Source organism: Peromyscus maniculatus, chromosome 7, assembly GCF_049852395.1.
Source record: "Peromyscus maniculatus bairdii isolate BWxNUB_F1_BW_parent chromosome 7, HU_Pman_BW_mat_3.1, whole genome shotgun sequence".
NCBI lineage: Eukaryota > Metazoa > Chordata > Mammalia > Rodentia > Cricetidae > Peromyscus > Peromyscus maniculatus.
The window spans coordinates 55,343,210-55,411,835 of record NC_134858.1 but is presented as its reverse complement, the minus strand read 5'-3'; the positions used below and the strand labels follow the sequence as shown (position 1 = coordinate 55,411,835).

The 68,626-nt window shown below is 51.1% G+C and overlaps 3 protein-coding genes and 1 long non-coding RNA gene across 11 annotated transcripts in view; 2 read left to right on the top strand and 2 right to left on the bottom strand.

Moving 5' to 3' along the window:
• The window catches only part of Stoml1 (stomatin like 1), a 9,815-nt gene extending 1,105 nt beyond the window's left edge, over positions 1 to 8,710 (bottom strand). Inside the window, exons 1-6 of one of the 2 annotated variants that reach the window (XM_006971503.4) lie at positions 8,481 to 8,710; positions 7,062 to 7,168; positions 5,064 to 5,213; positions 4,626 to 4,829; positions 829 to 1,024; positions 263 to 484 (exon numbers count right to left, since the gene is read on the bottom strand). In XM_006971503.4, the coding sequence (XP_006971565.1) occupies positions 263 to 484; positions 829 to 1,024; positions 4,626 to 4,829; positions 5,064 to 5,213; positions 7,062 to 7,168; positions 8,481 to 8,613 (1,012 nt within the window). In that variant the 5' untranslated portion in view covers positions 8,614 to 8,710. The remainder of the gene's footprint in view (positions 1 to 262; positions 485 to 828; positions 1,025 to 4,625; positions 4,830 to 5,063; positions 5,214 to 7,061; positions 7,169 to 8,480) is intronic. The other variant, XM_016003923.3, reaches the window with a different exon arrangement.
• Positions 8,711 to 11,770: 3,060 nt separating this feature from the next.
• On the top strand, positions 11,771 to 44,420 carry Pml (PML nuclear body scaffold). 3 transcript variants are annotated; one of them, XM_042281027.2, is made up of 9 exons: positions 11,771 to 11,999; positions 13,769 to 14,226; positions 27,836 to 28,416; positions 29,509 to 29,579; positions 32,327 to 32,467; positions 32,891 to 33,149; positions 33,584 to 33,636; positions 40,578 to 40,728; positions 41,711 to 44,420. In XM_042281027.2, the coding sequence occupies exons 1-9, from the start codon at positions 11,871 to 11,873 to the stop codon at positions 42,490 to 42,492; spliced, it is 2,625 nt and encodes an 874-aa protein (XP_042136961.1). In that variant the 5' UTR covers positions 11,771 to 11,870; the 3' UTR covers positions 42,493 to 44,420. The 3 variants fall into 3 exon arrangements, with proteins under 3 accessions (XP_042136961.1, XP_015859419.1, XP_015859424.1); XM_016003933.3 differs by having other exon boundaries at positions 11,772 to 11,999; positions 41,716 to 44,275; XM_016003938.3 differs by lacking the exons at positions 40,578 to 40,728; positions 41,711 to 44,420 and adding an exon at positions 34,764 to 34,952 and having other exon boundaries at positions 11,772 to 11,999.
• An 8,419-nt stretch (positions 44,421 to 52,839) lies between these two features.
• Positions 52,840 to 56,602, bottom strand: LOC143274263 (uncharacterized). The gene is made up of 2 exons (XR_013052764.1): positions 56,557 to 56,602; positions 52,840 to 53,334 (listed from the first exon to the last, which is right to left on the bottom strand). It is a non-coding gene; the product is annotated as an uncharacterized LOC143274263 (long non-coding RNA).
• A 152-nt stretch (positions 56,603 to 56,754) lies between these two features.
• On the top strand, positions 56,755 to 63,550 carry Islr2 (immunoglobulin superfamily containing leucine rich repeat 2). 5 transcript variants are annotated; one of them, XM_016003961.3, is made up of 3 exons: positions 56,755 to 56,849; positions 59,658 to 59,786; positions 61,066 to 63,550. In XM_016003961.3, the coding sequence occupies exon 3, from the start codon at positions 61,074 to 61,076 to the stop codon at positions 63,309 to 63,311; it is 2,238 nt and encodes a 745-aa protein (XP_015859447.1). In that variant the 5' UTR covers positions 56,755 to 56,849; positions 59,658 to 59,786; positions 61,066 to 61,073; the 3' UTR covers positions 63,312 to 63,550. The 5 variants fall into 5 exon arrangements, with proteins under 5 accessions (XP_015859447.1, XP_015859442.1, XP_015859439.1 ...); XM_016003956.3 differs by lacking the exon at positions 56,755 to 56,849 and adding an exon at positions 58,988 to 59,112; XM_016003953.3 differs by lacking the exon at positions 56,755 to 56,849 and adding an exon at positions 59,003 to 59,153.
• Positions 63,551 to 68,626: the final 5,076 nt, after the last annotated feature.

Below are 68,626 nucleotides of genomic sequence, written 5' to 3'. Positions count from 1 at the left end.
TGTTTGCAAATTTATGAGTGAAGAGAATGGTAATGTTGCTCCCCAGGGTGCAGAGGCCGGCATGCGGTAGGCCTGAGTGTGCCAGGCTCCCAGTTACCCCACTGAGCTGGCCTACTGATCCCAGTGAGACCACAGCCCAGGCTGTCCTCAGGGGTTCATTCCAATCAGGGGGCAGGAGCAAGGGACAGTCTTTAAAGGGGGGGGGGGGGAGAGGAGACACGCAGCCGGAGTGGGAAGGGAAGGACAGAGGGAAGAGCCACACCTGCAGTGAGATCCAGGAAGTAGACACTCTGGGCGCCACCCGGCAAGGTGACGTTGAACTGGTAGCAGGCCCCCACCTGGCTGACCAGCGCTTCGGACAGGAAGGGTTGTAGGGCAGTGAGAAGCCCCTCAGCCACGGGCTGCTGCTTCCGGCTGGGCTCAGCCTCAGCCCCCGCCTGAGAGGCAGGTGGCTCCACCTCACTTATCATTTCCAAGGTGTCTACTGGTGGCCAACAGGGTTGAGGAGGGAGACAGAGAACAGGTCAGTGTACCGCGAAGGTCGGCATGCCTCCATCCTTTTGTGAAGTTTCTTCTTACAGCCCTGCATGTTCTGTGCTCATCTCCTAAGCTGCCTGTAGGTTCCCAGCCAACACCCCCAAACCATGTCTACGCTCCTCTGGCCTGCAGTACAGTCCTCCTTCTGGCAACTTTTGCAGGACTATAGCCTCTTCCCACGGAGGTCCCAGGGCCTCTACAGACTTCTCCATGATCGCACTCTGGTCAGCTCCAGAAACAGAGCAGAATGAACCGGCTAAGCTAAGGGGACGAGAAGTAAAACCTGCTTACCTGGCCCTGGGGACGGAGTACCTCCTACCGCTGAGTTCATGCTTCCCCCCAGCAAGTGGAGGGCCAACTGCTGGAGGGTGCTGTCCAGGGTGGACACGGCTGGGCCGTCCTGGGGAGGCCGCAGCACGGCCTCCACCGCCAGCTCGATACGGTCTACCTCCAGGCCCCAAGCTCTGGTCACATCATTGATCTCCAGCTGAGGGCAGCGAGGGAAGAGACGGGAGTCACTTGATAAGGCTTCCCTGAACAGCTCTGGACAACTCACTCTAGCCACATCTGGACATGGAGGACACAATGGAGAAGCCCCCAGCTGGGAATCCAGCAAGAGCCCAGTCTCTTGGCTAGACAAGTGCTGGGCTGGGGAGGGAGGTGGGAACTCTAAGTAGAAGTAGAGACTTTGTCAGCAAAGCCCAGACAGCAGCAGACTCTAGAAAGTTCCACGTAGATTCTCAAGTATGGGGCACTGGTCAGAACTGGGGGTTCCAGGTAGCCTCTTCCTGCTCAGGTGGATTTATTCTGAGGACAAGGAACCCCAGAGGAGTTTATAGACATGGAGGTGGCCAAGCAAGCAGACTCCCTTTGGAGAACGATCGTCCTGGTGCTGTGCAGACACTGCTGAAGAGGGTCAGGGGTGGGGGATGGTTTCACTGTAGGCAAGAGATGAGGGGGGCTGGGCAGAGGGCAGGGGTGTGGGGAGGGGACCGGGAGGGCTGGGCAGAGGGCAGGGGTGTGGGGAGGCGACCAGGAGGGCTGGGCAGAGGGCAGGGATGTGGGGAGGGGACCAGGAGGGCTGGGCAGAGGGCAGGGGTGTGGGGAGGCGACCAGGAGGGCTGGGCAGAGGTGTGTGGTGAGGGAACTAAGAGGGGTCAGAGGGCAGGGGTGTGGTGAGGAGATCAGGAGGGCTGGGCAGAGGGTAAGGGAAGGGAAGGGGAGGGGAAGGGAGGGGAAGGGGAGGGAGTCAGAAGCAGCAAGGGAGGCCTGCCTTGCAAATGGCCAGGCCACAGCAGGCAGAGGAGAGGGAAAGAGCCTGTACAGTGGACATGGATGTCGCAGAGGTGGGGAAGGCAGGCTCCCGGGGTCATGATGGCATTCTCCTAGAGGACAGGAGGGTGGGAAGGGGGGGGGTAGCAGCTACTGTCATACTGTTAGCTCAAAGTGTCTGCGAATGGATTTGTAAGTTTCCAAAGGATAAAGGGCGCAGGTGCCCCAGCAGAAGACTAGAGGATATTGCTGTGAGCCCTGGACTCTCCCAGGCTACGACAGGAACATGGACACTGTAGGGCAGGAGACAGGCAGGGCTGCGGGCCTCGGGTGGGGCGGGGTGGAAGGACCCAGAGGAGACTGTTGCCACTGGGTGCAACAGGGCTGAGAAACACCTACTGGCCAGACCAGAGGGAGGTCACTGGTGAGAGCCAGAGCTAAGTCTGAACAAAGCTCAGACCAAGGATGGAGGGAGAGGAACAGAACCTTCTTGAAGGAAGGGAAGAGGGGAGGAGAGCTTGAGGGAGGAGGAAAGCGAATCCCTGGGATCCTTGGGAGAGAGGTGGGATCAGGCAGGACCCAGTTCAGGGAGGAGCTTCCAGGAGGGAAGCAGGAAGCAGAGATGCAGAGATGCAGAGAATATAAAAGTTCTGCCTCAAGTCTCCTGACAGTGAAGAGGCAAGATGGAGGGAGCAAAGTGGGGCGGCTGCAGGAGGGCGGTGTGGACGGAGGACAAGGGGCGGGGCTGCAGGAGGGCGGTGTAGACAGAACAAGGGGCGGGGCTGCAGGAGGGCGGTGTGGACGGAGGACAAGGGGCGGGGCTGTAGGAGGGCGGTGTGGACGGAGAACCAGGGGCGGGGCTGCAGGAGGGAGGTGTGGACAGAGTAAGGGGCGGGGCTGCAGGAGGGCGGTGTGGACGGAGAACAAGGGGCGGGGCTGCAGGAGGGCTGTGTGGACGGAGGACAAGGGGCGGGGCTGCAGGAGGGCGGTGTGGACGGAGGACAAGGGGCGGGGCTGCAGGAGGGCGGTGTGGACGGAGGATAAGGGGCGGGGCTGCAGGAGGGAGGTGTGGACAGAGTAAGGGGCGGGGCTGCAGGAGGGCGGTGTGGACGGAGAACAAGGGGCGGGGCTGTAGGAGGGAGGTGTGGACGGAGAACAAGGGGCGGGGCTGCAGGAGGGCGGTGTGGACGGAGCACAGGGGCGGGGCTGTAGGAGGGCGGTGTGGACGGAGAACCAGGGGCGGGGCTGTAGGAGGGCGGTGTGGACGGAGAACCAGGGGCGGGGCTGCAGGAGGGAGGTGTGGCCGGAGGACAAGGGGCGGGGCTGCAGGAGGGCGGTGTGGACGGAGAACCAGGGGCGGGGCTGCAGGAGGGCGGTGTGGACGGAGGACAAGGGGCGGGGCTGCAGGAGGGCGGTGTGGACGGAGGACAAGGGGCGGGGCTGTAGGAGGCAGTGGAGGGGCTAAGAAGCTGTTGGCCTAAAGGCAACTGAGGAAGAGGCGGGAGTGGCAGGCTAGGGAAGAGGTGAGAGAAGAGCCCGCAACCCTTACAGATGGGAAAGGAAATGGCACATGCACACCTCCTTCAACCAGGACTTGAGGGACAGATAATGCAGCTCCCGAGGTTTCCTTTCAGCTCTACTCAACCAGGAGATGCACATGGACCCTGGGCAATGGACCCGAAGTGACTTTCACATTCTAGATGGACTTCTTCCAAACTGCCCCTCTCACATCAAAGCAACACAACTTTAAGATTGAGTTTATCATTCTAAAGATGAATTATAACGGGATGTGCTGGTATGAAGAAAATCTGGTAGCAGCGTATTACCTGAGTTGTATTAGTCTGAACACTGCATTGTGGGTAGGAGCATATGGTCGAGCTCTGACCCAGAACTGCCCTTTACCATGAATGGTTTTCAGAACCAAGTGGAATAGTTTCTGGGCCTTGGTTCCCCTCCTCTATTAAAATGACAAATACCGGCCCTCTCACAGAGAAAATGGGAAGCTGAGATGCTGTTGGGCAGGTACAAGTACTCTGTAAGCCATAAAATGCTGGGCCTGGGGCCGGTGGGCTCGGCAGTAGAATGCTTGTCTAGCATGCCACAGCCCTGAGTTCCATCCCCAACTGGCATTGCCACAAAACAAGACAAAACAGCCACTGTGCCTTGAGAACCACTGTTATGGCTGGAAGGAGTATTTCGGTAGGAATTTCATTCCGTTCCAGTGGGGGTGCTTGGTGAAGCTGGACAAACACTAGGTCCCACAGGAGAGGAAGCACATGTTGGATATGGAGGGACAGCCACCGCGCATGTAACAGACAGGAAAGAGGGTGAATTCCAGGGTACCTAGTTTGTCACACACGTAGGGCAGGGACAGGAAGAAGACTCAGGTGCCCCATGTCTCTGTTCTGTTCTAAACCAGAACCTAAGACCACAGAAACTCATGTGCAGGAGTCCCAAGCACCTGGCTGCACCCAGGGGGCCCTGATCATCTCCTCAGCCACCAGAACAGAAACTGCAGAGGGCCAAGGCCCAGGGCTGTGATCACAGAAGCGGTGAAGGGTAATATCTCAACAGTCAGAGGCAGGTGCCCAACAAATTCCGCTAGAGCACTTCTTTTCAGGATACAGATGAGTGCTCAAGATGAGTGACCCGGGTCACCTCTGCTCCTCACCTTGGGGCCTCACCCATTCTTTCCAGGTGGTAATAATGTTGGGACATACAGTGAGCTAAGACCCAGAGACACTTGGTCCTTGTTCAAAGTGACCTTGCAAGCCCTGCTGCCAGACCCTGGGCCGCACCTTGGAGAAGCCACCTACCAGGAGTTGGTCACCGATCTTGAGCTTCTCCATCTGGATCTCCTGCAGTGGCCTCCTGAGTAGGGCCTTGGTCATGGCGTTGTGGGCTGTCATTCGAGTGGCAGTGTTTAGGTCCTTCACAGCCATCACGGATAGCACTGGGTCCCAGATGCGAAACTGGACATCAGCTCCCACCGATAACACAGCCCCATCCTTAGAGGCCACCTGTTTCAGGACACCACAACAGAGACAACATTAAAAGGGCCAGGCGCTACTGGAAGGTCAAACCCACTGAGACCATCCAGCTTGACCCGCCTGCCTGGCAGCTAGCTCCTCAAAGACAAAATGGTCTCTCCAAGTAGGTGGGGTCAGGTATGGCTCAAAGCCCTGATATACTCATCATTCACCATGCATGGCCCCCCCATTCCTCCTGTGCAGGGCAGCTAAGATGTCCCTCACCTTGCAAGGAGGAACATTGAAGGCTCGGGTCCTCAGGTCCACCCTCTGGAAGGAGTCAATGAAGGGCAGGAGAAGAACCATGCCAGGCCCTTGGGGGGTGCGGATCCGGCCCAGCCGAAACACGATCATCCTCTCATAGGTGGGCACGATCTGTTTATGATGGCGAAAGAAAGGGGTTTGGAAGTGGTTCGCCTAGGCTGGCCGAAGTCATTTGCCAGATCCCTCTCTGCCCTCCTTACCTCACCCTGCCCGTCAAACATCCTTTGGTGTGTGTGATGTGTGTGTGAAGGCCAGAGGCAAACCCGGGCCACTTCCTATTTTCATTTTTCTCTGCCATAAGGTGAAGGACCCCCTGTGGTGTAGTGTGATGCTCTGCTCAAACACACTGGGTCAAGCGACCAGAGGCCAACACTTCTGAAGCCGAGGGCCAAACTAAGCCAGCCCTCTCGATAGTTTCTGAAGGATACTTTGTCACAGTGACAAAATACCAACACACTTATCTGTGCTTAGATGGGAGAACGGGGCTCCGAGACACTGGACCCAGAGACATGCTCAGTGATCACACAGTCCCTCCGGTAAAAGGGCCTTGATCTGAACGCTGTTCTCAGGAACGGGCCATGTTTTAATCACCACAAGTACTTACTTGATCAGAGAAACTTTTCCTCCGTGGCTTGAAGCTAATCATGACTCATTCCAGGAAACTGTTTGCTCCTGGATTAGTTGGGGGAAAGCCCTGGCTGCTCTAACAAATGCCCTGGAGCCCCTCAAGAAGTAGTTAAATCTAAGCTGAGAACTACAGGCAAGAGAGGCCAAGCCACACGTCCATGGTCGTAGGGGCCTGTATTTCAGTGGCACCGTAGAAGTAGGTCCTGGGTTCATCTCAGTGCTCCCTTCTAGACCGCACAAACACAGGGCCTTTCTAGGGACGCCACTGCCCAGGGCCATGCAAAGGGAAAGGCCTGCCAGGGCTTCACCTTCGCTGGAGCTGCCAGGCCTGGTGCTCAATTACAGCTGTGTCTCTCTCTCTTCTTCTCCTATAAGCACCACTGCTTCTGTGAAATGAGGCATGAGTTCTGCTGGGCAAGCTGGGAGCTTTTCTTTCAATTGGACAGGAGCAAGAGGGAGGGCGACCTGGCAAAGGTATGTGTCTAGATTCCACGACTCAGAAAACCTATTTCTACTCCTTCCTGTCTCCCAAGATGCTCTTGGTTAAGTCTCGGCCTCAGTTTATTCATCTGAAGGATGGGGACTGTCCTAGTCTCTCCTGTAGCTGTCATAAACACTGTGATCAAAAGAAACTTGGGGCCGGGTGGCGGTGGCGCATGCCATTAATCCCAGCACTCAGGAGGCAGAGCCATGCAGATCTCTGTGAGTTCAAGGCCAGCCTGGTCTACAGAGTGAGATCCAGGACAGGCACCAAAACTACAAAGAGAAAACTGTCTCGAAAAAAGAAAGAAAGAAAGGAAGGAAGGAAGGAAGGAAGGAAGGAAGGAAGGAAGGAAGGAAGGAAGGAAGAAACTTGGGGAGAAAAGAGTTTACTTGGTGTATAGGCTACAGACCATCACTGAGGGGCGCTAGAGCAGGAAATCAAGCAGGAAACTGGGTGGCGGCAGAACTGAGCAGAGGGAGACCTTGGAGGAATCACAATTACTGGCTTGCCCCACCTCCCACTTGCTTGGCTCGCTCAGACCCAACTGTCTAGGGATGGCACCCCAGGGGGCTGGGCTCTCCTACACCTCTCAGCAATCAAAATGCCCCCAAAGACACGGCCACTGACCATTTGATGGAGGTAATCCCTCAGCTGAGGTGCCCTCTTCACAGGCACATCAAGTTGACCACCAAGATGAGCCACCAAAAACTGAACAACCCTAGGCTTGCCTGTTTCCTAGAGGAGTGATAATATTTAGAGGCAAGGGGCCAAATATGGGGAATCCATTCACCAGTGCCACAGCGTTCACCGTGTCTACCCACTCCCCAATAGCATCCAGCCAGCCTTACCTTCAGAGCAAACCAGCCGGAAACGGGGAAGGTGAGCAGCAGCAGCAAGAACCCCAGGAAACTGATGAGGCCGTGGCAGAGACAGGAGGGCCAGCTCTCAGGTGCATCTGGGGACAAAAGAGCAGAAGCAGCCACAGAATACCAGCTGGGCTTGGCAGGACAACTTCAAGTACAGTGTGCCATGAGTACAGTGGGTCATGTGCACATTTTGCCTGCCTTCTGCCTCAGAGGCTCCCCATAGCTATTTAGGGACCAGGCATCATAACTAACTGGTTTCAAGTGCAACACCCCACACAAAGCTTTTCTCTCCTAGGTAAGAGCCACTGAATCTGAGAACACAACCCATGTGGTGTTCTCTTTGCTGGACAGAGCAGGAATCAACAACTCCTTGTCTAATGTGTATTGCCCACCCAAACCTGGAAGAGAACACTCATGCTGTGGAACTAACTTCTATACTTTCAAGGGGTCCTTACGGAGAAGGGGCCTCGGCTAAAAAGGATAAAACAGTGATTGTTCATCAATAAAAGTCACAGCGAGACTAAAGTGTCCCTTTCTAGTTCAGTCCTCACTCCTGCTTTAATACCCTAAAAAATTTTTAATGTGTTTTTCAATTCAAGCCCTTTGGAGAGAAGAGCTGGGAAGATGAGCCTAAAGACAAAGATTCTAACCCTTGCAGAACCAAAAATCGAGAATGGGTGTTGAGCAGACATCCCTGGAATCTAGGGTGAGATTGTTGTCTGCTCTTCTCCCAGCCCTAGACAGGGAGACCAAAAGAGGCTGTTCTACGCTTCAGGGAGTCCCTGCCTGCAGGGCTTTCTAAGTCCCAGACTCTGATCTTTTCAGGAAAGGAATCTTTGGTCAGAGGCACTCCTAAGAGCAGGGGGCAGAATACAGGAAATCCATTCATCAATGCCAGAGTTCAAGGTACTATCAATACAGAAGTACCACAGAGGGCCCAGAGTCTTCAAGGTCAGGCCAAAGAAGCCACAGAAGGCTCTGGAGCAAGAAAGAGCCAAAGCAAATAAGCTGGCCTGCCTTTTTGTTCTATGTTTATCTCACCAGTACACAGGAGACTCCTGGTCCCTGCGCTGCTACCCTAGGGTGATTCTTTTTCCATTTCTCTGCAGGTGCTTTTAGGTTGCTTGTGGCCGCCTCTGCCTAGGATTCTGTTTTCTTTCTATGCATGATGAGCTATCCTGAAAATAGTAACGTGATGAGCTGAGATTCGGGAAGATGGGGCTACGCTGGTTCCGAAGCTGTAGCTGGTGGTCCTAGCGAAGACAAAGTATTCCAACGCCTTGTTTGGCACCCTCTCCACATCTTATGCCCTTCATGCTCCCTCCTCCTAGAGGCAAGGAGTACAAGTGTGGGGGTACTGGCTAGTCCCTATACGGTCCACCGTGCTGGGCAGCCACTCACCGGCCCCCGGCCCCACGCCGCCCGGCTCTGGGGACAAGCAGCCCTTCTGCGAACCCAGAAAGCCGAAACTCGACTGCTGGAAACGATCGAAATCCCCTAAGGGCAGCGCCCGGTAGCCTGATCTGCCGAACATGACTTCTGGCCCGGGACACGCCCCGCGCCTCCACCGGCCGCCGGCTCTGCCCAGCCCGCTGCAGCTCCTCCCCGCCTCACCCCCGCCGCTTCCGGCTTCACTTGCGCCGCCAAGGGCAGTGGCCGCGCAGGAGCAGGAAGCAGGCCGGAACCGTCCCCGCCGTCCCACAGCGCCCTCTGCGCTGGGAGGACCGAACTGCGGTCGCACAGTTTTGGGGATGTAGCCTTGGTTCTGATGTAGAGCTTCTTGAAAGGTGATGACCACCCCTTTCCTAATCTTTTACCTGGCCTTAAGAAAGGAGGAGAGGAAGTTTGGCTTAAAAAGACATTACAGGAGCTGGGCGGCGGTGATTCACGCCTTTAATTCCAGCACTCAGAACCAGGCGGATCTCGACAGGCACCAAAACTACACAGAGAAAGAAACCCTGTCTCCAAAAACCAAAACCAAAACCAAAACAAACAAACAAACAAACAAACAAGCAAGCAAGCATCACAGGAGCCTTTTCTCCAGAATCAAGGAAATGTCATCTGCCTCAAGTACTTCTCCAAACTCAACACACTGAGGAATGTGCTTTACCCAGATTTAGACTTCCTCCTGGGCATGATTGGCCTTTTTCTGTTTCCCCACAGCCCAGAAAACAGACCTGTCATATAGAGCACTGTAGTTACTTGCTTAATGGTGGCAGACCCAAGTCACTGTGGACAAGGTGAAGTCAGAAGGCCTGAACTTTGGTATAAAGGAGAAATTCTACATTCAGACACCTCAGGAAACATGGCCATGTGGTGGTGGTGGTGGTGGTGGTGGTGGTGGTGGTGGTGGTGGTGGTAGTGGCAGAGTTATCACAGCGCTACATCAGAGCCCTTGATCCAGGTACTTGAGGTAAATTGTCTTTCCATGGCTTTAGAAAACCCAAAGGGAGGGAGCAAATGTACTCCAATAGGATGCTAGGGAGGCTGTCAGGAGGCCATTTTATAAAACCAGAAAAGAATGAAGCTTTCCCAGTCTTGCTTCCCCAGATCCCTACCATAACCCATTTCTAAGTCCCTCTGCCTATGATTGCTGTGCTGGCTAATTTTATGTCACCTTGACACAAGCAAGCTAGAGTCATCAGGGAAGAGGTAACTCCAATTGAGAAAATGTCTCCATAAGATTGGGCTGCAGGCAAGCTGTAGAATATTTTCTTAACGATTGATGTGGGAGGGCCCATCCCATTGTGGGTTTTATAAGAAAGTAGGCTGAGCAATCCATGGGGAGCAAGCCAGTAAGCAGCACCCCTCCATGGTCTCTGTATCAGTCCCTGCCTCCAGGATCCTGCCATGTTTGAAGGAAGCCATCCCTATCCTGGCTTCCTTCACTGATGGACTACAATGTGGCACTGTAAGCAGAATAAACCCTTTCCTCTCCAACTTTCTTTTTGGTTATGGTGTTTTGTCAAAGGTCACAGCAATAAAAACCATAAGACAAGTTGGTACCAGGAGTGGGGTTTAGATGTAGTCAAGTTGACAACCAGGAATAACCATCACAATTCCACTCCTTGTCAACTTGACACACAATCATGTCTCCTTATGTTGTGATTAATTTCCAAGTGAAAACAATAAGCAGGTCATAATAATGCCTAAATATAATATAACTATCCCACAAATAAATTGCAAACACATTATATACTTAACAATGTGTCATAATTACTCCTAACATAACTATCCCTCATACAACTGCAAATACATTATAAATTTAGAATAGGTGACAATGTCCCTTGAGGGGCATTCTTTTAGTATCTAAAACTTAAATATGATAACCATTGATATTCTGTTAATTGATGTTACATCACATGATAATGAAATTGAGGAAAAAAACACAAATATTTGCACAAACACATTCTTAACAAAATATGACAGAAACAACTGCCCACTCCATTTGACTGTTCTTAGTTTGATGGCCTAATTTTAAAGGCCAAGGAATACAGGTCAGCCTGGAGGTATGGGACACTTGCAAGGCCTCTTGTAGTCTCTAGGATGTTGTGTCTCCCTTCAGCATCCCCCTCACCCCAACTCTAAGTTTACAACAGTGGGGACCTGTCACCATCCCTTCTAATCTGTTTCATATAGGAACACGGCGTAGGATGCATGTACACAGGGACCAGAAAAGTGGGTGGGAATAGATTGAAGTGGAAGCCAAAGGCACTGGCCAATGAGACTAACTGCAGGTGTGCCTTTTCCCTCGCCCACTGGATTCGGAATCTCTTCTCACTGGCCAAGAGCTCCCTTTCTATCTCCTTGCTCTCTTCACTGCTTCTGGCCAGTTCTCCCCCCTGCCTCCCTGCTCTCTCCCACCTCACATTTACCAGACCCACGGTCACCCAAGGCATCACCCTGTTCTGTCCTTCACCAATGCCCTCCCACCTGACTCAGGTCCTCCTCAGCATCCCACGGCCCCTTCTCATAAGCCTCCTGTCTCAAGGTCATCAGCCAGACGTAGCTGACATCGTGTACCAAACCCTTCACCGACTCTCAGATCAAATAGAACTGGCCCATCTCCCGCCTTGTGATTAATCTCCTCTTCTCGGGTATCATTTTCATGACCTCCATCTCAAATCTGAAAATGGTCCTGTCTACTTCCCAAACAAGCTCTCCTCTTTCGGACCTCCACTCCTTTCCAGGTGCCTGTCTTTAAAGTGTCCCCACAACCCTGAATCCCTAGTGACTTCCTCCTGCATGCTCCATTCTCAGCGGAGGGATGCCTTTCCAGGCAGACCCATTCCAATACTGGGTCTAAGTCTCCATCTGGGGTGACTTGGGTGTTCTCTCAAAGAGGGGTTTATTTCTTAATAAAGAAAGAGCCTCTCAAAGAGGGGTTCTTAACTAGGGAGGCACGAAGCTGTGAGGTGAGCTGAGTAGCTCACAGACAGAACTGGAGCAGGGAAATGCCTGTCAGCCAGTCAGCTCTGCATCTCTCCTGGTATGCATATTGTGAGCGTGGCAGAGTCATGCCACCACTGTTTGTTTGGTTGGTTAATCTCTCTGGTTCTACCCGAGGGGGCTCCATAGCTCCCCAGTCTTTCTCTTCCAACTCCCGAAGTGTGACTTTAGAACCAGCCTCTCCGCCCCTAGACACGCCCCAGCCCTGTCTCACTTCCTCTCGGGAGGCGGGCCCTCGGCAAGCACCGCCCCGCTGGACAGCTCAGTTTTCTGGCTGCAGTCTGGGATTCATCTCCCGCCCTCACAGACCCAAATCCAGAAATCGAAACTGCACCGGTTCCCATGCAGAAGGCGCCCTCACCCACTGGATCTCCCTGCCTCCAACAGGACCCTGCCCTGACCCCCACGCCCACCATGCCTCCCCCGGAGGACCCCTCCGAAGACCATGAACACAGCCAAAGCCCCGCGGAGGTACTGCTGGGTTAGGAGATGAAGGGCTGATAGGGCTTTATTTGTTTACTTTGGTGGGGGAGTTGAGAATGAAGAAGGCTTTTATAGAGATGGCAGTTTAGTGTCCTAGAGAGACACCCAGGTCCTCATCCTCCTGTCTGGGCAGGGGTAGGACGGATAGCATAGAATAAAAAAGAGGAACCAGAAGGAGTTAGGGGAGCCATGCGTATAGTCGGATTGCAATGAGATGGGCCACTCCTACCCCCTGGAGCCTGGTCTTTTAGCTCCTACCTCAGTTGTAAAAAAACGTCCAGGGAGAAGGCCAGGCCAGGAGTCCCCTTTGCCCTAGCCTGGAGCTAAAGACGTGCCCCAAACACGACAAAACCATTTACACCCCCTCACAGCGGGGGCAGCACATGCCAGGAGCAGCAGTACTCAAGCTGGAGGTGCTGGAGGAGGATTGTAAGTTCCTGGCCAGCCTGGTCTGCACAGAGAGTTCAAGACTGTTGAGGACGGCACAGCAAGACCCTGTTCCAGAACAAACGAAACTCGGCCCCGACCGAAGTGCTGTCTTGGCTGAACCCAAGGCTTCTCTCTCTTTTGATCTTCATAGATTTATTTTTATGTGTATGAGGTTTAGGGATTTTTTTTATTTGTTTTATTTTCCTGAGGCAGGGCCTCACTATATAGTCGTGGCAGAGCTGGAGCTCACTGTGTAAACCAGGCTGGCCTCAAACTCATAGAGACCACCTGTCGTCACCTTCTGAGTGCTGGGATTAAAGGTGTGTGCCACCATGCCCTGCTCATGTGGCTTCTTCTCTTAAGGAAGCCTAGTTCTTGGTCCTCCTGGAAGTTTTACCTCAACCTGCCATACTTATCTCCAGAGAAACTACCTCTATCCCTTTTTTCCTTATTCTTTTCCCCCTTTCCTCTTCACAAAAGCTCAAATAATGCCACATTGCCATAACTTTTTAATTATTAGCATTATATAGCTAAGGATTAACAGGACTAGTTACCATTTATGGATACTTCTCATGCACCAGGCACTGTATTGGAGCACTTTGTACCCTTCAAACAATAGCTATACTTCCTGTTTCTATGAACTTAACTATTCTAATATTTCATATAAGTGGAATTGCATAGTATTTCTCACTTTACGGCAGGCATATTTCACTTACCATAATGTCCTCAAGGTTCATCCATGTTGTTGCATGTAATCAGAATTTCATTCCTCTTAAAGTTTGAATACTATTCCATTATATGTGCAGACACATTTTGTTCATGCATTCACGTGCTAGTCGGTACTTGGGTCGCTGTGACTATTGTGGTTAGTGCTGCTGGGCACATTAGTATATAAATAACTGCTTGGAATGCTTCCCCAGTTCTTCTGGGTATATGTGAAAGGTGGAAGTTCTGATTAGTAGTTCTATGTCTAACTTTTTGGGGACCATAAGCACTGTATATGAGGTTGGTACTTTTGTGTATCGGCTTTCCAAACTTGAGTCCCTTGAAGGTGAAGATGTATCCAATCTTGTATCTCAGGGCCTACCAGTGGGTCTAATGGTAAGTAGACAGGCGCCCGGTAAATTGTTCAGTGAACGCTTCAAGGCCTGAATAACTGGGGTGCTGATGAGCCAGGGCATGATCCAATGACTCCCTGGAATGGAATGCGAGGTCCTACCTATTCCAGCCTCCAGATGAAGGGATGGGTTGGACGGGCGGGGGCGGGGGTGGGGGAAACAGGACTTCTGGGCTTTCTGTAGGCCTTATTTCTTTCTTTGGTTCACCAGCAAGCCATGAAGGAGGAATTCCAGTTTCTGTGCTGCCCGGGCTGCAAGGCCCAAGCCAGGTGCCCCAAGCTGCTGCCTTGCCTGCACACGCTGTGCTCTGGATGCCTGGAGGCGCAGGGCTTGCGGTGCCCCGTCTGCCAGGCGCCGGGGGCTGGCGCGGAGGAGGCCCTGGATAACGTGTTCTTCGAGAGCCTGCAGCGGCGCCTGGCGGTATTCCGGCAGATCGTGGATGCGCAGGCTGCGTGTACCCGCTGCAAAGAGTCGGCTGACTTCTGGTGTTTCGAGTGTGAGCAGCTCATGTGCCACAAATGCTTCGACGCGCACCAGTGGTACCTCAAGCACGAGGCCCGGCCCCTGGCCGAGCTCCGCGACAGCTCAGTTCGCGAATTCCTCGACAGTACGCGCAAGTCCAACATCTTCTGCTCCAATACCAACCATCGCACCCCCGCGCCGACCAAGTGAGTGGAGCATCCTGGAGCCAGCAGGGGTGGGAGCTTCGGGGAGGCTCGTCGCTCAGAATGCGGTCCGCTGGCTTGTAGTCGTTTCTAATGCCCCTCTGAAATATATAGTGCTGCAGAATCATCCTTTCCCCCTTACCTAGTATGTCTTTAGGACAAAATTTTTCAGGGTGCCATTGCAAGTGAGGTGTAAAAACAGTACGTTTTAGTGCATGCCACAGAATTTTAGATGTCTGAAGAGTGGACTCTTCCTCGGGGGCCCCAGGGAGTCTCAGTAAGGCTGGATGTTTAGATAAAGGGCAGGTAACCGCTGTCTGAAAAGTTGAAACTATATCATCGGGGAGTGCTGGCCGAAAATGTCTATATGAAAAGAGCAAAGAAAAAGACAAGAGAAATTCACTTGTAATTATTTTTGTTAAACGGCATATTTTAATTTCATGTTTATATAGGGAATGTATTTATATGGCTCACAAACAAAATTTGTACTATAGTTTTCAACACTTTCCCTCTTCACAGGGCAGCTGCCCTTACTAATTTCGAATGCTTCTTTTAAGTTTCTTTGTGAATATACGTTCAGGTAGAGTAGCTTTATAAGGGTTTGTCTCTTCCTTTTTAGCAAATAAGGTAGTATATGATACATGAACCCTTGACTCCTCACAAGCAGATTGCTTGCATACGGTTCTGCCTAATAGGACTAGTAGTTCTTGGGAAATTAGCCGCAGCAGAAAGCATTTCCTCATGTGGGACACCCCTTAACCTACAGACTCTGTACTCCAGGAGCTTGCTTCCGGCCAGAGTCTCGGAGGAGTCCTGCCCGCCCCTGCTGGCCTCCTCAGCGTTCACTGCTGCTCCATTTGCATTTCATTGGGCACTGTTGAGATCCAAAGGCTTTCCTGTCTGTTTACGGGTCCTTGTGTTTCCTCCTTTGTGAACTGCCAGTTGGAAGGCTGGTTTGCTTTTCCTTTGAGGAGTTCGTCCCTCTGTAAGACTCTGTGGTGATAGTCTTTCACTTAGTATGTGATATCGTATTTAGAATAACTCTTTAGTTTTAGGCAATCAAATGCATCAGTCTCTCTCTTGATGGTGTATGGCTTTAATGCAGTCTAAGGAAGAGCTCATGTCTATGTTAAAAAATAATCTCTATATGTTCTATGATCTTTTAGTATGATGAGTTAAATGAATGTCTTTTCTTTGAACTGGATTTTTGGTTCCTAGGAGGAAAAATTCAACTTGGATCTTGATAAACTATTAATTTCATTCCTATCTAGTTAGTTACATTTTGAAATATTTTAATATTAGGCTATTCTCTGTAACAGTAAGTACAATCAATTTAGTATGAAGTATATATATGGTTTCTGCATTAGGTTTTCCTGTCTGTTTTATACTAATCTTTTTAATTTGCCATCTTTCATTTCTTTGAGCATGGTAATACAGTCCTTCATAGGGGATGATCGATTTCTTCACCCCTCAGAGAAGTGCTCATCTTCCTGGGAACTCTAAGCCACTTCAAGATTACTCATAAGCCAGGAAGCCTTCACTACCCACACTAGGGGAGCAGAAGCAGGCAGGTCTTTATGAGTTTGAGGAATCTAGTCCACATAGCAAGTTCCAGGCTAGCCAGTGCTACAAAGTGAGACCCTGCCTTAAAAAAAATTACTTATAGTGCTAAAAAAATATAAATGCCATGTAAATAGGTTTTTATACTTAACTATATTTGGGAAGAATGATTTCTAAAAGTCTGTACAAGTACAATATGAATTGTGTGTATGTGTGTGTGTGTGTGTGTGTGTGTATTCTCATGCACTCACGAGTGCATGTGGAGACCAGGGGACAATTTTGGATGTTGTTCTCTCTTTTTTTAAACTAACGGTTAGGGAAATTTTTTTTTTCCACCAACCTCAATGTCGTAAATAATCCACAATTTCCCTTTGGCCACAAGTCAAAATAAACCACCCTGGCTTTTGTCATTGAGCTGGCATGTAGCTCATGCTGGGGAGCAGCAGAAGAGGTGGCTTTTAGTGGGGTGGGGGGTTAGGGTGTGCCCTCGGGTCACTGGCATTTGACCACCATGCCTGTGGAGTGGATTGGTTCAGCCCACCATCATGCCAGGCCTGCAGTGTGCCATGTCCTCTGTTAAGTATTGGAGTATGAGTACAGACAGACCCAGCCTTGCCTTCTTGGGTGCCTGGGGTGGACCAACAGACCCAGCAGTGAGCAGCAAAGGCGCAGAGTGACCGGGCAGGGAGCCTGTCTCTTAACTACCCTTTGAGCCTGCGTTTCCACAGTGACTCTGAGCACACCTTCTCCCTTGTTGTGTTCCCTTGATAGCAGTACCTGCCCAGGACACTGATCCCCAATGTGTGGGCAGAAGGAAGAAGGAAGCAGGGCATGAAGGTCGAGATTGCAGAAATCCACCTGCCCAGTGTGGCTGGACAGAGAGGCAGCTTCTAAGAGCGTGTCATATGACTTAGATTAGCAGTGCCCCTGAGGAAGGAAAGAGAAAGGCCAGAAGGAGAAGGCGTCACGGCTGAGGTAGAGCACTAGGGAATCTGTGAGTCTTAGACAGTGCACTATGCAGGGAGAGGAAAGATGAGCTGGGGTCAGACACACGGGGCTTGGGAGAAGTCAGGACTTTATTTCACACTTTCCAGAACATTCACCTTGTTCAGCTTGCTCTTTTTTCCATGCACACACTCTTGTCATTGAGTACCCTATAGAGTGTCAATGAGACAATGGAGTACGCTGCTGGGCACTCACTGCTGGAAGTCATAGTTAGACCCTCTTCCTGCACTCTGGTTCTTTGTCCCAAGTGGACAACTTTGGCAGCTGCTAGGTGAATGTTTATTTGATCGGTTGCTTTCTTATTTCTCTATCACAACTGTTTGGCAGGACTTATTACCTTATGTTGGGTATGTTCAGAAACTGAAGTATAGAATCTGGAGGGAAAAGGAACCCCCTTAGGTTATTTGTGGTCTATGGGAAGGGACAGGGGCGGGGAAAGACTGAGTCTCACGGTGTTAGAGCCTGTGGGACCTGGAGGCTCACTTGATAGGCCTAGATCACACTTATGAGTGATAGGGATCTAGGGCTCTCTGTGTCTGGATGTTTGAGCTTAAAGTCTGGTGGATTGGGGAGAGGGAAGTCAGCCAGGGCATCAAAGTCTGTAGGCAGGTACTATAGCTGTATGGAGAGAATGGAATACTTATTCATCAAATTAAAGAAGTGTGGTGGGGGCCGGGTGGTGGTGGAGCATGTCTTTAATTCTGGGACTCAGGAGGCAGAGGCAGGTGGATCTCTGTGAGTTCGAGGTCATCCTGGTCTACAGAGTGAGTTCCAGGACAGCTAAGACTACACAGAAAAACCTTGTCTTGAAAAACCAAAAAAAAAAAAAAAAAAAGAAAAAGAAAAAGAAAAAAGAAAAGAAAGAAGTGTGGTGGGATCAGAAGCCCAGTGGAAAGTCTCCAAGACTTTCCAGAAGCTGGAATGGCTGGCAACAGGTGACAGAAAGGCAGCTCCAGGCAGGAACCGATGACATCCAATGGCAAAGCTGTGACAAAGCCAGGACAAGCGAGGCTGCTGCTGAAGACGGACATGCTGGTGGTTCTGCTTTGCTTACCAGCCCTGCCTGTCCCCACCCTTCCTGCCTACCCACTCACCCACCCCTGGGGAATCTGTCGTGCAGTGCGTCTTTTCCTGGGGCTCATGGCGTTGCTGAGACTGATTTCTGGCCCGCGAGGAGCGCACCGCCACATGGCAGAAGCAAGGTTACCGCCTGCAGTTGGGAACATAGCAGACAGGATGGTAGTGACTCCTTCCTCAGTTCTGAAATGCACTTACCCAGGAAATGTGGCTTCAGACCCGGGAATACCCGTGCTCCATTTGGTAGGATATTACGTGGATAAAAGAGATTTCTCCTCCACACACCTGACCCTTGTGATGTTTCAGAGGGAAAAAAAAAAAAAAACAAAGAATTAAAACTAACTCAAGGCAAGATCAGGGTTCGAGTGTTAGTCCCCGGAAAGGCTGGACTCTCTTCTCCAGCAGTGGCATTGGGCTTAACTGCTCAGAGATGGGCCATGGAGACTTTTGACAGCGTAGGTTATCAGTGAGACTGAATGGTAGCAGGCTTTTCTCACTGATTCCTAACTCAGAAAATGAAGCCAACTGGAACCACATCTGTTTGTCTGTCCATCTGCCACTGAATAATCAATTAGGGAGGCATCAGTTTACTTCATGCTGGGCATTGAAACATCTGTTGCCAAACAAATGAGAATTGGTGTCTTTGAGGGCTGAATATACAGCCTTTGATCCGAAGGCTGTGTTGAGTACACACAACACAGTGCTCCCTGGTGAGGACTCCCAGGCCCCAGGAGATGGCTTCAGATGCAATGCCAGGCAGTTTGAAGGACGAAGGCCTTGTATTTGACTGAGAATTAGAAGCAGTTTTAAAATCATATTTTGGAGAGGTTTGTTGAGTCCTGTGAGTTCCATGAAAAACAATTTGTAAAAATGAGCGAGAAATGTTCAGTTAGCTTCTGGAGTGTAAAATGGTTGATGGCTCATATAAGCCAGGAAAGGTGGTCTGGCGCCTGACCCCAGCCTGATTAGACACATAGCTTGTGCCACCAGGAAGGTCTCTGTATTTCTGTGGCCTGGCTTTCTGCCAAGGCCACTCTATTTACAAAAGGCTCTTTCCCCAGGGTTGCCAGAGGATTATAAGAGCTAAGGAAGTTAGGTACATTTAGGCTTGAGTCCTGGGGGACAACCAATTCAAAGCCGAGTCTCAGTATTATCACCGCTCGCTCGATAAGTACTCTCCTTGAAAAGCTGCTCGGAATGCTAGGGGCCATTCAGCTTGGCCTATGCCAGAGTTATGCTTTCTCAAAGCTCATGGGTGTGTCCTCCTTAAAAGAAAGTCTGATTCCATACTGATGTTAGGAGGGGGAAGTGCCTTTAATGTGCCTCGTAAAAATGGCTACTGCAAAAGAATCAAAGAAAATAAAATGCCAGGTATGGGCAGAAACGAGGGCAAAGGTTTATAGCCGGCATCGGGTAAAGCTGGCTCCTGACTCCTTAGGAGTCCTCTCCCATAGAGCCACAGAACGGAGTGTTCTGAGTTGATCCCACCTTCCTTCTTTCCATGGTAGAGCACCTGCCCATCTTCAGAGATGGTCTCTCTGTGGTATCTTAATCCCGAGCCCCTGCCAAGACTGTTTCCACTGCCCAAAGGAGAAGGAAATGACAGGTCACAGTGTTCATAGGCACTAAACCTAGAAGGAGGGCTCATCCCACCCGGGGACAGAACAGGATGAAGGACTCCTGACTGCCGAGTGTGGTCTCTCGTGACCTGCCGGTCTTCCCCTTCCTGCAGCCTGCAGCTAGCAGAAGGATTCTGCAGGTTGCTTATTTAGAACTCAGAGTGTCTTCCTTTAGAACTGTACTGTTAAAAGGAAGCATGCTGTTAAAGCAATGTAAAGTTTCATTTTCCTTGAATTTAGCAGAAAAACAAATTAGGCTTGCCAACTTCAAAGTATGTTTTAGGGTCTGGGGATGAAACTCAGTGGTAGAGTATCTGCTGAGTTGTGTGAGGCCCTGGGTTTGATCCCCAGTCACCAAAAAGGAGAGGGAGAGGGAGGGAGAGGGAGAGGGAGAGGGAGAGGGAGAGGGAGAGGGAGAGGGAGAGGGAGAGGGAGAGAACCCTTCCAAAAAGATTCCTCTAAGCTCACCTTTTTTAAACCTCAATGCCTAGACTTTAAAAAAATTATTGGAGGGGCTGGCAAGATGGCCCAATGGGTAAGAGCACTTGCTCCCAAGCCTGGTGACCTAAGTTTAATCCCAGAGGCTACAAGGTAAAGAGAGAAATGACTCCTACAAGTTGTCCTCTGATCTCCACACATAAGCTGTATCCTCTGACCTACCCAACCCCCCCCCCCCCCGACTCACACAAATACTTTTTTAAAAACCTATTGAAGTCTAATAGTTCGTTTGTAATGAAGCACTCCATCTTAGTACTCATGGATTCTAAGCCATGGGCAGTCTGAATGCTCAGTTCCTATTCTTGCAGTTTTGTTTCCACCTGAACTCTGTCCATTTTACATCACAAACCCCAAATTGTTGGGTCCCCCCCCACACACACACACAACTGGAGATGGAATCCGGGGTGAGTGTTTACTAATCATCTGAGCTGCACACTATCAACACCCAGGTTCTGTGCTTTGGCTGAGCTCCTGACTGAAGGACATAGTAAATATTTTCTTTCAAGGAGGACTCCTGTGTTCCAAGCTGCTTGAGTCTCTCTTGGGTTTGAGACTATTTGTGGCTGCTCATAGACCTGAGTGACATCTTAGCTAAGTCTCGTGTTCTTGGGTCACTCTTTCCATCTGAATGTTGTACACACTGCTGCTTTTTATTCATCAAAAAAAGCTGAGGGTCAAGGGAAAATAGATTTTCTTTTTCTGTCTTTGTGTGTGTATGTAAGCATGTGTTCAAATGTATGTGTGTGTGTTGGGGGGCCGGGTAAGCATGCTCATACATATGGAAGCCAGAGGTTGATGCTGGCTGTCTCTTTTCAATACTCACCTTGCTTTTTGAGGCATGGTCTGTGACTGAACATGGAGCTCATCCCCTGGATAGACCTTTACACCCAGCTTTTCACACAGGTGCTGGAGGTCCAAAGTCAGGTCCATCTGCAAGCATGAGCCGTCTCCCCAGCACCCTCTTCTCTGTCTTCATGCCCAAAGATGTTCCTGATTATTGAAATTTGTTAATTAGCCAATGTCCTGGATAGTTTTATGTCAACTTGACACAAGCTAGAGTCACTGGAGAGGAGGGAGCCTCAACTGAGAAAATGCCTCCATAACCTTGGGTTGTAGACAAGCCTTTGGGACATTTTCTTAATTAATGATCAATGTGAGAGGCCCTAGCCCATGGTAGGTAGTGCCATCCCTGGGATGCTGGTCCTGGGTTCTATAGAAAGCAGGCTGAGCAAGCCTTGAGGAGCAAGCCAGTAAGCAGCTCCCCTCCATGGCCTCTGCATCAGCTCCTGCCTCCTGGTTCCTGCCCTGTTCGAGTTCCTGTCCTGACTTCCTTCTGTGATGAACAGTGCTGTGGATGTGTAAGCCTAATAAACCCTTTCTTCCCCAAGTTGCTTTGGTCATGGTGTTTCATCACAACATTAGAAACCTAAGACATCCAAGCTGTCTTGATGGTGAGCATTTTGTATCAAATTATTCTGGAACTTGCCAGACTCCATCATCTAAAACTTCTGTGACATTTTCAGTGACATTTTCCTACATCACTCTTCTTTCTCCTCACTTTCTGCCTTCTTACCTTTGTCCCTGTGTTGCTACCACTGATATCACACCTTTTGGGTCATTTTTTCAGTGTTTTCCTATTAATAACCAAACAGTATCAGTACGCTTTGAAGGGAACTTATTTAACATTTGATTAACATTTAACCAAAATTAACTGTCATAGACAGGCAAATCCACATAATAGTCATTTTTATAACTTACTCGATAATTCCAGAATTGCTGTGTCACATAGGGAATCATTGTCTATTTTGCATATCACCAGATTCTGTTAATGTTTAATGATGAATTTTGGTCATTGAATTTTGTAACAAATTTCTGGCATGGCATATCTTACACTTTGGACATATTCTGCCAAAGCTATTAAGGTTAGTGTGGTATTTCAAGATGGGTATAAGTAAATGGCAGAGTTGGCTGTTTTTATATGTTGATTATCTAATAGAGTAGCATGCTGTGGTTTTTCGAGACAGGGTTTCTCTGTGTAGCTTTGCGCCTTTCTTGGAACTCACTTGATAGCCCGGGCTGGTCTCGAACTCACAGAGATCCACCTGGCTCTGCCACCCAAGTGCTAGGATTAAAGGCGTGCATCACCTCCGCCCGGCATGAATATCCTTTTTAAATTCATGGCCTTAAATGATTATGTTGGATATGTTTTTTTAAAGATTTATTTATTTATTTATCATGCATACAGTCTTCTGCCTGCATGTATGCCTGCCAGCCAGAAGAGGGCACCAGATCTCATTATAGATGGTTGTGAGCTACCATGTGGTTGCTGGGAATTGAACTCAGGACCTCTGAAAGAGCAGCCAGTGCTCTTAACCTCTGATCCATCTCTCCAACCCTATTTTAGATATTCTATTTTGCTGTTTTGTTTAGTGAAAATAGATCAGACTTAAGTAAAAAAAAAAAAATTGTAGAATAAAGCTTGCTTTTTCTTTGTGTGCATGTGTGTGTACATATGACCGTGTGTGTACATGACTGTGTGTGTACATAACTGTGTGTGTATGCGTACATGACTGTGTGCATCTCTCTCTCTCTCTCTCTCTCTCTCTCTCTCTCTCTCTGTGTGTGTGTGTGTCTGTGTGTGTGTGTGTTTGTAGACTGGAAGTTGATGTTAGTGTCTTCTTCAGTTGCTATCCACCTTACTTTTTGAGACAGAGTCACAGAGCCTGGGGCTCCCTAATTCAGCCAGACTGACAGGCTGCAAACTCCAGGGATCCAGCTGTGTCTGCCTCCCCAGGGTGGGATTACAGATGTGGGTCACCATGCCTTGTTTTTGTGAGTGCTGGGGACCCAAACTCAGGCCTCATGCTGTGCAGCAGGCACTTTACCAACTAAACCATCTTCTCAGTCCCCAAATTCATTTTCTTTCTTGCAACATTTATTGGCAAATTCTGTTCATATTCATCAGTATGTAATTATAATGTATCATCACAAAATTCAATGAATTTTCCCCTCAGTTCTCTAATCTTGTTGAAAAAGTTGGGTCTTCTTTATTATCATGTAACTGACATGAGCTCTTTTGGTTGTGACCGTAAAGGGCACAGTTTCCACACCCACACCTCAGCTTCTCCTTTGGAAATTACAGGGTGGAGGCACTGGGGGAGTCTTGAGTGGAGTAGGAGGGACCAAGATAGGCCAAGCTTTGGGTAGTGCCCCAGACCGGCAAAAACGAAGACAGTAGCAGTGATGTGACAGGTGAGGAGCCAGAATTTTTCTGTCACATCTTTTTGTCCAAGCCTCTGCTGCACATAGCTGACCTCCTAATGTTTTTGAAGTAGATGAAGGTAGGCTCAGACAATAAGAATTACTGGTGAGGGCTGGAGAGATGGCTCCGCTTCTCTTCCAAAGGTCCCAAGTTCAATTCCCGGCAACCACATGGTGGCTCACAACCATTTATAGTGGGATCTGCTGCCCTCTTCTGGCATAAAGTCATAATGCAGCTAGAGCACTCACATACATAAAATAAATAAACAAATCTTAAAAAAGAATTACTGGTGAACTGTTGTTGAAGTGGTTGAGAGGAAGGCATCTTTGATGATCCCATAGTGTCTGGCTTGAGAATGGTGGTGCCATTCACTGCCCTAAGAATGTCAGGAAGAGCTGGGGACCCAGGACACAATGAATACTACCTACTGAATGAGTGGTGTGTCCAGTGTTTTAAGCCAGGTCCTTTGACTCTTCCTACTCTTCTAGTTCCATGTTTGTTTTAGTAAGTGCTGCCTGACTGAGAAGAGTCCCCATTGCCTTCCCTCCACAGGTTTTCAAACATTTCTTTGCTATTTGGTTCATTGGTTCCTACATATGACATTTATAATCATTTGGCTAAGTTTTTAAAATCTCATAATTAGATTTAAATGTCTTTAAAATATTTACGCTATCTTGAGGATGGACATTCTTACAATATTTAGTCTTTCTTTTTTTTTTTTTTTGGTTTTTCGAGACAGGGTTTCTCTGTGTAGCTTTGCGCCTCTCCTGGAACTCACTTGGTAGCTCAGGCTGGCCTCGAACTCACAGAGATCCGCCTGGCTCTGCCTCCCGAGTGCTGGGATTAAAGGCGTGCGCCGCCGCCGCCGCCGCCGCCGCCGCCGCCGCCACCACCACCACCACCGCCCGGCAATATTTAGTCTTTCTAATGAGGAACCTCATCTACTTTTCTGGGTTTTAAGAATCTTTTTTATTTTAAAATTACATTTATCTATTTCTTTAGTGCTTTAAAATTTTCTTTATATTTATTTATCTATCTATTTATTTTGTGGTTTTTTGAGACAGGGTTTTTCTGTAGTTTTGGTGCCTGTCCTGGATCTTGCTCTGTTTACCAGGCTGGTCTCGAACTCACAGAGATCCACCTGCTTCTGCCTCCTGAGTGCTGGGATTAAAGGTATGCGCCACCACCGCCCGGCTATTTTTTAAAAATTTTCATACAATATATTTTGATCATATTCTCTCCCCTTTCCCAACTCCAGATCTTCCTCCCTACTCAACCAACTGCATGTTCTTTCTCTCTCTCTCTCCTCTCTAAAAAAAAAAAAAAAAAAAAGCAAACAGAAAAAGCAAAACCATGGAATCAGCTCTGTGTTGTCCAGCTACTCCTGAGCACGAGGCCTGCCCTGAAGTGTGATTCATGCACCCCATGTCGCTTCACTGAAGAAAACTCTGTCAGCTGCAGGTAGCTTCTTGGTTAGGAGTTGGGCTTTGTGCCCTCTTCCGGTTCGCCATGCCAGGACATTAACTGATTGATTATGTACTTGTACCTGTGTGCATCTGCCACGGCACAGATGTGGAGGTCAGAGGTCCACTCAAAGAAGCTGGGGTTATTTTCTTCGCCATGTGAGTCCTAGGGATCCAACTCGGGTGGTCAGGTTGGATGGCTCTCACCTGTATCTACTGAGCCGTCTCACTGGCCCCACTTTTCTGTTCTTTAGACTTATTTCTAATGAGTTTTTGTTATGTTCTTTGAATAAATCTTGCATATTTCTTGTTAGTATGTCTAAGTATTTTATAACAGGTTTGGATTATTTGTTGTGAGTGGAACCCCCACCCACCCCAATTTGTTTTTATTTCCTTTGATGGAATAGAATTAAGATCTCCCACCCTCTTCTTCCCTTCCTCCCTCCTTCCCCCTTTCTCTCCCCCCCCACCCTCTCCCTCTCCCTCTCCTTTCTCTATCACTCTCTCAATTCTGGTGTGTTACGGTCATTTTGCTGAGTAATTTCTTGCTGACTCAGTAGTGTTTTAGTGAATTCCTTTGTGTATTCTGGAAGGAAGTAACTGGCCATATGCCCTTCTGGAGATACAACTCTCTGTCTTGACTAAACCAGGTTCTTGGCACAGAACCCTGTGCAGACATCCATCTCACCTCTGCCTCTTTCATGGTGCCAAGCACAATAGTACAGGCCCAGTGAGTGCCCCTCAGATGAGGGGGAAGGAACCACTTGGCTAAGATCACTCCCGGGTCTAGGTGGCAGCCCCTTGATGGGTCACCCGGATTCTGGGTCTACCTCTAGCCTTTTCAGAAAGTTAGGGGCTTTGGAAGGTCAGTGACCTGCAAATGGCATGCTCCTGAGGCACAGTCCCCCCTCTGCGCCACAGCTGTTTATCTCTGGTTTCGCCTCTGGGTAACAGGACCCTGTTCCGTAGATCAGATGCCATGGATGAAGAGCTGTGCACTCGGGGCCTGTTCTCTTCCCACACTCCGGGCTCTCTGGGAATCCTTTGCCTCCAGCGTCTGAATGAGTGCTGAGGCGTATTCACTTTGAGTGGTCTGTGGAGGGTGAGAGCTGGTAAAGCAGAGGACCAGGGTCTGGCCAGCAGCATTCTGTTGATAGTTCCGGGTCGTGTTGGCCTTGGTTACTGAGGCCAAAGTGGCCCCAGGTAAGACCTTTCCCCAGGTCTCAAGTGAGTTTTTTCTTAACATTGGGGGTGAGAGTAAATTGCAGACTATCTCTGGAGAAGCCGCTGAAAGTATCTTTCCCAGTAACTTTTGAAGCCACAGAATTACTGTGGTTAGGAACTTAGACCGAGGCTGCTACCTGGCTCCTGTGTTAACTTCCCATCGCTGCTGTAACAAATCACCACCAGCTCGGGTTTACAACAACACAGATCCCTTTTCTTGTCCCCCTGGACTTCAGATGTTTGAAATGGGTCTGTGCTGCCTACATTCCTTGGCACCTATTCCCTTCCATCCCCAAAGCCATCGGGAGGACGTGACTCCAGCCTCTGCTCCCATCAGGTCCTCTCTCACTCTCCTGCCTCCCTTCTTTCTTTTATTACAATTCTTCAGATAACTCAGAATAATCTCTCAATCTTAAACTTCTTTTTAAATAATCTTTTTAAAAGATTTATTTATTTATGTGTTTTGCCTGCATGTATGTATGCTTACATGTGTGCTTAGGGCTCACAGAGGTAAGAAGAGAGCATCAGATCTTCTGGAACTGGAGTTAGAGACATTGTGAGCCACCGTGTAGGTGCTGGGAGTCAACCTGGGGGCCTCTGCAGGAGCACCAAGTGCTCTAAACTCCTGAGCTGTTTCTGCAGCTCCTATAACCTCAAGATTCTTAATTTAATCACACATTCAAAGTCCCTTCACTTTGTAACATATTCAAAAATTAGATAGAAAGGCTACAGTAAATGCTGTGAAAGTCTCTGTTAGCCTATATATTAAATTGACTAATAAAAACTATATATATATATATCACATATACCATGTTGTGATATAGAACTGGAAAAATCCAACTAATTAAAATATCTATAACATCATATACTTACCATTAATTAATATTTTTACATGCATAAAATATTAAGATAGAGAGATACATTCTTTGATCTAGCAATCTATTATTTGTACTCTATTTCATAGAGAGACAGGCACCCATACATTAGGGTGCCTAACATGGATGTTATGTTATTTAATCGCTGTTCACTTCAGCCAAAAAAATAAAAGGGAGAGGGAAGAAAGGCAGGAAGAAAATGCACAAATAGGAAATCACGTGAGTGTTTGTCAAAAGGGAGCCTGTTGAACTAAACAATTGTCCATGTAGTTATAATGGAGCTATTAAAGAATACATTAGGTTTGTCCCTGTGTACTAAAGGAATGTCCTGAGTGAAAGATTAGAGAAGGAAGTTACCAGGTAACTTGTAAAATTGTAGTATGATTTTATTGTTTGGGAACAAACATTAGTCCTCCACGTCGTTTAGCTGTTAAGTCCTGGTTTCTTTGTCTGTGAAAAGGGAATGATAAAAGCTCCCGGTCAGTGCTTGCAAACGTGGAGTGACATGCACGTCAGCTGCTTTGGAGTTTGGACGTGGAGAGGTGGGAAGAAGAAACCATACCCTGCTCAACTGAGGCCTGAGTGGGCAGGGTAGGGTCGGAGCTAGGGTTAGGGGTTGGTGAGAAACGGTGGAGAGTGGATCTTTCTTTTTGTCTGTGTCTGAATTGCTGCATAGGTAGAGGGATTGTTACTGTGGTAGGTTTTTTTTTTTTTTAAAGCTTTTTTAAAAATGTGTGTATGTGTGTGGGTGCACGTGTGCTGTGGCACGCATGCAGAGGTCAGAGGACCGCAGAAGTCGGTTGTCTCCTTCCACCATATAGGTTCTAGGGAATCAAACTCAGGTTGTCAGGCTTGGCCGCGAGTGCCTTTACTTCCCGAACTTGCTAAAGGCTCTGTAGTAGCTTTTTACCGTCTGGTATTTTATGGATAGATCCGTTATCATAAGCATAACACACAGACACTTGAGTAGGGAAAAGCATAAACTGAGAAAGAGCCTGTCCTAACTGGGTCCTTCCTATGTGTCCGCAGCATCTACTGCCGAGGCTGTGCCAAACCTCTGTGTTGCGCATGCGCCCTCCTGGACGGCGACCACAACCATCTCCGGTGCGACATCGGCGACGAGATCCAGCAGCGGTATGAGGAGCTGGGCACCATGACGCAGGCGCTGCAGGAGCAGGACAGGGTCTTCGACAGTGCTCACGCGCAGATGCGCTCCACCATAGGCCAGCTGGAGCACGCGCGCGCAGACACGGAGGCGCGGATCCGCGCACGCGTCCGCCAGGTGGTAGAGCATGTGCAGGCGCAGGAGCGCCAGCTGCTTGAGGCGGTGAACGCACGCTACCAGAGGGACTACCAGGAAATAGCTGGGCAGCTGGGCCACCTGGAAGCTGTGCTGCAGCGCATCCGCAGTGGTGGCGCGCTGGTCGATAAGATGAAGCTCTATGCCTCCGACCAGGAGGTGCTGGACATGCATAGCTTTCTGCGCAAGGCCCTCTGCCGCCTGAGCCAGGAGGAGCCCCAGAACCAGCAAGTCCAGCTGCGCACCAGCGGCTTCGAGGAGTTCAAGTGGTGCCTGCAGGACCTCATCTCCTGTATCACCCAGAGGACAGGTAAATGGCGAGGCCACGCTCATGGGCAGCTGGTTTGACCTTTGAAGGGCCCGCAAGGGAAGCCGAGACAGAAAAGATGATCTATCTCCATTTGATAGATGAAAGACAACTATTAGGTCTTGGGTTCCAGAAGGCAGAATAAAAGGATATGGTGATCTGGTGTGGCAGGCACCCAGAGGAGGCCCTTGGCTAGCTTATAAGACTCTGTGGAATAGATGTGACTTTATCAGCCTTGGGGAACATGTGGAAATTGAGAAGCTGCTGAGCTGAGAGCAGGATGTGGTATCCTTGCAGCCGGATGTGACCTCTTAAGTCCCTCATGTCCAGGAAAAGAGAAGTCAACTGGGATGTAAGGTTAGGAGAGAAGGAGGCTCAGAAAATCTAGCAGGGAGGTACTTGGTCAGCCACTGAAAGGAAGAATTCCCTAGAATGAAGCAGCCAGCTGCCAGCCTTGAGGTCCTTACTGGTACTGGGCTCTTATGAGGTACAGAAGTAGCAGACCAGCTCCTACCTCAGAAGTTGTCCTGTCAAACTGGGAGAAGATTCTGGGCCACATAGCGTAGCTCAGAGACATGCTTGGCTCTGAATCAAAATCCAGGAGCTGCATCCTGTATGAGCTGATGGCGTCGAGGGGGTTTCAGAACAGAGACATGAGGGCACATGGACACCTTCAGGTCTTTCGTTTAAATCTTTGGGCTGGAAGGTCAACTCTGAGCAGCTATTGAGGGGTACCCCTACTGGTGACTGGCAGGTTCCAAGAACAAAGGCTCCCTCCTGGAGCTGATGGCTACGGGCTTGTAAAGGTGCGGTCCCAGAATGGAGATGAGCTTGTATCTTCTCCATCTAGGCAGTGGCTGATTCCCAAAAGATGAAAAGGTGTGCACTTGGGATTTAGAGCCGTGCTACCTTCCCCTCTGTTCTCGGTGGATTCATGCCTGCAGCAGCCAGCTGCAGCCCCTCTGTGGAGACATGCTCAATAGTGAATACCCAGGAAAAGCAAGGACCGCCTCGCTGTCACTGCCCCAACCCAGAATTCTCCTTGCTGGACTGGCCGTGTGCTTTCTCTCTCCTTTTGTTTTTTTGTTTTTCCAGATGCAGCTGTAGCCAGGAGAGCCACCCCAGAGGCAGCCAGCATTCCCAGGGACTCTTTTGACCTTGAGCAGGTGAGAGGGATTTGGTGTGTGAGGAGAGGTGGTAGGCAAGGAGTCCTGATGTCCTGTGGTAGCAGAGAGAATGAATGCCTGAGAGGGGACAGCAAATGGCTGGACTGGATCCCTCAGAAGGAGAGTGTGAAGGAAGAGTTAAGGCAGGGTTGGCTGGCTAGTGCCGCATTCCCGAATGCCTGAGTAGCTCTTGATGGGCCATGAGCTAGTTCAGGAGGGGTCAGACCCAGGGGTGCTCAGAAAGTGAAGGAAGTAAATGGAAACAATGGCCCTGTTGGATGTGACACAGGATATCCCTGACGCTCATACTAAATGTATGAGCCAGTTTCTGGGGCTGGCATAGGTGCACCTCCACCCCCCGCCCCCCCACATGGTTCTTGGATTTAAGGCTGGGAGTCAGAGCTCAATCCCACAGATTCCAGGGCCATCCCATACCCCAAACCCACAGTTTCTCAGGGTGGGAAGACATCCTTAGGTTGTCTCCTGTTGGTATTCCCTCTGCTGCACCCTTGACTCGATGACTTTCACGCAGATGCCTTTGGGGACAGGAAGTTTGTTCATTCTTGAGGCAGTTCTCCCTCCTCTGATTGCTCTGACTTAGTGCTTCCCAGGGTAGAAATGCACAGGCATCCTTTCCATTCTCCTCCACCAACACTCGTAGGCATGGCTCCCCTGCGGCAGCGCAAGTCCTCTCAGTTCCTTCCTGCGCCTGGCGTCTTTCTCCACCCGATCCTGCTCACTCCGTTGTGTGTGTCTGCATGTCGAGATGTAGGCTCAGGACCAAGCAGATCTTCTCATGGGCAACAAGGGTATTAAGCCTCGCTATCTTTGCCCTGGGGTGACCCACGAGCAAGTGATTGCTGTGGGCTCCAGCAATCGGGAAAGGCTTCCTGGGGGAGGCAGAACTTTGAGAATTTTAGAGCTACAAGACAGCATGGAGTCTAAGGCCTCTTGCAGAGATGCAGACCCAAAGAGACTCAGCGGTGAAGCAGTTTGAACTTGAACTTTGGCAGTGCCCTGCTTTACAAAACTTCCTGCTTTACACCATGGTTGTACCTTAGTGCCGAGGATAGGAGTCCAGAAAGAGGTGGGGAGCAGTGTGTGGGTGCAAAGGCCACAGGAGGCAGGCACAGACCTATCTCAGGGTAATGTGACTGTGTCGTCGTCGTCAGTCCTGTTAGGAGATTCAGCTCTGGCCCTCACAGCACCTGCCTCAGCAGGGAAAGAAAGTATTTATGATTTTAAAACTCTAACCCAGTGGTTCTCAACCTTCCTAAAGCTGCGACCCTTTAATACGCTTCCTCCTGTTATGGTGACCCCCTCCCAACCATAAAATTATCTTCATTGCTACTTCACAACTGTAATTTTGCTACTGTTATGAATCATAATGTAAATAGCTGTGTTTTCCAATGGGCTTAGGCAACTCTTGTGAGAGGGTCATTCAAACCCCAAAGGGGTCGTGACCCACATGCTGAGAACTGCTGTTCTAAGACAAATCAGTTGTGACTTTCCCCTCACTGTCTTCTGCTTCTTTAATGCTGGTGAGTGGAGTGTTGAGGGAACGGAAGGAGAGGCACCCAGCCTTGCCCTCCGGAGTTCCTGCTGAGTAGAAGGAGAGCCTTTTGTATGCCAGCAATTGCGGGGCTATGAGGAAAAGGATAAGATGTTTAAACCTTTGGCTCCTGTTCTGAGGATTGAATCTGGGGCTTGGTATGGGGTGGGCAGGTGCTTTACCATTGAACTACCTGCCCAGCCCCACGTGTAAGCTTGCATTGGAACATCCACCTTTAGTCCTTTGGGGGCAGGGCCTAGGAGTGGAATGGGTAAGTCATGTGGAAATTCTTTCATTTTAGAAAAAGATTTATTTATTCTTATTTTATGTGTATAAGTGTTTTGCCTACACGTAAGTGTACCATGTGTGTGCAGTGCCTGCAGGGGCCAGAGGAGAATGTCAGATCCCCTAAAACTGGGGTTACAGATGAGTGGGTGCTGGGAACCGAACCTGGGTCCTTGGCAAGAGTAGCCAGTGCTCTTAACCTCTGAGCCATCTCTCCAGCTCCTTTTTCACTTTTTGGGGAGCCGCCCCTGCTTCATTTTGATATAGATGCACAAAACACTGAGCACCAAGTCTGACATGGAATAGTAATAAAACCAGTATTATATTCATTAGCCCTCCTCATCAGCCCCACTAATGAGACTCTGTAAGTACTGTATACTCTTTTAGATATGCTGAAGATGTTTGGCACATTTCGTCCATATTGTCATATGAAACAAATGTTATTATCCCACTTTTTTGGGAGGAGACTGAGGTCCAGTGAGTTTTAAGTAATTCCAATATGTAACAGCTGCTGGACAGAGTTAAGACTCAGGGGTCGAGGCCAGCTCACGGGAGGCTGGGCTCGGATTTTCTCACTGCTGCAATTCTTATCGCTGCTGAGGGAGGTGCTACTTTCAATAGCAAGCAGCTTGTCTCTAGAGCCAAGCAAATGAGGCTAGTGGTCAGGCATCTTCTGAGGAGTTGGGCTCTGTGGTCCCTGAGGTATCTTCTTACCCTATCAGGAAACTGAAGTGGTGCCTGGGTACCAGCAACCCAAGGTCAGAAGCAAGTGCCATCATGGAGGGTTTGGGAAGAACTACTTGTCTCAGTTTGAACAATTTGATTGGGACCAAGAAGCTTACAACTGAGGCAGGTTGTTAGGCCCAGGGCCCCTGGTCATTTCTGACTGTCTTGTTACCTGATTTTACAGCCCAGTGAAGTGCAGAGGACCCAGGCCCAGGCCCTGAGGCTGTCCAAGACCCCACCTGTGGCTGTGGTACAGTCAGTGCCCGGGGCACACCCCGTGCCAGTATATGCCTTCTCTATGAAAGAGGGCTCCACCTATCGAGAGGTAAGTCCCCTACTCAGCCCCGCCTCACCAGAAAGGCTCAGACTCCAGCCAGCATTGAGGCATAGCCGGATGAGAATCGGGGCCTTCCTGAGGTCTTTGTTTGCTCAGCACGGACTCCGTATTCTCCATTGCTCTGGGGTGCTCCCCTAGGAAGCTCCCAATAAGCTTGAGCCAGCCTCAGCCCGGCTGGGATGCTGAGACGGCCAGAGCTGTGAGGAAAACAGAGATGTTGTTGGTCAGCGGCCATGACCAGAGTGCATGGCAACCTGAGAGAGCTTCCTATTAGCAGAGACATGGTCAGCCTGGCCAGGAACAGGAACAGGAGCAAAAACATGCCACAAGCCCCTGGCACACCGCTCAGGGTTCTCAGCCCAGCAACCCTAGAGACTCCTGAGTCACCCCCTTTAACCCCCCACTGTGCAGGAGGCCTCTCAGACGATCACCCCCATGAAGAGGAAGTGCTGCCATAGCGATTGCCACAGGAAGATCATCAAGATGGAGTCCACAGAGGAGGATGAGAACAGGTTGATCTCTAGCTCCCCGGAGCAGCCCAGGCCCAGCACTTCCAGGGCCATCTCTCCTCCCCATCTGGATGGACCACCCAGCCCTGAGAGCCCCATCCGAGAAAAGGAGACCCCCCAGCCCACCAGCAACCATGTTACCAGCGACACAGAGAAAACAGGTAAGGAGATTAGGCAAGCTGGCACTTGGGTAAGACCCTCATGCTGTCCTCAGATATCTGGAATACCCCCAGCTCCCACCCCACATTCTGATCCCACCTAGGCGCTCGAAGCCACCAGGATTCCCATGCACACACTGCTCTGAGCTGCCATTGAGTATGTGGGGGTAGTTTACACTGTACTTGGCTGTGATTCCAGTGTGGGACACCTGAGGGCCTATGCCCTAGTTCTGACTCCTTTCCTCCAAAACTCAGCCAGTGCCAAGCACTATTACTTGGAGGTATATACACTCTATCTCCTCCTGATGCACACAGGACAGGGCGTCTGCCACCCTCAGTCCATTGGCTTACAAGGACTCTCCTGGGTGGCCATCTCTCACCCCAGCCAGTGGATATCTCAGGAAAGATTTAATGCCACCATCCCCTCTCCATTCCAGAAGAGCGAATTGTGGTGATCAGCAGCTCGGAAGACTCAGATACCGAGAATCTGGTGAGTAACTCGGAGTTCGGCCTAGGACTCCTGCCTCCCCTCATTTAAGACCCCAGAGGCTGCAGCCACAGCAGGTGACTCTGGGGCTCGTCTGGTACCTGGGGAACTTTCTAGTGAGGCAATCAAAGCCTAAACTGTACCAAGGAGAGTTTGCAAGTACCAACTGCATGCTTATTGCACCCTAGCCCCTCACTGCACCAGGCAGACACCTCTGAAATGCTTGCTAGACTGCTTCCTCCAGGGCCTGGCTGTCCTCTGGAATATCCAAAGCCCTTGTCTAGAGCTTCCTTATATATTTTCTATCTGCTAAGTTCTCCATGAGGAGAGCTGGACAAGAGTTCATTCTCTGGTTAAACAATGAGCTAGGTGTAGTGGTTTCTGCCTTTAATCCCAGCATTTGGGAGGCAGAGGCAAGTATGGATCCCTGTGAATTGAAGGCTGGTCTGGTCCACGTAGTGAGTTCCAGGACACCCAGGGATATGTAGAGAGGATATGTAGAGAGATCCCATCTGAAAAACAAACGAACAAAACAACAACAAAATCAATCAATGAAGGCTAGTGGTGGATAGAGTGTGTCCATGGGTAACAAATAACGGGCAGGGATGACTTACTTACTTTTCTATTGCTGGGAAGAGACACCATGGCAAAGGCATCTTATAGTAGAATAGTCAGGCAGGCGTGGTGCTGGAGCAGTCATTGAGAGCTCACATCTGATCCACAAGCACAAATTACAGAGAGCGCTGCTGACTGGGAATGACAAGGGCTTTGACAACCTCAAAGCCCATTCCCAGTAACACACCTCCTCCAACAAGGCCACACCTCCTAATCCTTCCCAAACAGTTCCACCAGCTGGGGTCCAAGCATTCAAACATTTGAGCTTATGGGGAACATTCTCATGCAAACCACCACAGGAGCTACATGCAAGATTTTACTTCGTATTAGAAAACTTCTTTAAAGGCATCTTATAGAGAAACCAGTGACTCTTCTGTACCTGGAGGTATGTTATTAGAGACTAGACTCTTAAGCGTCCAGGGGAAACAGAGCCTGAGTAGGGAGAAAGATTAGCTCAGGGGTCCCCAAGGTTCTTTCCGGCCGCAGCCTGAGATTCTGTATTGGAAAATACACAGAGCCACCGGATACCACTGCCACACCCTCCTCGCCAAGCCACTCCGCCCTGCTGAGCACCCGAAGAGCCTCCCACCCACTCTGGACCTCCCACTCCAGCAGGGCCTGCAGTCTACCTCAAGGCACCTGCCAGCCACCAGCTTGGTCTTCCCATCATCCCACAGAGCAAGCTGCCGGCTCTGACACCGAGTCTTCCGGCCAGCCTACCACTTGCCAGAAGCACCCTGCTGTCCTCTGTCAGATCTGCATTTTCTCACACAAAGCAAGGAGAGTCACCCGCCTTCATGACACCCCTGGTAGCCTATATCCCCCAGTGATGTTATGCCCCGACACAGGCCTCCTCTGGTAGCTTAGGCCACCACCCCTGCCACCCTAGGGCTTCCCAGGCATCCTGCTGATAACCTACATACAGAGGGACATCAGCAAACTCTGCTGGATGCACAGAGCCTCCAGGGCTCTCCCGGGGCTTCCCCCCCTCCTCCCGGATATTCACCAGTGGCTTTGCAACTTAGTTTTTCTCCCTTGCTCCTCTGTGGCTTCTCAGCCTAATGCTTTTTCCATGGGTAGTGCACAGGTAGCAGGTTCCCCCAGAGATTCTAACAAAGCCACCGTGGAGAATCCCCAAGTTCAAGGCCTCTCTTGAAGTCTTTGAAATTTCATTACCACCCCCTTACCCACTCAAGAGGCCTCATCCCTCCCAGTCCAGGCCTAGGCCCTCTGTCAGACAGGCCTCTGAGAACCTGAGTTCTTCCCTCCTCCGTGGCTGCTTGCCACCCCATGCCACTGCTGCAGTCTTGTGGCCAGATGTCCCTGCCGATGCATGCAGCGACTCTATCCATCCCAAGGCCTGGCAGGTATGACTGCTCAATAAATGCTTGTTAAATGATCTCCGTTGTGAACCCTTATTCCACAGCCATCAGATCCCGTGTAGGATCTTCCCTGTAGGGCCGTTTGTCTTCTGTTCCTGCATGGAACTTAGCTCCTCTCTGGGGGAGAACATGGCTGTCTTCCTTCCACACTTAGGAGCATCTAAAGTGGGAAGCAGGACAAGGTCTGTATAGCTCATACCTGGTGGCTTTGAGGTGGCTCTTAGGGTGTAACTAACCTTATCTCCCCAGTCCGTCTCGGACACCTGCCCACCTCCCCTCTCATGGAGGGACGATTTGCCCCTACATCTCTTCTTCCCCCTCATGTCTTGCTTTCTTCCTGGTTGATTTCAACACCCGCCATCTGTCCTACGCTCCTTGGTCTCTGAAGGGCCTTCAGCCAGCCACTTCAGCAGCCCAGCAGTGACATGCCACACTGCATTCCTTGATGCCACCTCTAAATGGACTGCCTGACTCAGTCCACCACCTCATGTTCCTCGATCCCTCAAACCTACCATCACCTCCCTCCAGCTGAGATGTTTCAATCATTCTCTCTTGGAGACCTGCTGGCAGAAACAACCAGAATCAGGGCCCTGTTGACTCTCTGCTGCCCTCTGGAGACAAGCTGGAGAAAAGCCACCCAGGAAGGCAAAGAGCAAAGGACTTCTGGTCATACCCATCTGCTCTCATTTGGCTCCCTAGGGACACTTCTCTAGGCTTCCTCCTGGTCTTCCCTCTTACCTGTTGACTGTACCTTCTGCTCCTGGGAGGAAACAGAAACCCTTTGGACAGTGTGGGAATCGTGGGCATCTGCTACCTAATTACAGATTTGCCTGTTGCTGCCCTTCTGCCTGGAAGTCGGCTTGCCTCTAAGACCCACACCTGTGTCCTGGCCCAGCTAGCCCAGCCCCTGCCCTGTGGGAAACCTCACTCTACCTCATGCCTGCGTCTCCTGATTCATCCGCTGCCTTCGGGCCAGTCTCTCTCTGCCCACTCCCTGCTTCTCCCTTGGCCTGTGCTTCACACCGCTCCTCATCGCACGTTCCGAACCTCCCCACCATGCCTGCAAACCCTACCGGTCAGCACCAGGGAAGCCCCAGGCCTCTCAGCACGGTGGTCCCAGACTGCCCATGGCGTTCATGACTGGGTTGGCCTCTTCCCAGAAGTCTGTTTTCTCTTTGCATCTCTGGGCGCTCCATTCCAGGCCTCCTTGCTCTTGCAAAGGTTAGCATTCTGGCATTGGCTCGGGGTCTTCTTTTCCCTATACTCTGCGCAGCCCACTCTGACCAGTTGTTGCCCAGAGAGAGCTGATGCCCACACTTGCTCCTGCCTGCCAGACCAGAATGTCAGGGCCTTCTGTCAGCTCTGCCAAGATGTCCCCCATGTACCTCACACATTCTCTTTCTCTCTTCTCGAGCTATCACTCTGCCATCTGCTTAGGTACACAAGCTGAGCACCCAGGAGACCCATTTTAATTATTTCTCACCTCCAGCCAAAATTTGATCCTTGCCTTTCCATGGCGTGTATTCTTCTGGTACCTGGACATTTCTTTCTAGCTCATTATCTTTGATAAAGTTCAAGCTACTGCCCATGGATGGAAGTGGGAACCTAGGAAGGAACAGTAGAGAGAAGTAACCCAGCAGTTTCCCTGGACATAGTGCAGGGTTCAGCTCGGGAGATGCCACAAGCAGCGTAGCAGATGGGAAGAGGAAGAGGGGATCCAACTCCACCATCATTGGGGGTACCAGGGCCACCAAGGGAGATATACATTTCAGGTTAGGAAGAGGTGACCAGGGAGAAGGCATTGCTCACTGTGCAGAGCAGGCCTGGGGAGCCGAAGAGAAGAGTCCATTGCTTTTGTGTATATATGTAAAAACTAACCATTTCAGGAGTCCCCAACTTATCTTCTAGGACCCTCCCGAACCCCTGAGGCACTACAGCATACCTCCCCAGAAATCCCCACTCTGCAGCTTGGAGGGAGGACAGTGTTTCAGGCTACCCAGCCAAATATCCTCGCTGTGGGGCCTTTGTTCTGCCTTGCAGTGAGGGGCTGTTCTATAGCATTGGCCTGTTGAAGTGCCACCTTTTCCTAGTGAGCCAGTTGGGGTAGGCCCAGCTTGACCTGCAGCTCTGTCTGAGGGGGAGAGACTAAACAAGGCGGAATGCGTTGGAAGAGCTCGGTCACAGTTTTGGAGCAGAAAGCAAGTCCTAGTCTCTTGTAGAGTCCATGGGATGAGAACTGTTGCTTAAACCCTGGAAAGGTGGGTAAGCCCTGCACTTAGCCAGGGCCACTGTTTGAGGAGTCACAGCAGAAGAGGTAGGTGTTCTCACCCACATTTGTGGCAGATGATGAGGCACCTTGGCAGCAGAAGGACCAGGCAGGAAGGGGTCCAGCTAAGGGAGCAGCCTGTGATAGACGCAGCAATGATGACTGGCAGAGGAAGGGAGGCCCAGGACAGCAGCCGGTGCAGAGATGCGGTCATGATACTGATGAGCACTCATATCAGAGAACGTGAGTCGGGTGCTTGCCTGAGAAGGTGGGAAAGGTTTGCCTAAGAGCAGAGCTGCCTGGAGAAGGGTTGTAGCAGCCAGTTAGGTGGCCTGGTCTCCAGATAGCTTTGTTGTGCCTCCAAGGCTTTCAAGACTGCAAGAGCTAGGAGTTGGTGCCTGTAAACCCCAGAGATGCATGAGTCTTGCTAAACTGAGCCCAGGTGTAGCTGGAGCTTTAGTGCTGAGAAAGTTCCTCAGGATCACAATTCTCACTGAGCATTGATGGAAGATACTAGATGGCTCCTCGAAGCTGAATACTGGCTTCCCAAAGGATTTGGCTCGTGTCTGTTTGGTTGTTGATCAAACATGGAATGAACCCTTATGTAGACGAGGGTTCTCAAACCTGGCTGTGCACTGAGGAGTTTAAACAATTGCAGATTGCGGGGTACCGCCCCTGCAGATTCTAATTGAATCCTTCCCTGTGTGGCCTGGACTTTCAGAGCTTTTTATGCCACTCAGGCCTGGCCAAAGCCACTGAATTTGGGGGGATTCACTTAAGCATCTGGGCGAGAGGAATGCCCATTTGTTTTAAAGAAAGTGACATTTCCACAGTGGCTGTGATACTGGAGGGACAGGAAAGGCTGGCTCTTGCCTCTGTCAGGGAATGGGGGGGGTAGAGCTTATAGTCCACAGTGACCCTTGAGCCCCCATCCCGTCCCTTGGGCTCTCCTCATCACTCCACAGTTTCTCAGAGTATTTTGCCCTTCCCTTGGCTGTTCTGACCTCTATTTTCTCAACCCTAGTCCCTTCCGCCTCCACTTCCCTTTCCCCACCAGCATCTCTCTGTCTGTCGTCTACTCCTGTCCTTCACACCCTGTTCTGGTTTTTGGATGAAGATGGAGGAGAGAAGCCTGCAGGCACGGCCAGAGCCTTGCTGAGCCGGGGGGGAAAGACGCTGGCGCCAGATGCTCTGTGTGCCTCCCTGTAGGCTCTCCTTTAGAAACATCTTGCTTAAATGGTTTGGGAGGTAAGAAAAGAAGGAAATCAGGAGTTTACAGCTGCCTAGCTCAAGCACACGGTGCTCCAGTGAGACCAGCCTCTGCCATTGTGCATGGCAGTTCTCAGAGATGGGGCAGGAAGGGCTGTGTCCAGGCTAAAGGACAGGCCCAGCCTTTCCTCTCTCTGGTCCCAGTGCAGAGGAAGGGGAAGAGGCGTCTTGTTAATGAGACACTCACAGGTTCCCTCAGAGAAGGCCGATAGAGAAATGAGGCTTCCTGCCATGTGGTGTGAAGATGAAGGCGCTAACCGGAAGGTCCAGTTGTGTGGCACCCCAGGAGTCCTGCTCTAGAAAATTGCCTTCGAGGCCTTGAAGGGACATCGTCAGAAGGATGGGGAAGTCATTGCCAAGAGTCAGGTGGAAGCACCTGGGGCCACAAAGGGGCTTTTGAAGTGATGCGTGAAGCTAGAAGAAGACCCAGGAAGAGGAAGCCCGTTTGTCATGTCCGTGGTAGCAGAATTGACTGGGCGAGTGAGCCTGCTCTTCAGTGGCTGGCAGAGTGAATGTTCCCCGACTGGGGAAGGCCATGGCCGGGGTGGCTCGGCTCTGCCCCCCAGTCCACGTGGGAGGATAGACACTGGGACCTACAGACAGAAACCCCGAGTAGAGGAACAGACCCTGGAAGCCACAGACAGAAAATGACGGGATTCTTCCACGGGGAAGAGGACTGAGTCTACTGCTCTCCGCTAGCAACTAGGAGAACGCCTCCAGAAAGGTCCTCCCAGGGAAGGCAAGCCATGTGGGGTCCCTGGGTGCAAGGCAGGCTGGGGAGAAGTTGGGGTGCCCGGCACAGGACTGCAAAATGTAAGTTGGGTGAAAAGCAGCCTTCTATAGGGAAGCCCAGCCCTGGTTAGCTTTCTAGTGAGCAGCAATATGACTGCTCTTGGCTGAAGGTGTGTGGAAGGCAAGTGTTTCAGAAAAGTGGGTGGTAAACGCCATGACCAAAACGACTTGGGCAAGAAAGGGTTTACTTCAGGACACAGCTTGTAGTCTGTCATGGGGGGGGGGGGGGAGTCAGGGCAGGAACTCACGGCAGGAACTGATGCAGAATCCATGGAGGAGTGCTACTTACTGGCTTACTCCTCTTGGCTTGCTCAGTCTGCTTTCTTACACACCTCAGGACCACCTGCCCAGGGGTGGCACCACCCACGGTGGGCTTTGCCCTCCCATATCAATCACTAATTAAGAAAATGCCCCACAGATTGCCTAAGCGCAATCTTATGGAGGCATTTCCCCAACTGTACTCCACGCACGCACGCACGCACACACACACACACACACACACACACACACACACACACACACACACACACACGCATACTTGCTCCAGAGCGCGGGCGCGTCTCTCCTGGACCTCCAGGCCTCTGAACTCCTGACCTATTGACTTTTTGTGTGTGTTGCAGCCTTCCCACGAGCTTGAAGACAGCAGCAGTGAGTCCAGCGGCCTCCAGCTGGAGGGCCCCAATTCCCTCAGGGCACTGGACGAGAGCCTCGCTGACCCCCAAGCAGAAGACAGGCCCCTGGTTTTCTTTGACCTCAAGATTGACAATGAAAGTGGGTTCCCCAAGAGCTACCTCATCTCTTGTTATTTTAGTCTCCGAGTCCCCAGGGAGAGTGCAGGCAGAGACACCAGTAAGGCCCCAGCAGCTCTTAGCACTGGCGGGCCCCGACAGCCAGGTGGACAGAGGACTCTGACCCCACCTCGGATGCCTGGTGTTGCCATGGCGGCCTGCAGTGGAACCTGGGCATGGGAGGAAGACGTGTAACACCACAGGTTCATTTCTGACAAGATGGAGAGGCTGGGAACGGTGTGTGAGCTCATGGCTGACAAGTAATCCACACTTGACCTTTGGCTTTGAGCACACATTTCCCAAAACAGGGTCCGCCCCACAAATGGATACACAGGGAGGCCTGCAGAATCTAGGACGCAGAGAGTTGTGACTCCTCCTCCTGGAAGACCCTTATCTTCCTCGATGGCATCCTTGCCCTGGTCCCTCAGCTCTGACCCTTTGCCCTGGCCAACCAGTTTTGAGCCCTGCCATTGGGGCTAGCCTACCAGCCAGAAGCCTTGGGTATTTGTATAGCTCAAAAGAATCCATCTGTAGGCTTCAGGAGGAGACTCTGGGCCATACTTTTATAGGATACATAGGCCATTTCTGCTGTCTGCAGCCCTGGGCTGTGATCCAGCGGGGACCGATGGGGTTGGAGGTAGGAGCAGGAGAACAGAAGGCCCAGAAGAAACATTCTGGGGTCTCTGGTGGAGGTGGAGGCTGAGAAAATCCAAAAGGGGAAGAGTTCTTAGGGTTGGGCAAACTCGAGGGCAGGGGGGATAGGAAGAGCCGTCTTCCCGACAAGTGAGCCCCCCGACCCCTCTCCCATCAGAGCCAGGCAAGAACTGCCCGTGGAGGATATGTGGTTTCTGCCAGCAGGCCTTAGGGTGGGCTCTCTAGATAGTGAGTCAGCAGCCTGACCCCTTGCACCCAGCCCAGTGCCTCCTGAACCGTGGACACTCACCCTGCCCTTCTTTCCTGCCTAGCCCAGAAAATTAGCCAGCTGGCAGCCGTGAATCGGGAAAGCAAGTTCCGAGTGCTCATCCAGCCCGGGGCCTTCAGTGTCTACTCCAAGGCCGTCTCCCTGGAGGTCGGACTTAAGCACTTCCTCCGCTTCCTTGACTCCATGCACCGTCCCATCTTGGCCTGCTCCAAGCTCTGGGGGTCTGGGTTCCCCATCTTCTTCAAGGCCCTGGAGGATATTGACAAGCTGTGGGAATTCCAGGACGCCATCTCCGGTTTCCTGGCCGTGTTGCCTCTCATCCAGGAACGTATCCCCGGGGCCAGCAGCTTCAAACTCAGAAACCTGGCCAAGACCTACCTGGCAAGGAACATGAGTGAACAGAGTGCCCTGGCGGCCGTGCTGGCCATGCGAGACTTGTGCTGTCTCCTAGAGATCTCCCCAGGACCACAGCTGGTCCAGCATGTCTACCCCTTCAGTAACTTGCAGTGCTTCGCCTCCCTGCAGCCCCTAGTTCAGGCAAGTGTCCTGCCCCTGCCTGAGGCCCGCCTCTTGGCTCTTCACAACGTGAGCTTCCTAGAATTGATGACGGCATACCGCAGCAACCGGCAAGAGGGCCTGAAGCAGTATGGCCGCTATCTGAGCCTGCAGACCTCATCGGCTTCCGTCCAGCTTACTCAGTACCTTCAGGCTCTGAGCACCTACCTGGAAGGACTGTTGGAAGGGCACGCCCCGGCCAGGTCAGAAGGCAGCTCTACTCCTCTCTCGAGCCAGAGCTTGGCCAAAAAGGCCTCCCAGCAGAGCTGAAAGGACGGGAAGCCTGGCTTAGCTGGTGGCCACGGAAGGAGGGGCATCCCTGAGCCAGGCCCCACCCTTCACCACATTCCCGGGTAATGGTCTCCGATACGGGACTGTTACTTCGTTCAGAATAGGTGCCCTTTATCTGGGACCAAACGCTCTTTCTCTAAAATTCCCACAGCAGACACCAAAGGCACTGCAGACCCAGCCCCTCCCTTTAGAAGCCAGAACCAGGAAGACTTGAGTAAAGAAGGCATGGCCTCTGGGCGCTCTGATTGGTTTTCACATGGCCCCCGTCACCTCACCCTACCACTACCACGGGTGGTCTTGCAGCTCTTCCCTGATGCTTAGTGTCCCAAGCGATCTGCTGACAGACCCCACAGATAACACCCTAAGGTAGAGGTTCTCCACCTGTGGGTTGCCACCGTTGGAAAACACGTATTTATGATGCTCTCAGGAACCCCCAACCGTAACTGTAATTTTGCTACCGAGCAGTGTCTCAATTCCTAAGGCCATCGGAAGTACACGGTTTCCCATGATGGCGACCCACAGGTGGGGAATGACTGCTCGAAGGTAGTGCTCACCACTATACCAGCAGCCCCACGGCACCCAAAGTGCCTTTCAAACCAAACTGCCCTGCATGAATTGGGGTTCTCCCAGCTCCCACCGTCCAGAGGCCAACTGTGTTCACTTTTTTTTTTAAAGTACGTTCATTCCAAAGGGGCCTTCTAGCAGCAGAGAGAGGTAGAAGCTATCGCTCCATCCATCCGTCACCCTGTTTCTACAGACTGACCCTTCCAACTTGGTTCCTCGTTCATCAGGCCACCTAAGCCCTCCTTGCACTCAGCCCTTCCAAGGGACACCCAGTGGGGCACTTGCATTGAGAGCTTGGGAAGGTGAACCTGTGGGCTTTCCTCGAGGTCCCTAGAATCAGGCCTTCTGGAGTAGGGCCTGCAGCATCAACAGGTTCTCCAGGTGATGCCGTATGCTCAATTCTGAGCATCACTCCTGTCACAGGCCCCCTCCCCCCTCCCCCAAAGAGAAGTAGAGAAAGCCCCTGGGCTGTGTTTATTGAATATGATTAGGAAAAGAGCAGCACTCCAGTGTTCTGTGAAATGGGTTCTGATTCTGGCTGACTTGCATTATTCACTCAGAGTCCCCAGCCAGCTCAGTCACCGTGGGCTTTCAGGCATGGACAGCAGCCTGCTGGAGCAGCAGATAAGCATCCTCACCCGTGGACCCTAGTTCTCATGCCAAGCCTTTGGTCCCCAACCTTGTGATCCTCTTGAAGGTCAGCTGTCCCCTGTGGTCAGTTGAACCGCGGCTGGTGTTGTCCACATTCTCACCCTGACCCATTCCCTGCTTCCTGCTCCCAGGGTGTTTCCCAGGTAGCCCAGGGGTCCAGTCTTGACAGGTTGGTGGTCTCCACTTTCATGTGGAGACCCATCCTACGGGTGTCCTGATGTTCTAAGGCGTTCTATCGAAGCTCGTTCCTGCCATGGTGAGGCTGAACCCTGACAGCCATCCATTAGAGCTCTGGTTCTGGGTGGGGTGAGGACGGGAAAGGAAAAGAGGTTGAGACCCTAGCCTGGCTGTGCGGGGGGTAAGGTGGTACTGGGGCTATGTGTCATACCTCGTCCTCAGCCTATCCCTGAATGAAACAGGGCCCACTGAGTCCCAGCCGCACCAGACTGGCCGTCTTCAGTTGCAGCTGATCATGGATTTATGACAAAGGAAAGAAGGAAAGCCCTGCCCTATCTGCTGTTACAGCACTTAGTAAATATGGGTTTTGTTTTGTTTTGTTTTTTTCAAGACAGGGTTTCTCAATGTAGCTCTGGCTGTCCTGGAACTTGCTCTGTAGCCCAGGCTGGCCTCAAACTCACAAGATCCACCTGTCCCTACCCCCCAAATGCTGGGATTAAAGTTGTACACCACCACCGCCTGGTAAATATGTGAATCTTGAAAGCCTAATGTTCCAATCACAAACTCTACTCAGCCTACCTTTCCCAGAGGAACCATCAAGCCTCCTCTTTCATGGAGATAAGAGGCTCTCTCCCAAGCATGGGTGAGCGGGTTTGCCCAACTCGACTCTGGGGGAAGTCTTTCAGAGTCTGGCAGAGCTGAGCATCCCCTTGTTCAGAGCTAGAGGCGTTAAGGACGTGAATTCTCTACTTCAAGTAGGGAGAAGCAGGTGGACTTTCCTCAGAATGATTCCCAAAGGTCAGAGGCACCAACTTTGAGAATTAACCTCCTAGAGCGAGGTGGGGGCAGAGACTAGGACCTGCAGGTGCTTTGCTTCTGGGGCCTCTCCTGGTTTCAAGTTCCTGGAGCAGGCAATAAAATCCTATAAACTGGGACTGAGGGGCAGCTTAGGCCGTGGGCAATGTGTTCATACAGTGTCTTTGATATCCTGGATGGAACTTAACTTGGAACATCTGAGGCTTCAGTGCACACCACTCTAGTGCTCCTTGGCTGGATGAACAGCCAGGTGACAGGCTTATTCAGCAACATCATCATTCTACCCACTTGCTGTCCCAGCTGCCCAAGTTCCACTCCTGGAGTTTTAGTCTCTCAGTTTGACCCTTTGACCAAAAAATTATCCAACTTCAAATATGCTGTATGTGCTACATTTTAAAATTCTGTCAAGATCTGCCCTACCACCACCAGCAGCAACAACCAAGATCTTATTGGGCTACAAGTTTGGGCACTGGAATTCAGTTTTCGGTAGCTTGTGGCCCTGATCTGGCACTGTTGATGCCCTGGTTCCCAGGCAGCTCCTTTATAAATGAGATAATATGTATTAGATTTTTACATCATGAGATCTTTGCTAGAATCAATGAGAAGATCAGTTTTCTGATGTTAGGGTCTTATTACACACACACACACACACACACACACACACACACACACACACACACACACACAGATGAGACTTAACACTTTATAAGAAAACCAACAGCAAATCTTAGCCAAGTGATACTATTAATACACACTGTGTTGGGGGAGGGGGCCTAGGTCTCTGGGAGCCAGTAAGAGTCAGGCGCCACCTTGTAGCCTCTAAGCAGTAGTTGGCTCTGTGTTCATAACACACCCAATGGGAGAAGGACCTGGGATAGGGAGCAGGCTTCCTGAAGCCACTTCGATCATCCCCGCCTCAGCCCCTCTCTTGGGAACCAAAGGCTGCTAGCTCATGCCCTTGTGAATGTTTCTCGAAAGTCTGCTTTGGCCCAGCCCCAACCATGTTTCTCCAACCTGCACAATACCCAATCGCTACCCAGGTGCCTGCTGTCCTGCCGTTCTGCCACCCTGGACCCGACTCCACCCCACCTTCAATGCCTAAACTTGGTCTAGGCCCTCTCAGCAGACCCCTTAGATCTGAGACTCCCTGCCCACCACACACCAAGCTTGTCCAGCTTTTCTGAATTCAGCGTTTCTGTTTCACATTGTATCTTTGTTCTCCATCAAGACAGTGGAACAGCTTGTTAGTGTAGTGTGTGGTCCACTGAACGTCGAGTCAGGACGCTGAACCAGCCCAGGTAGAAGAGGCGCCAAGCTGCACCACTCCCAGATTCTGTCAGCAGAGGGCGCCACAGCCCACGTCTGGCCAGAGGTTGCTGTTGGGAGGACGATTGTGCACAGCACTCCTGGGGTTGGTATCCTAGACTTAAAATAAACTATACCAACCCTTGGTAGTGTGCTGTGTGTTCTTCTAGGATTACAGAAGACAGCTTTAGGCAGCTGACCCATGGAAAACAATTTTTCAAATGTTGAGCTTTTTATATTTGAACACATTAGAAACAATATTACCAGTCTTGCTGATTTCTGAGGTAACTCACTCAGAATAACACTAACATGGAATTCTTTAAAAGTCTACTTATCATAGCCGGGCGTTGGTGGCGCACGCCTTTAATCCCAGCACTCGGGAGGCAGAGGCAGGCGGATCTCTGTGAGTTCGAGGCCAGCCTGGACTACCAAGTGAGCTCTAGGAGAGGCGCAAAGCTACACAGAGAAACCTTGTCTCGAAAAACCAAAAAAAAAAAAAAAAAAAAAAAGTCTACTTATCATCAATACTAAGTAACTCTAAACCCAGCAGGGACACAGACATGGCAAGCCTGTGAATGTGGAAGCGTGTGGTCTCAGTTTGGGAAACGTTGGATAATCAGGATGAAGACTAGGGGAGAGTGAGAGCCGAGCCAGGTCAGCGGGCATGAGTTCAGCTAGCTGTAGATCAGACTAAGGTTCACATTTGGAATGAGGGTTGGGAATCCAGTTAGCAGCAGAGGTGATCTGTGTGACTTTAGCAACCAAGAAGTCCTTGAAGCTTCGGAGAAACACCTGCTACCATGGCACCCCAGTGCATGCTGGATCCCTTCCTGGGATTATCTTTTAGAAGCGAATAGATGGGCCTCTACGGCAGCTCACTGAACCCCAGTGGGGCCAAGTCCCACCAATCATGGGAGGGACCGAGGCATGCGCAGATCTCACTAGGGGCGGGAGCCCAGGGTATCCAGTGTGTAGTCTCCCGGCTCTCATACTCAGGAGGGAGACTGCGCCCCGGACACGCCTTAGCCACACACGCGTAGCTGAGCTGCTTTTCCTCCAGCTACACTATTTCATCACACCTTTGTCTCCGTCCTACCAGTGAACACCGGGAACAGCAAGGCCAATATCTTGTTCAAGGTCGGCTCTCTTGCGTATGGCAGAAGTAGAATTGACCCTCACTGGGAGCCCATGTCCAGACCAGCATCATTTGTAACCACCCACCCCAACTGTGAAGGCTGTCTGTCTCCTTCAGTGGATTGTCCAATCTCGGGTGATGAGAAATACAGGTCCTCTGCAGCTCCTGCCTCCCTCAACCTTCCGGTCCCAATGCGCAAGTTTATCCTAATTTTAATTTTTAAAAATTTTAGGGCAGCGTCTCTCAACCTCTTTTTTGTTTCATTACTTCCACCCCCTAAGGAATCTCTTAAGATAATTTCTGGCCTATTTTCACGTTCCTGCAGCTGAAGTTTTTTAATGCACATTGTGCTGTGCCTTCTCTAGGACCTTTCAGATTGGCGACCTCCAAAAGGAGTGTTTTCTTTCATAGACAGCTGTACTCAGGGAGAGCAGCTAGCTGTCTGGACAGTCAGAAATCACAGGGAGGATTTCTGTAAGGCTGTCAGCCGTCCACCAGGGACCAGTTTCCCTCCCCTGTTAGGGATGTGCAGTTTCTGGAGAGGCCCCATCTCCAGTTACAACGCAGTAAGCAGTGGTCACGAGAGTGCTGAGCCTTCTGCGGGGGTGGAGACATCTGGAGAGAAATGAAAGAAGATATGGGTGAGAGCTCTAGGCCACATTCCACCCCTAGGACACATTCCCCCTCAGCGGATTCCTACACAAGGGCTATGCTGAGCCTGGGGCTCAGGGAATGGTAGGCAGGACTACCCTTTGCTTTTGTGACTGAATCCATGTGTCAGCTCCAGACCCAGTGGGCCTGAGTGAAGAAGATGCCTGTGGAGAGATCTAGAATGTCCACTCATTCTCCCCACCACTTACACACACACACACACACACACACACACACACACACAGTTTGGAAGTCCCTATCCAACTGTACAAAATGTGTTTGTTGTCAAATGAGGGGAAAAAATTCCTTCAGTCTTGGCTCAAGGAACTTCCTTAAACTCAGCTCAAAGGAATTCCCTCCAAGACCATCTGCCTGGAGTACAATGCAGTTCATACATGTTATAAATATCCCCAACCCGATAGCCAGGCTGCTTACAAAAGCCAGCTAGCTAACCACAAAAAAATTTCCAAAACCCAGTCAGTCAGACCAGTGTGGTAAGACCGGTACGAAATGGAGTCCTTGTATGCAAATTAACTGTGCTCCTTGTATGCAAATTAAGGGTGATAATAAGTACTGCATAACTCCTGAGGATTAAACAAATGCTAACCTTTGAGTGAATCAGTAACACAACACAATGAGACACCCACCTCCCTCCTCAATAGAGAAGCCTGCGTGCTGACTCCCAGAACAGGCTTTTGCCCCCCAAGCCTCCCCCCTTTCCACTCCCTTATCCCCTCTCTTCCCTTCTTACTGCCTCCTCTTTCCTGATCCCAGTCCCCCAGTCCATTTAGAATCTGGGTGGTCCTATCCCCACTTTTCCAAGTCCCCTCGACAATGTCCTCCACCCTGACGGGGTCACCCCCTTGGTGGCAGGCTGAAGGGATTTATAGCAGTCCTCGCCTCCCTCTGGCCCCCACCTGGCTAGTAGACAGCCATCTGCAGGAAGGTCACTTTCTCACAGTGCTGCCAGACTTGTGGGTTGGATGGAGCCCCGCCCCCTCGCACACATCAGAGCTAATAAATACATCAAGTTTGCAGCTGGGTCTGGAGATAAGGACCGAGGGAGATGAGGCACACATGCTCAAACGATAGCTACGTAGGAGCCCCCCCTTCCCAGTCCATTGCTGTCTTCCCAGCAAAGCTTATTTGGAGCATTTGAAAGTGGGCTGTGCCTGGGGGCTGGATTGTCTCCTGGGGAAGGGACTAGGCCGAGGGACTCTCCTCAGCTTGGATTTTGTAGGGACTGACCCGAGGAAGGAGAGAGTCAGTTCAGGTCAACAGTTAGGAGGAATACTTAGCACAGGAGGGGAAACTGAGGTCCCAGAAGGGAGACTGATTTTCCCAAAGCCTCACGGGAGTTCAGTAGGAAGTAAGTTCAACCTGTAAGTTCAAGCCGGGATCTTCCCCAGTGGGTGAACTATGCCGGGCTGTCCCCAGGGTGTGACCACTGGAGCTCACTTGGCCTGGCTGCAGAACTGGGATGGTCTGTAACATGCCCACCCTCCTCCAAGACACCTTCCTTCACACCACATCTCAACCCAGCCAGCAGCCTGACTGGAGGTGCTCCTCTGTGGTCTCACTTGACATTAGGTCCCCCAGTAGGTCTCCAACAGTGGCCATGGCTCTGGTCTTGGTGCCCTTGAACTCTGGAGGGGCGTAGTAGGGACCTGAAGAAGGCAGCCTTCCTCTCCCCTAGAGAGGCCTCATCTGTGCAGGGTCTCCTGAGTAGAGGGCCTACCCTTGGGAGTATTTGGGGGGCAGGAATTAGCTCCCAAGATCCAAGTGTTCAGATGACCTTGAGATGATAGTGGGTTGCAGTGGGGAGGCAGGGGGATTGCTGGCATTGCCAAGGATGTGGGGGAAGGGATTGGTAATCTCGGCCTTGCTCAGGACAACCTCCTTCCAATGACAGCCTGCCACTAGGAAGTCCAGCTCAGCCTGAAAACCAGCGGCTCCTACAGTGGCAGCACTCGTAAAACCAGATCTCAGTCACGGTGGCACCTGAGGACCTGGGGCGCGTCTGATCCGTTCTCCTTGGTAGATTTCTGAGGTAGCATGAGGAGACAGAGGGTAGAAAAGAGACCTCAACAAAAGAGACCGTTTATTTCAAACCAGTGGAGGGCAGACACTCTTCTGTGGGAAAGAGGTACCTGGAGAGGGTAGGGGACGCTTGGAGTTTAGGTAGGAAGACTGGGTAATGGGACATTAGAGGCAGCCGCTGGGGCTCTATGCAAGCATTATTTTTCCTGCCATTGTCCACTCCATCGAGACGAGACAGGCTGTCTTGGGACATAGATAGGCTATCTCAGGAAAAAAAAAAGGCATCCTTTCTGCCCACTGACAGCAGTTTGGAGCAGGGCCTGCTGTAACTTCGTAAGAATCCTATTTTTACAGCCGAGGCTCTCCATCACTCCTAACAAGAGTACAAGAGCAGGGACTGGGGATGGACCTCAGGTGGTAGATGGATGCCTTGCAGGCACCAAGTTCCAAGTTTGATGCCCGGCACCTGCCTAACCATGCATAATTCCAGCCCCCCAGGAAGCAAAGGGAAGAGGATCAGAAATCCAAGATCACCCTTCACTTGCTATAAAATTTGAGGCCGGGCGGTGGTGGCGCACGCCTTTAATCCCAGCACTCGGGAGGCAGAGGCAGGCGGATCTCTGTGAGTTCGAGGCCAGCCTGGGCTACCAAGTGAGTTCCAGGAAAGGCGCAAAGCTACACAAGAGAAACCCTGTCTCAAAAAACCAAAAAAAAAAAAAAAAAAAAAAAAAAAAAAAAAAAAAAATTTGAGGCCAAAGTCTTAGTTACTTTTCTATCTGTGATAAAACACCATAAGCAAGGTTCCAAAGGGGTTTGCATTTAGATTTCTGAAGCAGCAGAAAGAGACCCTGGGTCTGACCTCACAGAGGAGAATTTCTTTCAAACAGTGAGAGGCAGAAGGGTTGCCTGTGAAGCGGGGAGGGGGACACTTGGAGTTTACATAGGAGGTGTTGTGAATGGGAAGTTAAATGCAGCTTCAGGAAGCCATGTTCGAATCTGCGGTCTCTACTCCCTGCATCCAAGGCCGATTTATCTCTAGAAATTGCCTTGCCCTGGCTATCAGGATGCGGGTGATAGTGGGCGACTGAGTTAGGCATGGCAGTGAGGGAGAAACGGCTGTATTTTCATCCAAGGGGTGGGTGATTTCAGCAAGCCTTAGGGGGAACAGGAAGTTCATTGGCCAAGGTCTGGTAGAGTTTGTTCAAGGTTTACTCTGACAGTTAGGATCCATGGTGAGGACTGGAGGGAGCAGAGGAAGAAGCAGAAACAGAGAGCTCACCCCTTGAAGCGCAAGCAGGAACAGAGAAACCACTGGAGCTGGTGTGAGTCTTTGGAAACCTCAAAGCATGGCCCCCAGTGACACACTTCCTCCAGTAAGGTCACACCTCCTAATTCTTCCCCAAATAGCCACCAACAGGGAGGGTGGTAATCAAATACCTGAGACTTAGGGGGGCATCTCATTCAAACCACTACAGCCAGCCTAGACTGCATGAGACTTTCTCAAACAAAAACCAAAACCAGCCAAACTGATAAAAGAATGGGCCAGGAGCGGCAAGCCGTGAGCTCCAAACCCAGTGATATCTTCACTGCTTTCTGCTTCCTCCAGGTTCTTCTTGTGACCACTGGTGCGTTCTTCCTCCTGTTTGTCACCCAATGGTGTAATGCCTCTTTTCTCTGCCATGGACGGGTGACAAGCTCAGGATGTAAAGTCATGCAGGAACATCTTTGAGCTCATAAACAGACCCTGCTCATAAATATACAACGTCTGCTGCTACCAAAATAGCTTTGGATCCCAGCACAGGCATTTCCAAGAACAGACTCCCATCCTTTCAGGAATTCTGTGAAAGCAGAGGATCCTCTTTGCTGGGCATACAAATAGTATGCCCAGCAAAGAGAGTTCCCCAAACCTGGTTACACACACTGCCCTGATCCTGATCTGGACCCCTACCTGAGCCCTATTGCTGGTCACAGATCATGGACAGACCAACCTCATCGCCACGTAAATACTGACTCTAATTCATTATAGCTATAGTCAGCCACTGCAATTCATTCCGCCATAATCTTAGGTTACTCTGAACTCACAAATCTCCAGCTCTTCTAATGAAAGGGTATCCTGCTTGTGGGGAAACTTGGGATTGACTCAAGACTAGATAACTCTAAGCTAATCACTTCATCTTCTTGGCCAGGGATTGTTTTAGAGATGGGACATCCTAAACTATTGTGTGACAATAGGATCCAAAGAACAGAAAATCAGTCCTCTCTCCACTAGCCCTGGTCTTCTGAAACTTTCTACTCGTGACCCCTTTTCACCCTCAAAAATTGTATGTGTCTAGGTATATATGATAGATGTATAAATCAAACATCATTCTGATAGCAAACTAGAAAGAAATGTATCTTAAAATAATTCTTTGACATATATATATAATTTATTAAAAATGGAAGCTAATTAACTTTCATGCAGATGAGTGTGCTTGTTCATTTTTACATAAAAAGTTAAATCTTGGCCAAATATTTGACACCACAGATAATAGAGTATCTTCAGTGTTTTTCAGAGTTGATTGGTATTTTGATTTATAATCAACTAATGCTGAGAATATCACTTTGGTTAATTCACAATACTGATGGCAGAAGTATATTGAGGGCCATTTTCCAAATTGTTAGAGGGGCTGCCTTAATCCTGAACCAAAATTCATGTAACATTTCTTTTAATGCCGCTCAAGAAATTCAAACAGCAATCTTAGGAATCAAATATTCTAATCTAATACAATTTAAAGATACACTTATTTAATACTTATACACTGAGAAGTGATTATAGAAAAATATTGTCTTTTTCTTCTGTGGTTAAAACATTATGTTTCTATAAGAGCAGGAAAATTTGTACGAACAGTAAAATCTCTGCAGTTCCTAACATCCAACAGTCCTCAACGTGAGCCAAGGTGTTTCCTGTGGCTTTTTTTTTTTTTTTTTTTTTTTTTTTTGGTTTTTGGTTTTTCGAGACAGGGTTTCTCTGCGTAGCTTTGCGCCTTTCCTGGAGCTCACTTGGTAGTCCAGGCTGGCCTCGAACTCACAGAGATCCGCCTGGCTCTGCCTCCCGAGTGCTGGGATTAAAGGCGTGCGCCACCACTGCCCGGCTTTCCCGTGGCTTTTGTTCATGTTGAGTGTCGTAACGGCTTGCACAGAGCAAAGTGCTCGTGCTGTGTATTTAGAACGAAGCCTTCAGTGAAGTTACAAGCTACAACACGGGCAAGCACCCCTAGAAATACTTGGTCCGGTAGAGGTTTATTCTGAAGTAATTTTGATCCTTGCACGTTCAGAAGCCTCTTGCTGTTGCCAAAGTTTTCACTACTCACACATTCAGTTTTATGACCCCTTAGGAGGTCACAGCCTACAACTTAAGCTGAGCACCAGCCTGTTAATGGTAAGCATATCGTCGAGCTGCTGTTGAAATCCTCTACCAACGTCAGTGAGCACAGCCAGTTATCCTATTAAGGAGAAGAGAAGAGAAAAGAACCGGGGTCAAGAGTTGTGGGGGAGGACTGCTCATGTGGCAGAGGCACAGAGTTAACCAACCCTGAGGCCAGCTTTGCTTCCTGCTTTGGAAGAGGACACAGTTACTGGTCTCTGTCCTTTGAAGTGACTTTTACCGTTAGCAAATGGATCTTGCACAATACCCCTCCCCCAACATCATCCTGCCCCTGATCTCTTTTAAGAAGATTTATCTTAATTACATGTATACATGTCTATCTATGTGTGGGGTTGTGCACATGAGTCATGGTACCCCTGAAGAGGCCAAAGGCATGAGATCTCCCTGGAGCTGGAGTTACAGGTGGTTGTGAGCTGTCCAATGTGGGTGCTGGGAATTGGACTCAGGTCCTACTCTTAACCTCCGAGACATCTCTCCAGCCCTTAAATTCTTTAATTTTTTAAAATTTTATTTGTGTATATGTGCATGCACACTCTAATCACAGTGGTGCATGTAGAAGTAAGGGGATAACTTACAGGAATACATTCTGCCCTTCCGTCACGTGGGTCCTGAGGCTCAGGTCATCTCCCTCAGTGGCAAACACCTTTCACTGCTGGACCATCCTCCTCCATCACCCCTCCTTCCTTCCTCGACTCCTGATCAATTGAGTCCTGCCATGAGGAGGCTGGCCACTTCAGGCCCTCTTTGTGTGTGTGTGGTGGTGGGGGTATCGGGGAAGCCAGTTCTGCATTGGTGGAGTGGGGCAGCTAGACATGCTGCACCTTGCATGGCAAGTGCTGCCTCTCCCAGGAAGGAGCCCCCAGAATCGGCAGTACAAATGCACACCCAGACAAATTACATGAGCTGCTGCCAGGAGAGCCATCGTTAATTTTTATGGCCATAAATGGTCTTGCCAGCATGTTGAGCTAATTTAATGAAAGCACCGGGAGGAAGGTCGTGGGCTAGATCCGGGTTTGTTAATAATGTCAGGCTTCATTTGAATCACTCCGGAAATCCCTCCCCACTGCCTCCAGCTACCTGCCACAGGTTGCATTTTTCCTCAGAAATCTACAGTCTTCTCATACACAAATGTGGACTCTCCTTTGTTTCTCTCTAGAAAATAATTAAAGTCCCGGAGCTCAATAAATACTTAAAGAGAGTGTGGTTTTAATTAAAAACCTTCTGCCGATTCTGCAGTGGCAAGTCTCTCTTCCCAGGCAGCCACACTGGTGACAGCCACATGCATCACAATCTGCTAAGGATGTGAAACCAAAAACCTGTACAAATAATAGCGGGTAATTCTGACTCTGTACAGAGGGGACAGGTGGTGAAGAAAGATGGCTAGGGGCAGAGCCAAGCTCTCCTCCCTGTGGGATAAGCAAGACACAAGCATCAGGAGTGCATGTAGCTGCGTGTTCATCATATCTAGACCCAAGTCTTTAAACAACAATAGTGGCTGATTCTATCCAGCTATTGATGAGGAAAAAAAATTTAAAAAAAAATTAAAAAACAAACAACCTGCTTCACCAAGCACCAAGTGTCACAGACTGAGTCCTTTGCAGTGTCCTGGCTCATTTAACCCTCACAGGGAAACCTGTTCTCTCATTCATGTTCTTTCTAAAGGTTTATTTATTTTTATTTCCTGACTCAGGGTGAGTGCCTGCATGTATATGCATGTATATGCCTGTACACCACATCTACGTCTGGTGCCTGGGGAGGCCAGAAAGGATGTTGAATCCCTTGGAACTAGAGTTACAGATAGTTGTAAGCTGCCATGTGGGTGCTGGGAGTCCAAACCTGGTCCTCTGCAAGAGCAGCCAGTGCTATTAACCACTGAGCCATCTCTCTGGTACCTGTCTGCCCTTTATTTCTTAGGGACACAGAGAGGTTCAACCAGGATACCATAGCTGATGTATGATGGAGTCTGGTGCTGGGAAGAGAAATGATGGTGTAGAAACAGGGCCTGGCTTCCCCAGGAGTGACCTTTCTGATGGAAATTAGGAAAGGAAAACAGAAACGCTTGCTGGAAGAAATGATGGTGTAGAAACAGGGCCTGGCTTCCCCAGGAGTGACCTTTCTGGTGGAAATTAGGAAAGGAAAACAGAAACGCTTGCTGGAATCTCTCTCTCTCTCTCTCTCTCTCTCTCTCTCTCTCTCTCTCTCTCTCTCTCTCTCTCTCTCTCTCTCTCTCTGAACTTGTTAACTTGCAGACACTGTAAAGTGTGAGGCAGTGTGTTCCAGAGCTTCTAGCTGGAGGGCAGCTGTGGGGAAGGTCTCTGGAGCAGGCCGGTATGCCGGGGATGTTTGAATGTTTGATGCCCTGGCTTCCTTGTTCTTGGAAGCCCTTCCCACACACCTTGGCAAGTCCATGAAATCACCCACGAGCCACATGCAGACACAAGGGTGCATTGTAATGAGAGCTGGTGCTGAGCATTTGTTGCAGAATCATGCACACGTCACCTGTCCTAAATGTTTAATCAAACATCTATTGCTTCAGTTTTCTTTCCCCATTCCCGCCCCACTTAAGGCCAACGAGTTTCCTTTGTCAGCTCAGAGACATTTTAGAGGCCTGTGACAAAGTAATGAGAGGCAGGGACAGTACTGCAAGAGGGATGTGCTGGAAGCTTTCTTCACAATGCAACTACACTCACCGATTTATTCGCACCACCAGAATGATGCAGTGTTGGATTCTGGGCATTGGGAAGCCAGTGGGCCACGAACTGGCCAAATCTGTGTTAAAATAAGGAGGGCCGGTTGTGTTTCCATGGGGCGCAGGCTGGGGGCACTGAGAGAAAACTTCAGGGTTTTGGTTAAGTGAGACCCACTACAACATTGCCCAACAGCACCGCGAAGCCCCAGGCAGAGCCCACCTCCGTGCCCAGGCCCACATCAACCCTTCCAAAGCCACTGCCCTGCCCCTGCTTCCTGCAGTATCCAGCAGAGGGCGCGCGGGGACCAGGGTTGGACCCCAGATTATTGCGGACCTAGCGCTGGGAGCTAGTCCGTGGAGCCTTCGGTTTCAGCGCCCCACAGTCTGGACCATCCCGGCACTCAAAGTTAAAGGTCAATCCTCAAAGCAGTCCAGGGCCTTCCGCTCTCGGCCTTCGCGTCTATCTAGGGTCCGGACTGCAGCTTGGTAAAAAGCTGGTGCCTGAACTGGGCAGATCCTAAATCTGGAGCCCTCTGCTTTCGGGTTTGGCAACTTTGTGTCGCTCCTTTCTTTCGCTCCTGCCGCACTCACCTGATTAAATATCCGTTCCTTTAAAGATCAAAGACATAGGCAGGGGTGTGAGGTGGGAGCTGTTTCTAGGCCCGGGCTCTCCTTCCCTAGGTCACTGTATCATTATTAACATTACAAGCAACAGACGGCAATTCTGGGCGGCGCCAGAGCTCTGTGTGCCGTCTTCTAGCCGAGCTCAGTGGTTCAACCAGGAATTGCAGCTCCCACCCTAGACCCCGCCGACGCTTGCTGGAGGCGACTCCCGCTCCAGCCTTGTCCGGATCCGCACTAGGTTCTTCAGGGTTGAAGACGGGGTAAGGGGTGTCTTCTCTCCGGTGCAAAATCGGGCAACAGAGGCATTTTTGCGGGAGAGTGGGTGGGAAGCCGGGGTCCACGGGATCAGCATCCGAGCCATCGTGGTTGCCACGCCCTTAAGCTATCCTGAGGGTGCTGGAATCGCCCTTTCCACAGCGAGTCCCCTGGCTTCAGCGCCTCTTCCGGAAAGAAAGCCCGAGTTCCCAGAGCTTACACGGACTTTGGGTGGGCACGTCCTTGCCGTCCAAGGAAGTCCTGAGGGAGAGCTCATGAGCCCATTCTCTCTTCCAGCTCTCGGGCCCCCTTGCTCCTTCCAAGTTAACCCTCCGCCGGCTTGCGTCCCCTCCAAACTCAAAATGAGCTGAATAGAAGTGAAAATCGGATGAGTGGTGCGTCCACGCCTTGCGTCTTCCTCTCCCCAGACCAGGAAAGCCCCCAGGACTCGCCATCCCAGAGCACAGTCTTAGTCCCTCCGCTGCCACAGAGCGGTGCAAGGCAACCCCCTCAAGGTTGCTAGAACGTGAACAATAATACAACAGGACATCCCCCTTGCTTTGCAGACAAAGAAGTCGCTGCCAGGCCGGCTGTTCCAAACCTCTGAGGCCTTGGCTCAGGTTAGAGCCTTGTTCTGGACAGTCAGTCTCACGTGCAGAGTCCCAGGCAGGGAGGAGTCCGAGTTTTCATCTCTCTGCCCTCTAAAAGACACCTTCCCTGGACTGCCTAACCGCCCTCTTCCTGGATCCGTCTGTGGGGTTTCCAGGCCTGAGCAGGTGTGATGAAGTTCGAGATTCCGAACTTGCCTGAGATTGTGCTGGTCCCGGCGGTCTGTAGCCAGGAGCAGGAACGGGAGGGACCAAAGTGTGCACACACCAGTATGTTCATATTTAATTTACAAAGCAGCCTCAGAAGCCCAGCTGGGTGGTCCCTCTAGATGCTGTGTTCTTGCCGCACCTCCCTCCATCACCCCTCCTCAGCTCATTAAAATGCTTAACACTCAAATCAGGGTATTGATTTCCAAAGAGGCCCCAAACACACTGCCATCGACCCAAAGGCTGACTCTCGTGAGGGCTGGGGGGCCATGAACACCCCAGGATTACAGTGTTTACAGAAATAGCAAGAGGTGGGGAGTCTACACATCTCTCAAAAACCTATGCCCCCTTACCAGTTCCGGCCAGCAGCTCTGTCTCCTGGGATGCCAGAGGTAGGGGAGTGAGTTGGTGAGTTTAAGCCAAATGCCTTGACACTCGTCAAATCCTCCTGCTTGTCTCTAAGAGAAATGCCCTGTGTTTGCCAAAGAGAACAGTGAGTCCGAGAGTCTGCTGAGGCCAGCTGTTACATGAGGGTGTGAGATGGCAGGGTGGTGGTTGCTGCCTAGGCTTTAACAGAAGTGTGTGTGTGTGTGTGTGTGTGTGTGTGTGTGTGTGTACCAGCATGCAGGGGTTGATGGTATGCTTGCTAGAGATGCTGAAAGGATACTAGGTAGTGGGGTACAGGAAATGCTCCACGGTTTTAAGTCCCTAGTCCACAGTACTCAAGAGGACCAGACGTTTTGGTAACCATCCCGGTCCCTGTCGCCACTGTCGGTGGCAACCTCAGTGCCCTATTAGCCTGCAGCAAGGAAGGGCAGAATGAGACACTTGGATGAGTTCAACCCGGGGTTCTAGGAGCTCAGACGACACCAACCCCCACGGTGAGCACCCGCTAGCCCACGGGCAATGGAACACACGCACTGGTTTTGCCACAAAAGACCTGGCGGTGGAGTTCCGGTTAAAGAGGCTGGGCAAGGTCTACGAGGGGCTTGGGAGGTGGGCGTCTCTTCCCTGCGCGCCCTGCAGGGTTGTGCCTTCTCATCTAGTTAGTCTGGTGGGATTGGGGGTGGAGGGGAACCAGGGTTTGTATCTACCCAGATCCAGGCAAAAATGACAGGGAGGGTGAGGCGCTCTGCTAACACTATCAATTATGCATCGTGTTGAATGTGGCTTCGGGGAGGGGGAGGCTAGCAGCCGGCGGGAGGAAAAGGGTCTGAGCGAGCCAGGCAGCGCAGTTCAGCCAGTCCCGCTGGAGGTCTTTCTGCGCCAGTGCTTGCTTTGGGGAAGGAAAAAAAAAAGTGTTTAAAGGCAAAGACACGCCCCTCCAGTCCTATGCCTTTCTTTCTCCTAAATTCCTCAAAGATGGTTTGTCTCACGTGTTGCGGGGCGTAGAACGGCTCGCATTCAATTAGCAGCGAAAGCTCGCGGGCGCTGGCGGGACGGGCGCGTGAGGGTGAGTGAGCTCGGATATTTGTGTGCGCGCAAAAGAGAACGGTGAGTGTTCGAGTGAAGGTGTGCTTGTGAAAATGTGTGTGAAGGTAGCGAGAACTCAGCGCGTTGACGCGATTATTACATGTTGATGGGTAATTCTAACCTGTGAAGGTCGTGTGGGAAGGCTGTGCGTGTTGGGGCGGGGGTTGGAGGCATAACGAGAAGCAGTGACAATGTCATCGAGTGTGTAAATGTTGGGGGACACAGGTTATAGTGGTTCGGTGGGCTGGGAAGGGCTGAGCCTGGGGCTGTGCGCATATGGAGTCCCTTGAGATCTACGGGACTCAGCCTAGGGTGGGTGGGGATCTCTACGGCTTTAACAAATGTGAACGCGGCACGAGGTGGGAGACTGTGCGCGTTCCCGTCGATCCCGGGGGCGCGCAGCGACTCTCCAACCTGCAAGCCCTGAGAAGTGGGGCGAACAGACAAGAAAGGAAAAATTGAAGTAGGACTTGGGGGCCAGGGGGAGTTCTTACGCATGCCTGCCTCTTCTCCCTACTGTCACAGCAACAGATGCCAGAAGCTCCCGTGGACTGTCATCTGAGTCTGGAGAGGGGCTTGCAGCCGGAAGGCGGCACAGTGCAAGTCTGAGAGCAGCAGGAAAGGTGGACCGACTCCGCAACCTCAACCTAAAGGGTAGGTCCAGCCCAGAGCTCTCGCCAGGGTTGGGAAGCTGTCTGGAAGGAACACGGGAGGGAGCTGCCGACCATAGGAGCAAAAGCAAGAAGGGGACCTGCTAATCCCAAAGACAGGGTATAGGAGGGGTTCCGTCAAGACTGACAAGAGTCTCAAGTTCCGGCGGGGTGGGGGTGGGTGGGTCTGTGTTAGAGTATTTGTGTGACTAGAGATAGCAGGTGCTCTCGGGCATCTTGGGGTTGTGGAGAAAGGTATAGAACCTTGAGCAGTCTCCAAATTTATTAGCCAGAGGCTTGTCCCCCTAAAAACCTGTGGACAGAGGGGTCCGCCTGGGCTCTGTGGAATACAAAGAGGGACCTTTAGTGACTGTCCCCACAGCATACTTTGTCTAGGCATGGGGGAGGATATTCTTTCCCAGATGGAAGAATAATTAAGCAGTTATGACTCTCCCCTGAGGGGAGCTGCAGCCCAGGGCAGGGAGGCTAGAAGACATAAGTGGGTGGAGGCTGCCCGGGTCCCACACCACAATCCACAAGTTCTCCATATTGCTCATCTGCTTGGGTTTTGGTCTCAGAGGAGGGCAGTGTAGCACCAACGTCCCTGTGTGGGGGCTGGTTCATGTGAGGACTTGCGTCCTTGTGTCTGTCAGTTCTCACTGTGAGCAGAAAAGTGCTTTGCTTGGTGGTGGCCATGCTGCATTGAGTTGAGAGAACAATGAGGTAGGTCTCCAGGGTATATTGTGTAGATGTCTGGGTACCTATGTCTATGTAATTCCTGTGAACCTCCTGCTAGAGTCTCAGGGCCTTGTAGTTGGCAGCTGCGGGGAGATGCTCAGGCTTCTGTGTGCACTGTCCTTGCCTGTAAGAAAGTGTGTGCAAGTGCTGTGCATGGGACAAAGGATTCCAGAGAAGACAGTCAGTCATGAACAGAAGATCTTTCTGCATCTCCGTTTCACCGGGTTAAATGAAGATATAAAAAGAAGGGTCAGTGTGGGGCTCATTGAAGACCACAAGCATTGGACGCTTTGGAGGGGACAGCTCCAGCTGAGGGAATAGATTGGGTGGGTGGGTGGGTGGGTGGGGAAGCATGCTCCAAGCCCTCTGGAGAAGCAAGGCAGGGTCCTGAAAGCAAGCATTTATTAAATCTGTAGGCTTTTGCTGAGCTCCATTCGTACCTAAGATTTCTGGAGCCTATACAGGTTTAGGAGGTATAGTTTGTTAGGGGAGGAAAGAAAACCGTGGCGTAAGTGACCCCTCTTCACCTTGACTTCCTTTTGCAGGAGCCGTGATGGGGCCCTTCGGAGCCCTGTGTTTGGCTTGGACTTTGCTAGAGGTGGCCAGAGCGTGTCCTGAGCCTTGCGCCTGTATTGACAAGTATGCGCACCAATTTGCAGACTGTGCCTACAAAGAGCTGCGCGAGGTCCCAGAAGGACTGCCAGCCAATGTGACCACGCTTAGTCTGTCCGCCAACAAGATTACGGTGCTAAGGCGGGGAGCCTTCGTCAACGTCACACAGGTCACTTCGCTGTGGCTGGCTCACAGTGAGGTGCGCACCGTAGAGTCTGGGGCATTGGCAGTGCTGAGTCAGCTCAAGAACCTCGACCTAAGCCACAACCTCATATCTAACTTCCCTTGGAGCGACCTTCGTAACTTGAGCGCACTGCAGCTGCTGAAGATGAACCACAATCGCCTGGGATCGCTGCCCCGGGATGCGCTCGGCGCGCTGCCGGACCTGCGCTCACTGCGCATCAACAACAACCGGCTGCGTACCCTGGAGCCCGGCACGTTTGACGCACTGAGCGCGCTGTCTCACCTGCAACTCTATCACAACCCCTTCCACTGCAGCTGTGGTCTCCTGTGGCTGCAGGCCTGGGCGGCGAGCACCCGGGTCTCCTTACCCGAGCCTGATTCTATTGCGTGCGCCTCGCCTCCTGAGCTGCAGGGCGTGCCGGTGCACCGCCTGCCCGCCCTGCCCTGCGCACCGCCCAGCGTGCGTCTGAGTGCCGAGCCGACGCCGGAGGCGCCTGGCGCCCCTCTGAGCGCAGGCTTGGCTTTCATGTTACACTGCCTCGCTGAAGGCCACCCTACACCGCGCTTGCAATGGCAGCTTCAGATCCCGGGTGGCACTGTAGTCCTAGAGCCACCGGTTCTCAGCAAGGAAGAAGATGGAGGAGATAAGGCAGAGGATGGAGAGGGTGACGGAGATGAGGACCTGCCTACACAGACTGAAGCACCAACTCCGACGCCAGCACCTGCTTGGCCAGCGCCTCCAGCCACCCCGCGCTTCTTGGCCCTCGCAAACGGCTCTCTGTTGGTGCCCCTCCTGAGTGCCAAGGAGGCAGGCATCTACACATGCCGTGCACACAATGAGCTGGGTACCAACTCAACGTCAGTACGGGTGACGGTGGCTGCAGCGGGGCCGCCCAAACACGCTCCTGGAACAGGGGGAGAACCTGATGCTCAGGCCCCGACCTCTGAGCGCAAGGCCATCATTAAGGGCCGTAGCAACAGCGTTCTGCCTTACAAGCCTGAGGGCAGAACCAAAGGCCAAGGTCTGGCCCGGGTCAGCGTCCTGGGGGAAATCGAGGCGGAGATGGAGGAGACGGATGAAGGAGAGCAGGTGGGAAGTCAGATCCCTACAGATCCGGTGGGGGAGAAGCACTGTGGCCATGGGGACCCCTCCCGGTACGTGTCTAACCATGCATTCAATCAGAGCTCAGAGCTCAAGTCGCACGTTTTTGAGCTGGGTGTCATCGCGCTGGATGTAGCAGAGCGTGAAGCTCGGGTGCAGCTGACGCCTCTTGCTGCGCGCTGGGGCCCTGGGCCAGATGGTGCTACGGGAGCACGGAGGCCTGGAAGGCGGCCCCTGCGCCTACTCTATCTGTGCCCTGCTGGTGGTGGCGCGGCAGTTCAGTGGTCACGCGTGGAGGAGGGGGTCAATGCCTACTGGTTTCGGGGCCTGCGGCCTGGCACCAACTACTCCGTGTGCCTGGCACTGGCGGGCGAGACGTGCCACGTGCAAGTGGTGTTTTCCACCAAAAAAGAACTGCCATCCCTGCTGGTTATCGTGACAGTGAGCGTGTTTCTCCTGGTGCTGGCCACTGTGCCCCTGCTGGGTGCCGCCTGCTGCCATCTACTGGCCAAACACCCAGGCAAACCCTATCGTTTAATCCTGCGACCTCAGGCTCCCGACCCGATGGAGAAACGCATCGCCGCCGACTTCGACCCCCGTGCTTCCTACCTTGAGTCTGAGAAAAGCTACCCTGCCCGTGGCGAGGCGGGAGGTGAAGAGCCAGAGGAGGTCCCGGAGGAGGGCCTTGATGAAGATGTGGAGCAGGGGGACCCAAGCGGGGACCTGCAGAGAGAGGAAAGCCTGGCGGGTTGCTCCTTGGTGGAGTCTCAGTCCAAGGCCAACCAAGAGGAGTTCGAGGCTGGCTCTGAGTACAGCCATCGGCTGCCCCTGGGAGCAGAGGCGGTCAACATCGCCCAGGAGATAAACGGCAACTACCGGCAGACTGCGGGCTGAGCCCCCAGCACGCCTGACCTGCCCACCTCTACCTTGGGTATCAGTAGCCTAGGGATGGCAGGACTTTCTCACCCTCGCGGGACCCCACCCCACCCCCAAGCCTTCCATTACTCTTCCTCCTTAGCCCTCCCCAGGCGTCACTACTAGAAATTTCTAAGAGTGGGCCGAATTCAGTGGTCCCCCGCCAGTCACCGCCATTCTCTTGGCGAGCTTGGATCCCCACCCCCACCCAAAGCACAGAGACAGGCTCCTACCTCCTCTAAGACACCACCCACGGACAGCGAGAAACCGTCTATGCCTTCCATTCCACCGCGACCATCAGCGAAACCCACCGCGCACCCCACCCGGTGGGAACCTGGAGGCAAGGGGAACGCGCCAGTCGTTGGCCACATCTGGTGATAATAATGGGGTTGGTTCCGGGGTTTGCCCGGGATCCCCAGGACAGGTCCCCAGCGTGGAGCGCTGGGGCTCTCATCTTGACCCCACTCGCCTTTTCAAGGTTGCATGTGCCAGAAGCCGGCTAATTTTGAGTCTCAACGTCCCTTCCCTACAGCGATCCAAATCCGCGCCTCCCTCCCCCTCCTCCGCCCCAATTCTGTCCAGTTGGAACCAAGCTGGGGTCCTGGAACGCCTTTCAACTCAGCGCACTGATTTTCTTATTTTCGTTGTTGTCAAAGACAGCGACATTTCTGGGTCTGGTGCTAACACAACCTTCCCAACGTCTGGGAAACCGGGTGTGAGTGTGTCAGGTGTGAGAGTCGGAATCCGTTTTCTTCTGTCTCTCTTAATTTCAAGCGCTGCGGGACCGCGCACCCCTTTTCCTCGCGAGGTGCGGGCTTGGTCCCTGGCCAGTTTCGTTGTCAGTGTCTTGCAGGTGCCAGAGGTTGATGCGCGCGCCACAGTGGTTCTTGCAACTCCGTGGGGTCCAGACCCCGGCAGAAACGTGCTGGCAGCGCAAGAAGCTAACTGTGATCCCCGGGCACGTCTCCTGAGGGGGCCGGACTGGTACCAGCGCGTGGCAGCAGTGGGGGGAGGGAGTCCCTGGGTCCCCTCCTCCCAGGAGAAGAGAGTGCCCAGCTTGTAGTCCCCGCCGCGGAGCGTGGGCTGTAGAAGTCCCGTGTCCTGTAAAGCGTGATGATGTAGTGTAGAGGGGCGGGAGGGCGGGCGGGAAGGTGGGCGAGGAAGGTGGGAGGGAGAGGGCGGGAGTGGCGCGGGGACTGGGGCGGGACCAGTTTTTAGTTCTTCTAGGAAAGCGTCGGGAGGGGGTTTTCAGGCGTCTGGACCTGCGCTCTGGCTCTGGGCGAAGTGCAGCACAAGCGTGGGTGGCCCCGGGAGGAGTTGACCCCGGATCCCACGTCCTTTTCTAAATACTTCTGTATGTACACTGTCAATAAAGTAATCGATTTGAACAGGATCCGGTGACTTGCTTTTGTGTCGGGGGGGGGGGGGGAGGGGGAGGTCAGGGTCTGGTGGGAAGTTAGGTGACGACAAAGGAACCAGGCTGGGGATTAAAGAAGAAACCCACAGAAGCCGCCCTTTGGGGGTCTCCTCTTGTGTTTGCCCGATGGTCAAGTGATTTTGTCAGGTATTTGTTCCTGGCCCCTGTTCTGGGGGCTTCCAACTTCTAGGTGGAAAAGTGAAAACACATGGGGTGGGAGGAGGCTGTCAGAGAACGGGGCGGGGGGTGGGGCTCTCAGGGAGTGAGGAGCTGGTGTCTGTGTGTGTGCACTCGCGCCGAAGAGCGCTGTTCCCTTTGGGTTGAGATTGTTAGTGTACTGAGGTCTCTCTGTCTCGGTCTCCCTCCCTCCCTCCCTCTCTCCCCCCCTCTCTGTTTTCTATTTCTCAGCACCAATCTATGAGTTCTCTAGGAAGATGGGGGATGGGCAAGGCAAAGATTGGGGAGAGGAATTCATAGAGATAGGGCTGCTGTGGTTTGCACAGAGAAGTCACACCACACATTTCAGAGCAGGCAGATGATGCCAGAAAAGGGGGAAAGGCTATCTAAAACTCATTCCACTGCCAATGGACAAGCTGAAGTGTGTGTGTGTGTGTTTCTGGGGTGGGTGGGAGTGCTTAACCAGTGATGGCAATGCTTGGGCAGCTTCTAGGGGTTACTGAGGTGCACCACAGAATCAGGTCTGAAACACACCGACTTCACTGTTCTACCAATGGAGACTGGGAGACAGGAGCAATCAAGACTGGATGCCATGCTCCTGCTCAGCCAGAGTACTGACTTTGGGCTTCCGGTGGGTTCAGCTGTACCTGGAAAGGGCAGGATGTGTTTGGGAAGGAAGATGGAAGAGCAGATAAACTTCCATCCTCCCTAACCCTTCCTGCTTCCATAGGTACTAGTCTTCAACTTGGACCAGTGTAGAATGCAGAACAGGCCCAGGTCAGACACCCAGCATTTCATCCTAGCCTCAGGCTCCACCCTAACTTCCTGCCGGATCCTGGCCCTGCAGCCTGATCATTGCTAGGAATGCCATCTTTCAGGAAGACTAGTCCCGTGTCTGGGTAAGGACAAGGCCTGGCTTAATTCCCAGGACTGATTCAATGATCCACACACAGGATTACACCTGGATACAGGTCTAGCTGGGCCAGTGAGTGCTTAATGGTTTTGCTCCCTCCGTGTCATCTGGTCATGGATCTGCAGTGGGAAAAGGGCTACTTCCTCTTCCTCCCTATCCCAAGGATTGGGTGTTCTCTTAAGACCCCTAGAAAGCCTGGATGCCCAGTGGAGAAGGGACAGGGGGAGCTCAGAGTTCAATTCTTTCTTAGGGCCATGCTTCCAATCAGATGAACAGACACTACTCAGCTAGACTTGGTACTCCCTAGACGCAAGGTCTGCAGGCTCTGCCCATGGAACCAGGTACGTATGTGTGGAGGCCAGGGGCCAGGATGCTGGGGCTTTTTTGCTGGCTCTGCACATAGATACGAGCCCTCGCAGGAGCTTCTGTTTCTGTTCAAATGTTTGCAGATGCGTACAACAGTTCTTAGCTTCTGCCTTCCCTCTAAAGCTCCACGTCAATTTTATTCTGTCTTTCTCTCTTCACCCCCCTTGTTCTCTTACAGGTTGTTCTAATTCAGCTACCCACTTGAGGATAAATTTGTGGATCCACCTGCCATTCAGAGCTGGAGTAAGCTCACTATTTACCCACCACCACCACCAATGAGCCAGTTTTTAACAGCTTCTAAAGTGTGTCTGTCTCTGCTGCCACCCATCTGACTTGATTTGGTCACCGACTTTGCCCCTGTGAGGAGTTGTCGGGGATGGAGATGTAGTCCTCACCTCTATCCCCCACTCCAGAGCTCCACAGCACCTCACTCAACCCACCTTCTTTGAGCACCTCTGCATGCTTGGGGTGCTGTGGTAGCTCTGATTTCCCCAGTGTGTGGTCATAAAACGTATAAGGATGTCACATGAGGATAGAGTCTGATGAGCTGGAAAGCTGTGTGTGTGTGTGTGTGTGTGTGTGTGTGTGTGTGTGTGTGTGTGTGTGCAGTTTTGTATTGAGGGACCTGGAAAATGGTCAGAAAATGCAATATGACAGCAGTATCCTCAGAACTCAGAGCATTATGTCAGGAGCAGTAATTCTTTGCGCTATAGAAACCAGACACCCAGGATGTGGCCTTGAATTCAATCAGAAACCTGTCTGCAGAAGGTGATTTGAAAGGAGGGCCCCTACAAGTGTTTCCTGGGGATCAGCTAGAATGAGACCATCCCGAGGACCATTAATACGAAGGAACAAAGGACGTCAGGGCTTCTCTAGCAAGGAAGGAGCTGGTGTGGGGACCTCTGCTCCCAGAGTCATCCAGTGTCCAGAATGCAGCCCTCCATCTGTGAGAGCAGGATGGCAGCCAGAACTGAATTGATGTCTGGACAAACAGGGAAGGCCAGAAATGTGGAGGTTGTTACTACCTGACAGTGATGAGAAATTTCTCTTTCTAGTTCTCAGAGCAATGCTTTTTGGTAGGTAAAGTGCATGTGTGGGGTGCCTGCAGCTCTCACTCAAGTTTCCTAACAGGAGAGCTCAGGTATGGCACTGTTCAGAGAGAGGACAGAAGGCATGACTTGCTGTCGGGGTGGGGAGACACACCAGCATGAGCACTCGGCAGGGAAACTGGAGGCCCTGACTCAGAGATTAAATGCATATTGAGGGAAAGCTACGCCCAGGTGTCAGGACATAACAAAGACTCTATGTAGGGACAAGAAATTGTCACATTTGACCTAATGGGTGCCTTTCTCTCATACAGCCGCAGCACAAAAAAAAAAAAAAATATATGGACAAACCAAGCTGGAGAGCTAGGAGTGAAGGAAACAGAGCCATTCCATATGTGGCAGGTCAGTTAATTGATTGTGTTTGAAACACACCCATCCACACCTGTACCTTCAGTGACAGGATTTTTCCTGAGGGCTCAATAGGGAACAGTTTCACACTGAAATAAAAAGATCTGCTGCGACTGGCCTGGAGAACAGATTGCATTACGAAGTGTCCTACAGTATTAACATTTAGTTCAAAATATGCCCAGCACTCTTAAGAAGACTTGACATTTTTAAAGCCATTCAAATACTCCGTGCTAAGTAGAAGAAAAAAAAATGGAACAAATTGGGTTAAGTCAGTCGGGAAGGTTTTATGTCACACATCGGGAAAGTAAGCAGTTTGAAGATGAGATGCTTTCGAAACTGTGCTTAGCGGTGTTCTTTGTTCGGACATGTGAATGTAAGTTTAATAACTAAATTTTAGTCCATATGGAGTACGGAGGATAGAAATGCTTATATTTTTATCAGCTGTTTATGGCTTGAACTTACCCCCTTGTGTATGGAGTAATTTGCTTTTGGCAAACCAGCTGCATTTTCTCTTAGCACTCGAGTGCACTGGCCCTCAAATTGAGTCTAGAAGCCGATCAAAGTATCGAACTGTCTGAGAGAAAAGCTGCCAGGGTCACAGGAATGGGGGAAGAACTGATCGGTGTTGAAATGGAGACAGATAAGGACAGGGAACCAATTACCAGATGTGTTTTAATTACAGTGATTCGCTAAGTGTTTAGACTGGATATTCTAGCAATCACTACCTACTATTAACACAAATAATAATAATGCCATTAATAGCCAAAGCTGGTTGAATGTTTACCACGTTTCTGAATTCCAGGGCCATATTCTGCTTTACAATAACCATTTTATTAATCCTTATGGCAATCCTGTGACAATATTATTGTTCCAGTAGACATGCAAAGAAACCAGAAAACAGAGAGGGTTAGCAATTTGTTGAAGGTCACACAGCTGGTGATTATCAGAATTGAGGTTTGTATGGTTC

What these genes read in the sequence shown, in the direction of transcription:
- Islr2 (XM_076576382.1), top strand. An exon ending in CCGCAACCTCAACCTAAAGG is followed by an intron (nt 59,787 to 61,065) that starts GTAGGTCCAGCC and finishes TTCCTTTTGCAG; the next exon opens with GAGCCGTGATGGGGCCCTTC.
- Pml (XM_042281027.2), top strand. Translation starts at nt 11,871, where the DNA reads ATGCAGAAGGCGCCCTCACCCACTGGATCTCCCTGCCTCCAACAGGAC. An exon ending in CGCACCCCCGCGCCGACCAA is followed by an intron (nt 14,227 to 27,835) that starts GTGAGTGGAGCA and finishes ATGTGTCCGCAG; the next exon opens with CATCTACTGCCGAGGCTGTG. An exon ending in CTGTATCACCCAGAGGACAG is followed by an intron (nt 28,417 to 29,508) that starts GTAAATGGCGAG and finishes TTGTTTTTCCAG; the next exon opens with ATGCAGCTGTAGCCAGGAGA.